Source organism: Heterodontus francisci, chromosome 35 (genome assembly GCF_036365525.1).
Source record: "Heterodontus francisci isolate sHetFra1 chromosome 35, sHetFra1.hap1, whole genome shotgun sequence".
Classification (NCBI taxonomy): domain Eukaryota; kingdom Metazoa; phylum Chordata; class Chondrichthyes; order Heterodontiformes; family Heterodontidae; genus Heterodontus; species Heterodontus francisci.
Window position 1 is genome coordinate 20,216,516 of NC_090405.1, and position 59,591 is coordinate 20,276,106.

The following is a 59,591-nucleotide window of genomic DNA, read 5'->3' on the forward strand; positions in this document are numbered from 1 at the left end:
TGCTTCTCTTTCCACAGATGCTGCCAGACCTGCTGAGTGAATCCAGCATTTCTTGTTTTTGTTTCAGTTGGTTTGGGTCCGGTGTTTAGAATACCCGGAATCTGGGTTCACTTCACTTCCAACTCAGCAATTGTACCAACATTATGTTCATAAAACCATAGAATGATACACAAAGAAGGAAACCATTTGGTCCATTGTGTCAATGCTGTCTCTTTGGTTGTGTTATCCAATTAGTTCTGATGCTCAGCTTTTTCCTGTAATCTGTACATTTTCCTTCCAGTATTTATCCCTATTGCTTTTCAAAGTTACTACTGAATCTGCTTTCAAGTCCTGATCAGACAGTGCATTCCAAATCACAACACAGCACCGGATAAAAAATCATTCCTCATTTCGCCTCTGGTTCTTTTCTCAATCACCTGATAAATACATCCTCTGGTTACTGACCCTTTTGCCACTGGAAACAATTTCTCCTTATTTAACTTATTGAAAACCTTCTTGATGATGTCACATACTAGACTGCCAGTAAAACTGAAGCCCATGTAATAAAAGGGACAATGACAGCATGGATATGAAATTAGCAGACTGATAGGAACATAGGAGCAGGAGTAGGCCATTCAGCCCGTCGAGCCAACCCCGCCATTCAATATGATGATGACTGATCATCCACTTCAATGCCTTTTTCCCACACTATCTCCATATCCCCTATGTCATTTGCATTTAGAAATCTGTCAATCTCTGCTTTAAACATACTCAATGACTGAGCTTCCACAGCCCTCTGGGGTAGAGAATTCCAAAGATTCACAACCCTCTGAGTAAAGAAATTTCTCCTCGTCTCTGTCCGAAGTGGCTTTCCCCTTATGTTGAAATTGTGTCCCCTGGTTCTAGATTCCTCAACCGGAGGAAATAGCTTCATCTACCTGTCTATCCCTTTAAATATATGGTAAGTTTCAATGAGATCACCTCTCATTCTTCGAAACTCTAGAGAATACAGTCCCAGTTTCCCCAAAATCTCTTCATAGGACAGTCCCGCCACCCCGGGAACAAGTCTGGTGAACCTTCGTTGTACTCCCTCTATGGCAATGATATCCTTCCTAAGGTAAGGGGACCAAAACTGCACACAGTATTCCAAAGTGCAGTCCAACCAAGGTTATATACAATTGAAGCAAGACATCACTACTCCTGTACTCAAATCCTCTTGTGATAGAGTCTAACATGTCATTCGCCTTCCTAATTGCTTGCTGCACCTGCATGTTAGCTTTCAGTCACTTACTGACAAGGACACCCAGGCCCCTTTGTCCATCTACACTTTCTAATCTCTTACCATTTAAGAAATGATCTGCACATCTGTTTCTCCTACCAAAGTGGACAACCTCACATCTTTGCACATTATATTCCATGTGCCACTTTCTTGTCCACTCACTAAGTCTGTCCAAATCCCCTTGAAGCCGCTTTGCATCTTCCTCACAACACACATTCCCACCTAGTTTTGTGTCATCTGCGAACTTGGAAATAGTACATTTGGTCCCCACATCCGAATCATTGATATATATTGTGAACAGCTGGGTCACAGTGTGGTGGTGAACAGTTGTATTTCTGTCTGGAGGAAGGTTTACAGTGGGTTCCCCATGGTTCCTCATAACTTCAGTTATGTGCAGACACTGGAAAAGCTGGGGTTGTTCTCCTTGGAGCAGAGCAAGTTCAGAACAACTTTGACAGAGTTAGAATCAAGGAATCAAATGGTTACAGTACAGAAGGAGACCATTCAGTCCATCATGTCCATGACAGCTCTTTGCAAGAGCAAATCAGCTAATTCCACTCCTCTGCCCTTTCATTGTAACCCTGCAAATTTTCTCTATTCAGGTGTTTATCCAATTCCCTTTTGAAAGCCACGATTGAATCTGCCTCCAGCACACTCTCAGGCAGTGTATTCCAGATCCAAACCACTCGCTCTGTCCCACACCCCTGGTACCATTGCAGAAAATCTCTTCTGTTCATTTCATCCCTCATAAATAATTGAAATGAAATGTTTATTAGGAAATGCACAACATAAAAAGGAGAGAGAAATAAATGCTGAGCAAAATAGAAGTCAATGTTTGGAAGGTAAAAAGAGCAAAAGATGTAACTTTTATTCTGGATGAGTGAGAGGAATATATCACACTTTGGGGATTTTGTAAGAGGATTTATTGATAAACCTGGGATTTGAGAGGAAGCTGGTTCATGGTTTACAGAACAAATTCAGCCCCTGGGATGGAGCCAACAGCTGCACTGTCCAATAACAGACAGGACGGGGACACTGTCTCAGGCCTAGTGAGCTCAGTCGATGAAAGCATGAAACTCTGAATCTCAAGTTTTTGAGTTTGAGCCCCACGGTGGGTGTTTTTTATTTCCTTTTTAGGCTGATTTTACAGGCATTCTCCAGCTCTGAATTCCTCGGCAGAGAGTTCAAGGAGTGTTTGAAATGAGATTCAACAGCAGTATGAGAAAGTCTCTCCTTGATTCAGGACTCTTACCTCTCTGCAGCAACTCGCTGCTGAAGATTGAACTTTATCTCATTTCATTCTCAGCTGAGGGTCAGTGTGGATCACTGGGACTTCTGGCTGTCTCCCACTTCACAATCCATCAGTGCTGAGAAAGCAATGGGGAATATTACTCACATGTTACAATGTTTTATAAATACTTGAATGTATTTCACACTGTGTCTAACAGTGTGAATCTCCCCTGGTATATCAGCTCACCAATACTTCAACAGAACATTCACATAATGTGAGCTCTGAGATCTGTTCAGATCCCATTCCCAAGACCTGGAAAGTGGGATTGGGCTGGATCGCTCTTTTTCAGCTGGCACAGACACGATTGCTAAATGGTCTCATTCTGTGCCATAAATTTTCTCCATTTTCTATGTTCTATGAAGTGAGGTGTGATTGGGAGGGGCAATTCCACCAGGGTTATATTTTCTACCAAAACAATGACACAAGGGATACTTCACTTTTTTATTCATTCATTCATGCGATGTGGGCGTTGCTGGCCAGGCCAGCATTTACTGCCCATCCTTAATTGCCCTTGAGAAGGTGGTGGGGTGGGCTGCCTTCTTGAACCACCCTTGAGTGAGTGTGGCATCAAGGATCCCTAGCAAAATTGAAGTCACTGGGAATCAGGGGGAAAACTCTCCACTTGCTGGAGTCGTACCTCGCACAAAACAAGATGGTTGTGGTTCGTGGAGGCCAATCATCTCAGCCCAGGACATTGCCTCAGGGGTTTCTCAGGGTAGTGTCCTAGACTCAAACATCCCAGCTGTTTCATTGACGACTTTCTCTTCAACATAAGTCAGAAGTGGGAATGTTAGATGATGACTCACAACTCTTCAGATACTGAAGCAGTCTGTGCCTGCAAGCAGCAAGACCTGAACAACATTCAGGCTTGAGCTGATAAGTAACAAGCAACCTTCTGGCCACACAAGTACCAAGCAGTGAACATCTCCAATGAGAGAGAAAAAAAATCTACCTTTTGATATTCAGAAGCATTATCATCGTTAAATCCCCCACCATCAATATCTTGACCAGAAACGTAACTGGACCAGTCACATCTATGCTGTGGCTATAAGCGCAGGTCAGAGATTACGAATTCTGCAGCAAGTATCTCACCTCCTGACACCCCAAATCCTGTCCACCATCTACAAGGCACAAGTCAGGAGTGTGATGGAATACATCCCACTCAACAACACTCAAGAAGGTCAACACCATCCAGGACAAAGCAGCGCACTTGATCGGCACCTAACCCGCCACCTTAAACATTCAATCCCTCCACAGCCAGTAAACAGTGGCTGCAGTGTGTACCATCTCCATATGCACTGCAGCAACTCGCCAAGTATCCTTCAACAGCACCTTCCAAACTCGTGACCACTACCACCTCGAAGGACAAGGGCAGCAGATGCATGGGAACTCACTACCTGCAGGTTCCCCTCCAAGTCACTCACCATCCTGACTTGGAACGATATCGCCATTTATTCACTGTTGTTGGGTCACAATCCTGGAACTCCCTCCCCAACGGCAGTGTGGGTGTTCCTGCACCATATGGACTGCATCAGTTCAAGAAGGCAGCTCTCCACCACCTTCTCAACGGCAATAGGAATGGGTAATAAATGCTCGCCTTATCAGCGATACTCACACCCAAGAATGAATAAAAACCAAATCACTCTCCACAGATTCCCCACAATCTGGGCTTGGACATTTACTTCAGGAGCACAGAGCTTTATATCACTGCAACATGAGTTCCAATCTTCATATTCTGTTCACTTTTCACATTATTTTCTACCAGTCCACGAGCTTTTATTAATTCAGTATTCGGGTCTCTGCTCCTCAACCGTTTCTAACATCTCACCTCTTACAAAAAAACACTCTGATCTATCGTCGGTAGTCGATGACCCCTCATTTTAAACTCCATCTGCCAAAGCATTGTTCACTCACTTAATCTATCAAGAAGATTTGAAAATAAATTTCTTGCCAAAGGATAATTTTCTGCATCTGCTCCCTCGCCATTTGCTTTTCCCATTTGTCTTTCACTTGGTGCAAATCCAGAGAAAGTAATGATGGAAGGAAGGAGGGGAGGAAAAATCCTGCTCCGTTTCGTGATCCCTATTTGATCTTCATTCCAGTGCAGTTTGGGTGAAGAATTCCAATTGTCTGTCTCAATTTTAATAAAGTATAACAAATTCTGGAATCACTGTCTGGACATTGACAAGAACAGGTTTCGAGGCTGACTTTACACATAAGCTCACCCAACATAAATAATACACGAAACAGCTCATAAACTAGCGACAAGGATGGGATTCGAACCCACGTGTGCAAAGCACAATGGATTAGCAGTCCATCGCCTTAACCTCTCGGCCACCTTGTCTGTTGCAAAGACATAGCTGTCACCTTCAGCACAGCTTCTGGCTGTGCAGCCAGCTGTGGAATGATGGAAATATATCTTCTGCAAGTAAATGAAGTTGGGAATGGAGCAGTGTGAAACATTTCCAGACCATGTCCAACACGTTTCTACTCAGTGTGAAAACCCACCACGGAAAGACTGGAACATACAATCATTTCATCACATCATGATTAACATCACTCAGACACCTGAACCATTAGGTCACTGATGAAGTCATGATGACCGAATTTCTCATGAAATGAAAACTGAACTAACTGACTGGAAGAATTGCTTTAACCCCACATGATCAGCGAGGCACAGCATCAGGCCGACTTGTCGGGTGGTGTAAACAGATATCACTGCTTCTGATCTTCACCAGAACAGAGAGTGAGATGTAACATTGATCATCAAACAGACTGTGAGAGAATACAACAGAATAAAACACATGGAGAGACACTGTGGAATAACAAATAGATTTGATTGGAATGTTGAAATTTTGATTGGAATGGATAAAACACCAGAAACAGCAGATTAAATTGGGATACTCATCATTATATTGATCTGGGACAGAAAAGAGAAACTGATGGAAAGAAGAGAAGAAGGAAGAAAAGAAAGGTTGGAACTGTTCAATCTTTTCAGTTTTTTCACTCGCCCATCAAAGCTGATAAAAAAAAGTTGCAAATAACAGAGAATTTCACCAAAAAGGGAGATTAAATGTTGCTGAAACCTTGGATCGAAGGATGCCCCAAAAGATCACCTGTTTAACTGTCTCCTCACTGGGGGATTTCAATCAGTGAGCAATATTATTCTCTACTTTTTTTGTTAATTGGTCCCAGAACTGTCACTTGGAATTAATATCTGTGTTCCGACTCCTGAATAATAAAATTGTGAGTTTCTCGATATTTTCTGGACACAGTTCCTGCTGAAAGAACTAAGAACTCTTTTCTAATTTGCACAATACTCTATACACACTCATCAAGCCTGCTAAGCTAGCATCCTTGGTGCTGCTCTCTCTTCTCCCAAACTTCATCTCATGTGACTGTTCCATCATCACTCTGACAGTGGGAGGGGTTGATCCCACTATCTTCAGCATTAACCCTTTACATCCTTATACCACACTGTCTGTCCAAAAAAAATGGGTGGAGGGAACTTCCTTCATTTATCAGAACACCAACAGCAGCACAGTGGCGCAATGGTTAGCACCGCAGCCTCACAGCTCCAGCGACCAGGATTCAGTTCTGGGTACTGCCTGTGTGGAGTTTGCAAGTTCTCCCTATGTCTGTGTGGGTTTCCGCCGGGTGCTCTGGTTTCCTCCCACCTCCAAAAGACTTGCAGGTTGATAGGTAAATTGGCCATTGTAAATTGTCCCTAGTGTAGGTACGTGGTAGGAGAATGGTGGGGATGTGGTAGAGAATATGGGATTAATGTAGGATTAGTATAAATGGGTGGTTGCTGGTTGGCACAGACTCGGTGGGCCGAAGGGGCTATATCTCTAAATAAGAAAAGTAAAATAAAAGCTACCAGTCGTAAATCAACTCAAACCCATTAGAGAGATAGAGGGAGACTGTCAGAGAACTTCCTGCATCCAGTCCTGACCCTGTCACACTCAGCAGCTTCTCACCCAGACCCCACTCTCATCAACACTGAACATTGTTACCGAGACCCTTCAAATACTGTTTATAAAAGGTAGAAAAATTCAAACTTTATCACAGCTAGATTGAATAGAACAAAGTTTAATATCTTCTCGTCGTCACTCGGTAACCACATGAGACAGTCCTTAAATCAGTAGCATAAATTATCAGCTGGAAGAATGTTTGTCATTGGGTTGAATCATTTCTGTGTGAGGAATGTTCCAGCATCATCAACCAGGGAAACGTGTTGACTGAGCTGTGTCTTCATCTCTTCTGGACAGTTCACCCTTCATTCTGCTCTGATTCACTTTCCCAAAGCGGATCTACAGATTCTCAAATCCGGAGACTGGGTTTTCTTATTTTGTTTCTTTTGATTTTTCTTGCTCCTGAATGATAATATATTCCAACCTCGGATCAACCTTGCCCTGTCTCCCAGTCTTGGTTAAAAGCGACAAATAACGGCAACAACATTCTGAAACAAACAACACGGTCACATTCTGCTTCAGTGAGATTAATGCTGAGGCCGTTTCTGTGTCGAATGCGATTGTGAACACATTTCTCTTAAGGAAATTGTGAGCGATCAAGTATTTGCACTGAATTTCTGTGCAAGAAGGGACAGTTTCAACCAGCCATTCCCAAATCACTTCCTTCACAAAGACAAAGACTGTGCTGTCTTAACGTGTGAATCAACTTCACAAACAAATTTGAACTCGAAGTTCAGGAGAAGACAGAGATGTGAATGATTGACAGTGTAATCTTTAAATCATAATTTTTCGTTTCTTCGTTGAAGTGAGGCTCAACCCTAAGCCACTAGAGATCGCGGAAAGCTACAAACTTGGATCCAGAAATCAGAAAAGTAGTGAAACAGTTGGTGAGTACATTGTGACACTGAAGAATTTATCACCACATTGCAACATTGGCACATTCTTAGACCGTACATTATGAGACAGATTTGTGCTTATATTGGTGGATGAGGAAAGATACTAAACACACAAAATCCCAATTTGAGCTAGTGTGTAAGATTGCTCTTTCCACGGAGATAGCATCAAAGAATGCTCGTGAATTTCATCCTATGCCAGTGACAGTAACACACTTCAGAGGAACTTAAACACACTGGTAAAATGGGCTTTCACACAACAGATAAAATTTTACACAGAGACTTGTGAAGTTTGGGAGGAAGAATGAGACAATGTACACCAATCTTTTTTGATCAAGGTTTGAAAAGGTTGCAAAGAGCAAACAGGACACTTGGCTTTATTAATAGAGGCATAGAGTAAAAGCAAATAAGTTATGCTAAACCTTTATAAAACACTGGGGCTGAATGACCTACTCCTGTACCTCCACGGAAAGCTTCCACTCCAGGCTCGGACACCCTCTTCAGGATCAATCTCCATACATCCCGCCACTCCACACATGGATATCTCCCTCAGGATCAGATCACAGCTCCACAGTCCTGCCACATCCAGTCGTGAATGGTGGTGGATAATTAAATAAGTAACAAGATGAGGAGGCTCCAAAAACATTCACATCCTCAATGATGGTGGTGCTGAGCACGTCAGTGCAAAAGATGAAGCTGAAGCATTTGCAACCATCTTCAGTCAGAAATATTAAGTGGATTTGATCTGTTCTAATTTCAGCTCCTCATGCTCGCTGGTGCCTTGGTTCTCTGGTGCTAATTTCAGAGTAAATCATGCAGCTTGACAATTGGAGCCAAAGAAAAAGACACAGGAGAGGTTGAAAGTGCCAAAACCTGGGATTGAACCAAGAACTGTTTAACTGTTAGTACAGCACGAACTCAACAAAGCTATTTCAACAACACACTAAAGCCACCATTCTGTCACTGCTTTGTAAGACAATATATACATTAAAGTGTTTGTAAAAAGTTACAGAACACAACATGTGAGTAATATTCCCCATTGTTTTCTCAGTACTGAGGGATTGTGAAGTGGGACACAGCCAGAAGTCCCTCTGTGCCACACTGACCCTGAGCTGTGAGTGAAATGAGATAAAGTTCAATCTTTAGCAGAGAGATTCTGGAGAGAGGTAAGAGTCCTGAATCAAGGAAAGACTTTCTGACACAATAAAATTAAAATACTGCAGATGCTGGAAATCTGAAATAAAAACAAAAAGTGCTGTAAATACTCAATAGCTCTGGCAGCATCTGTGGTGAGAGAAACAGAGTTAACGTTTCATCAGAACTGAGACGGGTTAGAAAAGAATTAGGTTTTAAACAAGTGACGGGGAGGGGCATGTGGGAGAGAACAAAGGGGAAGGTGTTTGATAGTGCAGAGGGAAGGAGAGATTAAATAACAAAGCTGTCCTGGGACAAAGGCAAAGAGTGTGTTAATGCTTGTGGTTGCCTGACACCAGTCATGCTCTGATGTTATTGAACACAATGTTCAATTCACAAGGCTGTAGAGTGCCGAATCAAAAGGTCAGGTGCTGCTCCTCGAGCTTGGGTTGATTTTCACTGGAACACTGGAACAGGCCAAAGACAGAAATGTTGACATGAGAGCAGGGGAGAGTGTTGAAATGGCAAGCAACCCGAAGCTCAGGATCATGCTTTCGGCCTGAGCAGAGGTGTTCCATCTAATCTGCGTTTGGTCTCCCCAGTTTAGAGGAGACCGCATTGTGAGCAGTGAATACAGTATACATAATTGAAAGAAGTACAAGTAAATCGCTGCTTCACCTGAAAGGAGTGTTTGGGGCTTTAGATAATGAGCAGAGAGGAGGGAAAAGGGCAGGTATTATATCTCCTGCGATTCCATGGGAAGGTGCCTTGGGAAGGGGACGAGGTATTGGGGGTAATGGAGGAGTGGACCAGGGTGTCGCGGAGGGAACAATCCCTTCGGAATGCTGACAGGGGAGGGGAGGATGCGTTTGGTGGTGGCATCACGCTGGAGGTGGCGGAAATGGTGGAGGATGATCCTTTAGATGTGGAGGCAGGTGGGGTGGAAAGTGAGGACAAGGGGAACCCTGTCGCAGATCTGGGAGGGAGGGGAAGGGGGAAGGCAGAGGTTGAGAGTCCTGTCAACTACACTGGGAGGGGGCGGGATGGGAGTAGTTGAAATCTGTTGATGTTGTTGAATTTAATTTCAAACACTCCTTGAACTCTCTGCTGATGAAGACTGAAAAAGGGAAGAACAACCACACAACATGGGTCTCAAATCCAAGACCCTGAGATTAAAAGTCGCATGCTCTACCAACTGAGCTAACAAGGCCTGATACAGTACTTCTACTCTGTCTGTTATTGGACGGATGCAGCTGTTGGCTCCACCCCAAGGGCGGGAATTTGTTCCACCAACTATGAAGCAGTTTCCTATCAATTCCCCAGATTATCAGTAAATCCACTTCCAGAAGCCCCAAAGTGTGATATATTCCTCTCACTCATCAATAATAAAACTGAAATCTTTTTACCTTCCAAATTCTGCCATCCATTTTGTCAGTATTTATTTCTCTCTCCTTTTTATTTAGTTCATGCATTTCTTCAGAATTTTTTTTTCAATTATATCTGAGGGAAGAAATGAACAGATCTGGCAGCTCAAAACTGGGCATCCATGAGGCACTGTGGGTCATCAGCAGCAGCAGAATTGTATTTAAACACAATATGTTACCTCATGGCCTGGCATGTCCCTCACTCTACCATTACCATCAAGCCAAGGGAGCAATAGTGGTTCAATGAAGTGTGCAGGAGGGCATGTCAGGAACAGCACCAAGCAGACCTAAAAATGAGTGAAGCGACAACACAGGATTACTTGCATGTCATATAGCGGAAGCAGCATGCAATAGACAGAGCTGAGTGATCTCACAACCAACAGATCAGATCAAAGCTCTGCAGTCCTGCCACATCCAGTCCTGAATGGTGGTGGATAATTAAACAATTAACAGGAGGACGAGGCTCCACAAATATCCCCATCCTTAATGATAAGGGAGACCAGTATATCAGTGCAAAATACAAGGTTGAATCATTTGCAACCATCTTCAGCCAGAAGTGCCAAGTAGATGATCAATCTCGGCCTCCTCCTGAGGTCCCCAGCATCACAGGTGCCAATCTTCAGCTAAATCCACTTCACTCCACATGATATTAAGAAAAGGCTGAAGGCTCTGGATACTGACAACATCCTGGCTGCAGTGCTGAAGACTTGTGCTCCAGAACTAGCCACACCGCCCGCCAAGCTACAACACTGGCATCTACCCAGCAATGTGGAAAATTGCCCAGGTATGTTCTGTATACAAAAGGCAGGACAAATCCAACCCGGTCAATTCCTGCCCGATCAGCCTCCTCTTGATCATCAGTAAAGTGATGGAAGGTGTCGTTGACGGTGCTATCAAGCAGCACTTACACAGCCATAACCTACTCACCAATGCTCATTTTGGGTTCCGCCAGGGCCACTTAGTTCCTGACCTCATTATGGCCTTGGCCCAAATATGGACAGAAGAGCTGAATTCAGGAGGTGAGGTGAGGTGACAGTGACTGCTCTTGCCTAGGGCATCAAGGAGCCCTTGCAAAATTGAAGTCAATGGCAATCAAGGAGAAAAATCTCCACTGGTTGGAGTCATACCTTGCGCAAAGGAATATGGTGCTGGTTGTTGGTGGCCAATCATCTCAGTACCAGACATCGCTCAGGAGTTCCTCAGGGTAGTGTCCTCGGCCCCAACCGTCTTCAGTTGCTTCATCAAAGAACAAACAAAGAACAAAGAAAATTACAGCACAGGAACAGGCCCTTCGGCCCTCCAAGCCTGCGCCGATCCAGATCCTCTATCTAAACATGTCGCCTATTTTCTAAGGGTCTGTATCTCTTTTCTTCCTGCCCATTCATGTATCTGTCTAGAATCAATAAACTTCCTTCCATCATAAGGTCAGAAGTGGAAATGTTCACTGATGATTGCAAAATGTTCAGTTGCATTAGTAACTCCTCAGATACTGAAGCAGTCCGTGTCCACATGTAGAGAGACCTGGGCAAGATTGGGCTTGGACTGATAAGTGGCAAGTAACATGCACGCCACAAAAATGCCAGGCAATGACCATTTCCAACAAGAGTGAATCTAACCATCTCCCCTTGACAGTCAATGACATTACCATTGCTGAATCCTTCACAATCAACATCCGGGGGGTTACCAATGAGCAGAAACTGAATTGGATCAGTCATATAAATACCGTAGCTACAAGAGCAGGTCAGAAGCTGGGAATTCTGCTGCAAGTAACTCACCTCCTGTCCACCATCTACAAGGCACAAGTCAGGAGTGTGATGTAATACTCCCCACTTGCCTGGATGAGTGGAGCTCCAACAACACCAAAGAAACTCAACACCATCCAGGACAAAGCAGATCACTTGATCAGCACTCCATCCACTACTTTAAATATTCACTTCCTGCACCACCAGTGAACAGTGGCAGCAGCGTGTACCATCTACAAGATGCACTGCAGCAACTCACCAAGCCTCCTTCGACAGCACCTTCCAAACCCCCAACCTCGACCACCTAGAAGGACATTGGATGAATGGGAACACCACCATCTGCAAGCTCCCCTCCAAGTTACACACTGTCCTGACTGGGAACTATATCACCATTCCTTCACTGTCACTGGATCAAAATCTTGGAACTCCCTTCCTAACAGCACTGTGGGTTTACGTACAACACATGGACTGCAGCAGCTCCAAAAAGGCAGCTCACCACCACCTTCTCATGGGCAATTAAGGATGGACAATAAAGGCTGCGTTTGCTGACAACGCAACCACTAGGTGGCACAACTCGCTTTCTCCCCCTGCTTTGCACCGGCCGCTTCCACCCTCCATAGTCGCTCGCTCCAGACCTCGCTGCTCCCCCCCCTACTTCCCTGGCCGATTGTCTCCCGATCATGTCACCCCATTCTCCAGTCGTTCGCTCACTCCCCACCCCCACTCCCCTCCAGCCACTAGCTCTAGGCTGCGCTGCTTCCCTTCTCTCGGCCACTTGCTCCCACGTTTGACCAGTCTCCACGCGCCGCCCGAAGAAGCAAGGTGGGCTGCAAAGTGTGACGTAGGAGTGAGTAGTGAGTGGCCTAGAGGAGGGAAGTGGCATGGCCTAGAGCTGGCGGCTGGAGCGGGTGTTGGGGGGCAGAGAGCAAGCGGCCATAGAGCTGGATGACGCGAGTGGGGAACAATTGTCCAGGGGAGCATCGAGGTGTACAGCGAGCGGCTGAGGGGAGGACGCGTCGAGGCCTGGAGCGAGTTGCCGACGGGGGAGAGCTCCAGCCTCAAAGTCTCCTATTCAGCCGCTTCCTCCAGCTGAGTGAGGGGCTGGATACCTGATGACGTTTTAGCGCAAATGTGCGAAGATGGACCAAGCGCGGATATGCGATGATGTTGGCGCTGCGCAATGACATCATCCTCCACATGTGCCACTTAATCCTGGCAAGATGTAGCTGTGCCTATGCACAGCTTGGCACAGTCCGATGATGTCAGCGGGCCGCTCCATTGACAGGAATCACATTGTGTCAGCAGTGCCCACATCCCATGAAAGAATAAAAAAGAGATTTACCACAATGGTAGCAGGGTGAGGGATTTCAGTTATGTGGAGAGATTGGAGAAGCTGGGGTTGTTCTCCTTGCAGCAGAGAAAATTCAGAAAAGATTTGACACATTTGTTCAAAGTCATGAAGGTTTTCAATAGTTTAAATCAGGAGAAACTGTTTCCAGTGGTAAAAGGGTCAGTAAGCAGAGGACACAGATATCAGGTGATTGGCAGAAGAACCAGAGGTGACATGAAGAACCATTGTTTACACAGCAATGTGTTGTGATAAAGAAAGAAAAGACTTGCATTTATATAGCACCTTTCAAGACCACTGGACATATCAAAGCACTTTGTAGACAATGAAATACTTTTGAAGTGTAATCACTGATGTAATGTCAGAAATGCAGCAGCTAATACCCACAAACAGCAATGTGATAATGACCAACTGATCTGATTGAGGGGCAAATATTGATCACAACACCAGGGAGAATTGCTCTTCACTTGTTTGACATTGCAGCATGGGATCTTTTACATTCACCCAAACATGCAGACCAGGTCTTGGTTTAACATCACACCTGAAAGGCAGCACCTTCAACACCCTCAGTGCTGTACTGGAGTGTCAGCTGTGAAATCTGAACCCAGAAGCTTGTGATTTCGAGGTGAGTGTGACCAACTGAGCCACAGCTTTTACCTGAGTCTCAATCCTTCTACCAACAATTTCTATCGGGTCTGTCACGACCCCTCATGATTGTGAACACCTCTATCAAATCTCCTCTCGAAAGAGAACAACCCCAGCTTCTCCAATCTATCCACATAACTGAAATCCTAACCACATGTTGCAGAAATCGATTTTTCCTCAAGTTCTTTCTGGTTTTGTGAGTCACCTTAAATCTATAACCTTCGGTTATTGACCTTTCAGCAGTTAGAAACAGTTCCTCAGTATTTACTCTACCTCAAACCTTCAAGGAAGCTCTGCAAAGTAACTGAAAATCAAGTTGTCAGAAGTGGGATTTGAACACATGCCTCCAGTGAAAGCTGCAACCTGAACAGAGAAGCTGAAACCGCTCAGTCACCTCAACTGTTCAGACCTTTTTGACCTCGTCCTCACTTCTGTACTTTGAAAGGTTCACTCAGTTCAGGAACTTGTTCAATGTTGCTGGAATGCTCAGTGACTGGGATATTAACTCCCCCGGGTTTTCCTGAGCTTGTTCTCGGTGTATGGGGATGTTTATCCTGGGCTGTGGAATCTTGCATCCCTGTAATGGACATTAACCCACTGATTGAATCTGTATTCACTGCTTTCCACTGGTGCTGGGTAATTGCAGAGTGTGGGTCCGGAATGTTGCTGCTTGTCCCGGCCTCACTCACTCTGGGAAAGAGTGAATAATTGATGCGTCTGTTTCTGTATCTGAAATGTGACTTAGATCTGCTGTTATTAACCGAGGCAGCGCTGCAGGAGGATACGTTAATAATCTCTCACTAATCAACTGCAAACAGTCAGAATGTGTAACTTTGAGCAGCGCTTTCTGCACCGTCAGGGCTGGAAAGTTGAGGGAGGGAGAGACACTGTCAGTATCTGAGTGTATACAGCACTGTACAGAGAAAGAGCCAGTATACCGGGGCTGAGACACAGTGCATCTTTTCACATTTAATCACAATAATATCCACAGTCAGGAGCTGAAAATGATGAAAAACCGAATAGCAAGAGCAAAATTAAGAAATGTAAGTAATTATAGATTAGCTGATCAGCTTTCACTGTGTTACCTGGTAGTCTACTGTTTTATATTCAATGCTGTCTCCACTGTGGCCAGGGAATGATTTCTTCTCAAAGGCTGAACATTAACAAAACTGCTTGTAATTTAAAATCTTTTAAAAGTAATTCCATGGAGCGAATGGGGCAAAGTCAAATAACTGCACCAATTATAGGAGAGCTGGTTGGTGATGACGTGGATGTGTCTGCAGTGTGCAGGACCAGACTGTTTCCATAGATTCACAATGAATGTTCCATCTTTATTTATAACAGTAAAACTGATAGTGGACAATGGCTATTCTGGTTGCAGCAACCTGAAGCTTTAACTCATTAACACCCTACTTTAGGGTAATTTAGAAAGCACAACATGCAGCTCTGTCAGTTAGTATGTTTGTTTGTTAACCCACAATTTGATGGTTCAAGCACATAAATGGATGAGGCTTTATTACCTTAAACTCTTCTACATCTGCTATATTACTCTTGCTGTTGATTTTTCAAAGATAAGGTTCATCAAGTCTTTCTTTATGAAATCCATGCTGACTGTTTTATTATTTTTCATTTCCATTTGTATTTTCTACTTTGGAGGATTACAGGATATTATCATTTTTTAAATTCATTCATGGGAGGTGGGTGTCGCTGGCTAGGCCAGCATTTATTATCCATCCCTAATTGCCTTGAGAAGGTGGTGCTGAGCTGCCTTCTTGAACCACTGCAGTCCATGTGCTGCTGTTATGAAGAGAGTTCCAGGATTTTGACCCAGCAACAGTGAAGGAACGGTGATACAGTTACAATTCAGGATGGTGTGTGGCTTGGAGGGGAACTTGCAGGTTGTGGTGTTCCCATGCATCTGCTGCCCTTGTCCTTCTAGGTGATAAAGGTCGCGGGTTTGGAAGGTGCTGTCTCAGGAGCCTTGGCACATTGCTGCAGTGCATCTTGTGGATGGTACACACTGCTGCCACTGTGTGCCAGTGATGGAGGGCATGAATGTTGTAAATGGGGTGCCAATCGAGCGGGCTGCTTTGTCCTGTTGAGTTTCTTGAGTATTGTTGGAGCTGCACCCAGCCAGACAAGTGGAGAGTATTCCATCATACCCCTGACTAATGTCCAGGCTTTGGGGAGTCAGGAGGTGAGTTACTTGCCGCAGGATTCCTAGTCTCTGACCTGCTCTTGTAACCATAATATTTATATGGCTACTGCAGTTCAGTTTCTGCTCAATGGTAACCCCCAGGTTGTTGAGAGTGGGGGATTCAGCGATGGTAATGCCATTGAATGTCAAAGGGAGATGGTTAGATTCTCTCTTGTTTGGGATGTTCATTGTCTGGCAGTTGTGTGGTGAGAATCTTATACATCTTTATTGTAGGGTACTCTATTGTACTGTTGAGTGACTACACTTTAAAAGTCCTTCCTTCATTGGCTGTAAAAGGGTTTGCAATGTCCTGTGGTCGTGAAATGCAAGTCTTGCTTTTTCCATTGTTATCAGTGTCATTGTGATCAAAAGATAGGATTCATGAGCACAAAGTTTAAATCAATTTTGATTAAAATAATGTAAAAGCATCTATATTTTTACACTATACTTAATAATCTCCATCTTCCAATCCTTACCAAGTACAATGTCTTTGACCCTGAAATTGATTCCACAATCGCAGTCCCTCAGACAATTTCAGCTCAGTTCTGATGAAAGGTCACAGATCTGAAACGTTAACTCTGTCTCTCTCTCCACAGATGCTGCCAGACCTGCTGAGTATTTCCAGCATTTTCTGTTTTTATTTCAGATTTCCAGTATCAGCAGTATTTTGCTTCTGTGTTACTTTGAAAGTTAAAACTGACCCACCTGTCTACAATTCACACTGGGGTCTCCCATGAAATGATTCTGTATAATGTTGATGTAATGAATACAGACTCCGAGCACAGAGCTTCCTGTGGGGAATTGGGGATATGAAAACCAGCAGACTCTGCAGGAATTTCCACTGGGAGCACAAATTCACAAAATCTACCTTTTATATATCGATTCATTTTGATTGTCCTTCTGGAAAATTATTTTGAAGCAATTTAAACATCAACCCACAGCTCCATGACTGGGTCAATTATGAGGTCATCCTCTGACAGGTCATGTGACAGCTGGAGCCACAAGACATCAGAACCAGATTTGTGACTGGATTAAAACCCGGAATCCTGTCATAATGGCTTTTCAAATAAAGCTGTTGCTGTTTGAAAACACAGCAGTTAAACTTTCTGCCTGACCATGAGGGGAGCTAGGGAGAAATTTACAAAACTAAATCCTTTTACAAAATAGTTCAAAAACCATTCACTGAAAAATCATGTGAGGATTCATATGCAGTAGAGAAACAAGCAGAATACAGAAAGTACAGAGGAGAGCTGAAAAAGGAAATGAGATCAGCAAGAGAATGTATGAGAAAAGATTAGCAGGTCACATAACTGGGAACACTGAAGTCTTTTACCAACATATGGACAGTCAATGAAAGGGTGGGTCAATTAGGAGATCCTGTGGAGGCAGAGGGTGTGGCTGAAGTACGAATTAAGTACATTTCATCTGTCATCACAAAACAAACGGGTGCTGCAAATGTCACAGTGAAGGAGGAGGAAGTGGAGAATTTGGAGGGGATGAAAATAGATAAAGAGGAGACAATTACAAGGTTAGCAGTGCTCACACCTGTCTACAGGTCACCCGGTCTGGATGGGCTGCATCCTGGGTTGCTGAGGGAAGTCAGGGTGGAAATAGCAGAGACTCGAACCACAATCTTTCAATCCTCCTTGAATATGGGAATGATGCCAGAGGACTGGAGGATGGAGGTAAGCTTGGGTAGTTCGATCTCAGTTTAACTTGACCATTTTTATCATGTATCCATTGTCATAACTAACAACGTGAAGAAAGCCATTTTATGATGAACACTTGACCAAAGGAACCATTTTGTGTTCAGTACTAACGTTTATATCCTGTATAATTAATGAGTAGCTACCCATCCTGAAACAGATGATTGTAAAAGTAATGAACCTTGATTGAGTTATAATTAATGAATCAATAATCATTTTAGAGAGAATGGGTTTTCATTTAAAGTTAGTTCAATCTAATTACTGTGAGTTTCTGTGTCTATGTGGGAAAGGACAGTTTCAGCTAAATGTATTCAAACAATGGACCTTTCTCGGACCCCTGATAAAACCCATGGTATGGTACATCGTGACCTTCAAGAGCCTAGATTTAATGAACAGGAAACTTGTTTCAGATCAGATTGGGAGACAGTGTGAAACCACTCCATTGTACTCATGTCTGAGATTCTGAGGACAGGTGACTGTTAGTGGAAGACATTATTAAGAACTAATTAAATGTACCTAGCAACAGCTAGGACCAATTATTATTTTACATGGTGGTGTGATGGCCATCCAGGGGTTAGAAGTAGGGATCTTGTAAGGTTTCAGTGTGCAGGAACACTAGAAGATCTCAGGGGTAAAGACTCAGATCATCAACCAAGTTCTCCATCTGACGAGGGATCTAGACTGGACAAAGAGGACCGTGACACTCTGAGACCAAGCTCGACCAGTCCCCAGAGCTGTAAAGTTATATTCCCCAAGTTTGTTAAGTATAATTTTACTTTCAATTATTAAGTACTATTTTACTCTCAGTAAAAGTTCTGGACTTATTAATCAAGTATCCTGTTGCTTTAATTGGTTAAAGTCATGCCCAAAGTGATTGTCTGCAATAGACTTTCCAGAATTAAAAGATAAGTCTGCAAGGGTTGTGAATATTACAGCCCTGTTTAAAAAGAGAGATAAACCCAGGAACTACAGACCAATTAGTCTAATGTCGGTGGTGGGGAAACTTTTAGAGACAATTATCCAGGAGGAAATTAACTGTCACTTGGTAGAACATGGGCTAATAAACGACAGCCAGTACAGATTGGTTAACAGAAGATTGTGTCTGAAATAATTAATGAATTAATTTCTTTGATGAAGTTTCAGAGAGAGTTGACGAGGGTGGTGAGGTTGATGGTACGTGTCTGGACATCAAAATTGTGTTTGAAGAGTTACCATAAACTAGACTTGGGGCAGCACAATGGCACAGTGGTTGGCACTGCAACCTCACAGCTCTCGCAACCCAGGTTCAGTTCTGGGTACTGCCTGTGCAGAGTTTGCAAGTTCTCCCTGTGACTGTGTGTGTTTCTGCTGGGTGCTCCGGTTTCCTCCCACAAGCAAAGACTGCAGGTTGATAGGTAAATTGGCTGTTGTAAATTGCTCCAAGTGTAGGTAAGAGAATGGTGGGGATGTGGTAGGGAATATGGGATTATGGTGTAGGATTACTATAAATGGGTGGTGGTTGGTCAGCACAGACTCAGTGGGCCGTAGGGCCTGTTTCAGTTTTGCATGTCTCTATGACTTGCTAACAAAATTCAAGCAGATGGGATTAAAGGGGCAGTGGCAGTGTGGATCCAAAATTGGCTGCAGGGTAAAAAGTAGGGTGAATGCTTGTTTTTCAGAATGGAGGGAGTTATACAGTAATGTCCTTGTTGTTGCAATATGTTCAATGTCAGACCCCGAGCTGTCCTAGGGATGGGGCAATTTGTGACGTTCCTGTGGTTGCAATATTTGCAGTGTCTGACCTTGATCTGTCACAGGAACGTGGCATTTATGAGGTCCCTGTGGGGTGCTGTTTGTTTGGTGTATCACACTGACCTGTCCCAGAGAGCGGGAAGGTTGTGATGTCCTTGTGGGTTGCAATCTGTTCAGTGTCTGACTCTGATCTGTACCAGAGATGGGGCAGTGTGTGATATCCTTGTGCATGTCATACAGGCCCACTGGTGTGTGGTTCCATCCTGATGCCAAGAAACAGAGCCCCATCTCTGGGCAAAAAGTCTCACTTCTCAAGGGGTGTCTCGAGAAGACACAGTGGCGCAGTGGTTAGCACCGCAGCCTCACACCTCCAGTGACCCGCGTTCGATTCTGGTTACTGCCTGTGCAGAGTTTACAAGTTCTCCCTGTGACTGCGTGGGTTTCTGCCGGGTGCTCTGGTTTCCTCCCACAGCCAAAGACTTGCAGGTTGATAGGTAAATTGGCCATTGTAAATTTCCCCTAGTGTAGGTAGGTGGTAGGGGAATTGAGGGGATGTGGTAGGAATATGGGATTAATGTAGGATTAGTATAAATGGGTGGTTGATGGTCGGCACAGACTCGGTGGGCTGGAAGGGCCTGTTTCAGTACTGTATCTCTAAATAAATAAATAAGAAGGCTGAGGGAGTAAACCTGGACAGTAAATCCGGAGTGGAGTCCTGGAGGCAGTTACCTGTTACTTATCAGGCAGTTTTCCAGCATCTCCTACAGCAGAACTGGTAACAAACAGTACTGGTTTTTCCTTTCCTTTGGACAATACGAGCAATGCTGAGAGGGGGTCCTGATGCTCAGGGTCTCCATACTGTTTGCCCAGGCCTGTGCCCTAGAGAGGACACTCCAGCTTCGTGGTTAAACATGAGCACAACCCGGGAATAAACAGTTACTGATTATAAGCTCTCATTCAATTGGTGTAGAGTATGAGCGCCAGGGGTTACTTCGGACAGTGGGAGAGCTCTTAGTGTCTCATTGGATAGCTACCATTCACTCCAAGCTGGGCAGCCCCCAGTCAGTTAGGTGCTGTGAAGCCACGACCTGCTTGCTTCAATGGGTGCTTGGAGCTTAGAGAGTCATCTCTCAACAGGCGGTTCGATAATCTATGCACCAAGAAAAACAAACTCAACAAAGAAGACACCAGTCCTTCGCATCACAAGCTGGAATGTGAGGACCATGTGTCCTGGCCTTACCGACAACCTTCTGCAGGTTGATGACACACACAAGACAGTTGTGATCGACAAGGAACTCACAAGGCTCAATGTGGACATTGCTGTGCTGCAAGAAACTAGACTCGTTCAAAGTGGATCCCTCAAAGAGAAACACTACACCTTCTTCTGGCAGGGGAAAGCCCAAGAGGCAACTCGTGAGCATGGAGTGGGTTTCACAGTAAAATACACGCCACTTGAGATGAGTGAACCACCCACAGTAGGCTCAGAGAGACTTCTTACTCTTCACTTGTCAACAATTGTGGGCCCAGTTAATCTCATGTGCATCTATGTCCCGACACTCACCTCCACCCCAGATGTCAAGGATCAATTCTATGTGACACTTGACACTGCCATCAGTAGAATTCCCAGCACTGAGGGACTGTACCTTCTAGGAGACTTCAACACAAGCTTGGGTACTGACTACACAGCTTTGCCAATGTGCATAGGGCACCAGGGGATTGGCAAGATGAACGAAAATGGACAGAGGTTGCTGGAGCTATGCTGTCACCATGGATTCTGTGTGATGAACAGCTACTTCCAGGTCAAGCTGTGCTACAAGGTGTCCTGGAGACATCCGAGATCATGCCATTGGCACCAGCTAGACCTTATCTTCACCAGACATAACACCCTCAGCAGTGTCCTCATCACTCGCAGCTATCACAGTGCTGACTGTGACACTGACCACTCCCTGGTGTGTAACAAGGTCAGGCTTCAGCCAAGGAAGCTTCATCCATCCATGATGAAAGCTCGTCTTCTGATCAACACTTGCCGAACCACTGATCCAGAAAGGACCCAGGAGTTCCTCAACATCCTCGATCAGGCTCTTTCAGACAACAATGCTCAAGGCCTCAGTGCAGTGTCAAAGTGGAATCATCTGCACACCACCATCTATAACTCTGCACTCACTGTGTATAGGAAAAGAGATGGGAGGAATGCTGACTGGTTTGAGGCTTATTGGACTGAAATGGAGTCAGTTACTGTAACTAAGAGGAGAGCCCTCATGAACTACAAACAAGTCCCCAGCAAACAACATCTAAATGCTCTCAGAGCTGCCAGAAACAAGTCTCTGCAGACTGCTCGGCACTGCACCAATCAATACTGGTTAAAACTCTGCTGATGAATCCGGGGATGCTGGAGGGATGTATGAAGGAATGAAGAAAGCAATGGGCCCAGTAGTAACTAAATCAGCACCTTTTGAAGACAAAGAGAGGGGTGATCATCACTGAACCTAACAAGCAGATGGAAAGGTGAGTGGAGCATTATCTTGAACTCTACATAACGGAGAACATTGTCATTGAAGTAGCTCTCAGTGCCATTCCAGACTTCCCTGTCATGGAGGAACTGGACAGTGAGCCCTCCATAGTCGAGCTCAACAAGGGCTCAAAACATGCGTGATGCAAACATTGTCACCTTGTACAAAATTAAGGGGGATCGCAGTGACTACAGCAATTATCGGAGCCAGCTACTCAGGTCCACTCACCTGCTCGATCCCTTTCCTCCTGCAAGTTCCTTTGCTTCAGGTATCCATCCAATTTCCTTTTCAAATCATTGATTGTCTCTACTTCCACCACACTCGTGGGTCAGGACATTACCACTCACAGCATAAAAAAATTCCACCTCACCCAAGGATGGGAAATATTTATATTTTCTATATTTAGCTTATTCCCTATCTCTCCGAGAATAGAATGGCAGTCAACATGAAAGGGAACCCAAAAATCTTCGAGCAGTATATAAATAATAAGCAGGTAGTCAGCGGTGAAGTGGGCCCCATTAGGGACAAAGAGGGTAATATATACTTAGAGCTGCAGGGCAATGTTAATCTAGTTAATAAGTACCTTGTATCAATGATCACTAAGGAAGTGGAATTTGACAAAATATCAGGAGAAGTGGAGAGTGTAGAGGCAATGGAGAGGGTACAAATTGAGTGAGGGAGGTACTGAAAAGGCTGGTTATGCTTCAGGAAGAAACATTACCTGGTCCGGATGGCTTTCATCCCAGATTGCGAAAGGAAATGTGGATGCAGATAACAGAAAGGCTTGCGATAATCTTCCAATCTTCCCTGAATACGGGGGAGGTGTCAGAGGATTAAACAGTGGCAAATGTGACACCCTTATTCAAGAAAGGGTGTAAGGACAGTCCGGCTAACTACAGGCCAGTTAGATTAACAGCAGCGGTGGGTAAGGTTTCAGAAAGAACAATCAGGGAAAAAATCAACAGTCACTTGTAGAGGTTTGAGTTAATTAAGGAGAGTGAGCATGGATTTATAAATGGGAGTTCATGCTTGACTAATCTAACTGCATTTTTTGATGAACTAACAGAGAAGGTTTATGAAGGGCATGCAGTGGATGTTGTTTAATTGGATTTTAAGAAACGACACATAAAAGGGTGATTAACAACATTGAGGTTCATGGAATAGGAGGGTCAGTGTCCAATTGGATAGAAAATTGGTTTAAGGACAGAAAACAGCAAGTCGTAATAAATGATTCATTCTCAGACTGGAAGGTTGTCGACAGTGCTGTTCCCCAAGGGTCACTGCTGGAACCACTGTTTTTTACTTGCGACAGATAAATGACTTGGATCTTGGAATATAGAGTAGAATCTCAAAATATGCCGATAACACCAAACTTGGAGAAGTGGCAAACAATGAGGATGAAATGAACCACCTGCAACAAGACAGTGATAGGCTAGCAGAATGGGCAGACAGGTGCAGATGGATTTTAATTGTGACTAGTGTGAGGTGATGCATTTTAGCAGAAGGAATAGGGAGAGGCAATATATACTTAATGGCACAGTTCTAAAGAGTGTGCAGGAATAGAGGGACCTGTTCACTGAACAATGAACAACGTGAACAATTACTTCTTGTTGTGTGCTCTCAGATTTGTCACCTTCACTGTACTGGAGTGAGGTGACATCTGCTGGCAGGAAGCAAGAACTGCAATCAAGCAGCAGAAATTCCATCGTCTGTCAGGGTGAAAGAAACATTGCAATGTGAGGAAATAGTGAATGGGTTTGATTGGGTTGATGGAGACATGATTCCACTTGTGGTGGAGTCCAAAGCAAAGGCCAGAAATATAAAATTGTCATTATTAAAAGATATGAGGAATTCATGATAAATGTATTTAGGTAGTGAGTGGGTGGAATCTAGATAAAATAGAAAGTGAGATTGGGTGGACAGAAGCAGTGTGAAAGGATGGCTCAAACAAAAGGTAAACGCCCTGAAAGGTGAACTCTGTTTCTCTCTCCACAGATGCTGCCAGAGTTTCTGAACATTTCCAACATCTACATGATGGACGTGCTTTCCAAAATGGGGTTTGGGGAGGGAATCTGCAATTGGATCCAACTGCTCTACACAAACATCAGTAGCGCAGTGTCAATCAACGGGTGGGAATCTGAAAGTTTCCCGATCAAATCTGGAGTCAGACAGGGCTGTCCTCTGTTCCCGGTCTTGTTTGTTTGCTGGCTTGAACCCTTTGCTGAGTCTATTAGGAAGGATGCGAGCATAAGAGGGGTGACAATCCCAGGCAGCGGAGGCACTCAGGTCAAAACCTCCCTGTACATGGATGACGTCGCCGTCTTCTGCTCGGATCCGCTGTCCGTGCGCAGACTGATGAGCATCTGCGACCAGTTCGAACTGGCCTCGGGAGCCAAAGTTAACCACGGCAAGAGCGAGGCCATGTTCTTTGGGAACTGGGCTGACCGATCCTTTGTCCCCTTCACCGTCAGGTCAGTTTACCTGAAGGTGCTGGGGATATGGTTCGGAAGTGCCGGGGCGTGCACCAAAACATGGGAGGAGCGAGTAGCCAAGGTACGACAAAAGTTGGGCATGTGGGGGCAGCGATCTCTCTCCATTGTGGGTAAGAACCTGGTCATCAGGTGCGAGGCGCTCACGTTGTTGCTCTACGTGGCGCAGGTCTGGCCCATACCCCACTCCTGCACCGTGGCAGTCACCCGAGCCATTTTCCGCTTCGTCTGGGGATCTAAAATGGACCGGGTCCGGAGGGACACGATGTTCAAATCTCTGGACATGGGCGGGAAAAATGTACCCAACGTGGCCCTCATCCTGATGACCACCTTCGTGTGCGGCTGCATCAAGCTATGTGTAGATCCCCAGTACGCAAACTCCAAGTGTCACTACGTGCTGAGGTTCTATCTGTCCCCGGTGTTGCGAAGGATGGGCCTGGTCACATTGCCGCGGAACGCTCCGTGCAGTTGGGCGGCGCCGTACCACCTATCCTTCGTGGAGCAGTTTCTGCGGAAAAACACCTTTGACCACCGGTCCATCAGGCAGTGGTCTGCACGGAATGTCCTCAAGGCCCTACGGGAAAAGGAAACGGTGGATCCTGTCGGATGGTTCCCCGAGCAGACCGTCAAAGTCATTTGGCGGAATGCCTCATCACCAGAACTTTCAAACAAGCACCAAGACGTAGCTTGGCTGGTGGTGAGAAGGGCCCTCCCCGTCAGATCCTTCATGCACACCCGAAGTCTCGCTCCCTCCGCACAGTGCCCCCGCGTTGGCTGTGGTGGGGAAGAGACGGTCGCCCACCTCCTCCTGGAATGTGCCTTTGCAAAGCAGGTGTGGAAAGAGATGCAGTGGTTTTTGTCAAGGTTCATCCCAAGCAGCTCTGTAACACAGGAGTCTGTGCTCTACGGGCTGTTCCCAGGGACGCACACCGAGACAAACATCAACTGCTGCTGGAGGACTATCAATTCGGTGAAAGACGCCCTTTGGTCTGCCCGAAACTTGCTGGTCTTCCAGCGCAAAGAGTTGTCCACCACCGAATGTTGCAGACTGGCACATTCCAAGGTCCAGGACTACGTGCTGAGGGACGCACTAAAGCTTGGGGCAGCCGCAGCAAAGGCTCAATGGGGAAAGACCACAGTGTAAGGTTCCCCCACCAAGCTGGACTGAGGGGCTGGAACCATGGGAAGCCTTTCGAACAGTATCGTTAATATTCTCAATTGCTGTAAATGTAAAACTGTAATTGACATGACAATTGTGAAACGGAAGGGTTGGGAAGAAACTCATGACATTATTGAAAGAAACTGATCTCTTTTGCAATGTTTGTATTTTTTCGTGCTGTTTGGAAACTGTTTGGCAATGTAATTTTTACAGATTTTTATGAATAAAGTATATTTTGGAAATAAAAAAAAATAAAAATTTCCAACATTTTCTGTTTTTATTTCAGAATTTGCAAAATGTTGCTTTGCTCTGAAAAAAAAAATGGATGATCGGCTTTGGCTGCCGGTGAAATTCCACAGGAGCTAAAAGGAAGCTCTGATATCAGTGGCATGTTGATTTAGGGGTATGATCTTTGCTTAGGTTGAATGATTAATTAATGTGTGAGAGATCCTGGGTTCAAATCCTGGACAAGCCCTTCTTCTTTGGCATTTTTAGTTTAAGGTCATTGATTGGTTTCAGCCTTGCAGAAGGCGGAATTGATTTCCATATGGAGCCTGCTTGAGGACCAGAGAGCTGGATTCAAAGAGCTTGATTAACTAAATGTACAGATAGCCAAGTGGGAATATAAAGTTGTTGCAGTAATTGTGACCTGACTCCAAAAACAACAGGACTGGGTTCTGGACTGGAATGGAATGGAATTCTTCAGTGTTTCTGCTGTTTGGCTTGCATTGACTCATCGATTTTCTTGTTTTTCACTTTGTCGATGCCTTTGAATAATTGTGGATCCTTCTTCAGGGTGTCTTCTTTCACCAGGTAGTTCTGACCTCTGATGATGATGATCGTAATGAGCTTCAACTCACTGATAGTTTTGGAACTGAACAGATTTCCTTTGCTTGAGTCTACAACATGGAACTCAGTCTGACATGTGGACCCATGGGAGGATTTGAATGCCACCCCTGCGTTGAAGAATACAGTTGCATCCATCCAATAAGAGACCGAGTAGAAGTGACAGTTCAGTCAGTCAAACATTAAACTTTTAATTTCAGGGTGGTGAGTTTGAGTGCCATTTTGTTTTTCCCTTTTTTAAGGCTTCATTAGCAGACAGTACAAGGAGTGTTTGAAATGAAATTCAGCAAAAGTATGAGAAAGTCTCACTTTGATTCGGGACTCATCTCTCTGCAGCATCTCGCTGTGAAAGATTGAACTTCATCTCATTTCATTCCCAGCTCGGGGTCAGTGCGACTCAGTGGGACTTCTGGCTGTCTCCTGCTTCACAATCCATCAGTGCTGAGAAAGCAATGGGGAATATTATTCATGGCTCTGTAACCTGAGGACACCGATTTAAGGTGAATGGCAAAAGAACCAAAGGCAACATGAGGAAAAGATTCTTTTGCACAGCGAGTGGTTAAGATCTGATATGCACTGCTTGAGAGTGTGATGGAGGCTGATTCAACCATGGCTTTCAAAATGGTATAAGATAATTATCTGAAGTGGAAAAATTGCATGTTTTCATGGAATACATGAGTCTGTGGCATGAGCTGAGTTGCTCGTGCATAGAAGCAGCACAAGCACAATGAACTGAATGGCTTCCTTTTGTTCTGTAACTATTCTATGATCTATGATTCTTTTCAGAGTGAAATCAACACTCACATACAAGAAACTGACAGGTACACTGTAAACTTTGCATTACCAGACAAGAAATTGACAGATACAGTGTGAAACCCACAGTCACGTAGCAGCAGTTGGCAGGTAACGTGTAAAAATCTTTCTTTCATATCCCAACTGCAAGGTACAAAGGAAATTAGGTACAAACCCAGGCTCACACTTCAAAGACTGAGAGATACAAAGCAAAACACATATTCACCTACAAGTACAGAGACGAAGACACACTCAGAGGAGGTGCAGATTAAAGACACATGCATGTAACAGAAACTGATAGGGATAGAATCAAACCCTTTCTCACTTCTCAGAAACTGATAGATATAGACAAAAGCTGATGCTCACATACAAGTTGTTGAAAGATATGTGGTGAAACTCACAGAGCAATAGCAGAAACAAACAGGTACTGAATAATACCCACAGTCACAGACCAAAAACTGAAATATACTGAGTTAAACACCACTTTCTCACACCAGAAACTCATGGCTACAAAGTGAAGCTGACTCTATCCTCCCAGGCACTGACAGGTGCAAAAGAAAACACTCACGACGATTCCAGGACATGAAATGTCCGGAATAAAACCTTTCAGCTGAAAGAATAGCATTAATGACAGGTGTGATACCCAGAATGCTCAGCGGCCTAGAATCCGCCCTATCTGTGACAGGAGCGGGCGCGCAGGCGCGGTAGAGACAGCTCTGTCAGCAGCAAGAGCTGCGGAAACGGAGTTGGAGCGGGATATTCACAAAGTGCGAGAAGACTTTGCGGGCTCACACAGCTGGAGCAGGGCCTCAGGCCACAATAGCATGGAACAATCCCATCTGTATCCCTGCGGATGGCGGTGGTGAAGCTTTTCCCGGTGAGGCTTCCCGAAACGGCGTCTATAAATGGATAAGAATTGGGGACTGATTCGGGAGCGTTTTTTTAGTCGTTCGTGGGATGTGGGCGTCGCTGGCTCGATCTCAGCTCGAGTAATGTGTCCAGTTCTGGGCACCAGGCTTTAGAAAGGACATCAAAGCTTCTGAGACAGTTCAGAGGAGATTTACTAGAATGATACCAGAGATGAGGGGTGTCAGTTCTCTGGACAGGCTGGTGAAGCTGGGATTGTTCTCCTCAGAGTAGAGAAGGTTAAGGGAAGATTTAATAGAGGTGTTCAGAATCATGAAGGATTTTCATAGGGTAGAGAGGGAGAAACTGTTTCCACTGTCCTGGGGGTCAGTAACCAGAGGACACAGATTTAAAATAATTGGCCAAAAATGTCAAGGGGAGGTGAGGAGAGATCTTTTTACCCAGTAAGTGATTCGGATTTGGAATGAATTGTCTGACAGGGTGGTGGAAACAGATTCAATTATAACTTTCATAAAGGAATTGGACAAATATTTCAAAGTGAAATTCTCCAGGATTATGGGGAAATAGGCAGGGGGTTGGACTAATTGCATCTTTTTGTCAGAGAGTCAGCAGAGACACAATGGGGCCGAATGGCCTCCTTCTGTGCTGTATGATTCTATGAACATAAGAACGAGGAGCCGGAGTCGGCAAGTCAGCCACTCGAGCCTGCTCTGCCATTCAATACAATCATGGCTGATCTCATCACGGCAGTTCTTGTTTCTTGCCAGTAGATGTCACTTCACTCCAATACAGTGAAGTTTACAAATCTGAGAGAGACACAACAGGAAAGAATTGTTCACATTATAGTGAATGTGTGGGATTTAGAAATACTAGGAGTGGAGACGAGTTATTACTTGTCTGCTCGATCCCCATAGCCCTGTAAAATTATTTCCTTCAAGTGCCCATTCAAATTCCTTTTGTAATCCTCGATTGTCTCCATTTCCACCGCCCCCGTGGGCAGCGAGTTACAGATCATCACCAATCAGTGTAAGAAAGTTCTTGCGCACATTCCCCCTGTATCTCCTGTCCAAAACCTTCAATCTGTGTCCCCTAGTCCTTGTACCAATAGTTAACGGGAACAATGTTTCCTTGCCAACTTATTTAAAACTGTCATAGCCGAAAACACATCTATCAATTCTCCCCTCACTCTCCTTTGATGCAGGTAGAACAACCCTAGCTTTTCCAACCTACACTTGTGACTAAAATCCTCCATCCCTGGATCCATTCTGGTGAATTTCCTCTGCATCCTCTCAAGGACCCTCACATTCTTTCTAAAGTCTGCTGAGCAAAACTGGAAGCAACACGCCAACTGGGGCCTAATCAGAGTTTTATAATGGTTCAGCATAACTTCCCTGCTTTGTACTCAATGCCTCTATTTATAAAGCCCAAGATCCCATATGCTTTGCTAACCACTCTCGCAATATGTCTTGCCACCTTCAAAGATTGATGCACATGAACCCCAAGTCCCTCTATTCCAACACACACTTTAGAACTGTGCCATTAAGTAAATATTGCCTCTCCCTATTCCTTATGCCAAAATACATCACCTCACACTTGTCACTATTAAATTCCATCTGCCACCTGTCTGCCCATTCTGCTAGCCTATCATTGTCCTGTTGCAGGCAGTTCATATCATCCTCACTGTTTGCCACTCCTCCAAGTTTGTTGTCATCGGGATATTTTGAGATTCTACTCAATATTCCAAGATCCAAGTCATTTATCTTTAGCAAAAAAAGCAGTGGTTCCAGCACTGACCCTTGGGAAACACCACTGTCGACTATCTTCCAGTTTGACAAAGAATCATTTCATAAGACTCTCTGTTTTCTGTCCTTAAACCAATTTTCTATCCAATTGGACACTGACCCTCCTATACCACAAACCTCAATTTTGTAAACCCCCCTTTTATGTGGTACCTTGTCAAACGCTTCCTTAAAATCCATATAAACAACATCCACTGCATTCCCTTCATCAAGCTGCTCTGTTAGTTCATCAAAAAATGCAGTTAGATTAGTCAAGCATGAACTCCCATTTATAAATCCATGCTCACTCTCCTTAATTAACTCAAACCTCTCCAAGTGACTGTTGATTTTTTACCCTGATTATTCTTTCTAAAACCTTACCCACCGCTGCTGTTAATCTAACTAGCCTGTAGTTACCCGGACTGTCCTTACACCCTTTCTTGAATAAGGGCGTCGCATCTGCCACTGTTTACTCCTGGCACCTCCCCCGTATCCAGGGAAGATTGGAAGATTATGGCAAACTCTTCCATTATCTGCATCCGCATTTCCTTTCGCAACCTGGGATGCCAGGCATCCAGACCAGGTGATTTATCTTCCCTAAGCACAGCCAGCCTTTTTAGTACCTCCCTCTCTCAATTTGTACTCTCTCCATTAACTCTACTCTCTTCACTTCGACTGATATTTTGTCAAATTCCACTTCCTTAGTGATCACTGATGCAAAGTACTCATTAAGTAGATTAACATTGCCCTGCACCTCTAAGCTTATATTATCCTTTTTGTTCCTAATAGGCCCGACTCAACCTCTTACTACCCACTTATCATTTACATGCTGCTCGAAGATTTTTGGGTTTCCTTTCATGTTGACTGTCAGTCTATTCTCATAGAAATAGAGAATAAGCAAATATAGAAGATATAAGTATTTCCCATCCTTGATGAGGTGGAATTTTTTATGTTGTGGTTAGTAATGTCTTGGCCCACGAGTGTGGTGGAAGCAGAGACAATCAATGATTTGAAAAGGAAATTAGATGGATACTTGAAGGAAAGAAACTTGCAGGAGGAAAGGGACCGAGCTGGTGAGTGGAACTGACTAGATTGCTCCGGGGAGAGCCAGCATGGACGTGATAGGCCAAACGACCACCTTCTGTGCTGTAAATGACTCTGTGTTGTTTCTCAAATTCAATCCACTGGTGCTTGGTAAATAATTTCAAAGTAAATTGTGCAACCGGAAAATCAGAACCAAGGCAAGAGACGCATAAGGAAGCAAAATTGCTGAAACCCGGGATTGAACCAGGGACCTTTAGATCTTCAGTCTAACGCTCTCCCAACTGAGCTATTTCAGCCCCACATTAACAGTGGTTTGGTGTCCTTGTTTTGGAAGAAAATACATACATTCAAGTTTTCCAAAAAATTAAAGAACACAACATGTGAGTAATATTCCCCATTGCTTTCTCAGTACTGATGGATTGTGAAGCGGGAGACAGCCAGAAGTGCCACTGAGCCGCACAGACCCCGAGCTGAGAATGAAATGAGATCAAATTCAATCTTCCATAGTGAGATGCTGCTGAGAGGTAAGAGTCCTGAATCAAAGCGAGACTTGCTCATTTCAAACACTCCCTGTACTCTCTGCTCATGAAGCCTTACAAAAGGGAAAAACAGAATGGCACTCAAACTCACAACCCTGCCATTAAAAGTCTCATATTCGACTGACAGAACTGTCACTTCTACTCGGTCTCTTATTGGATGGATGCAACTCCAACGCAGGGGTGGCATTCAAATCCTCCCATGGGTCCACATGTCAGACTGAGTTCCATGTTGTAGACTCAAGCAAAGGAAATCTGCTCACTTCCAAAACTATCAGCGAATTGAAGCTGATTACAATCAACATCATCAGAGGTCAGAACTACCTGGTGAAAGAAGACACCCTGAAGTAGGATCCACAATTATTCAAAGGCATCGACAAAGTGAAAAACAAGAAAATCGATGAGTCAATGCAAGCCAAACAACAGAAACACTGAAGAATTCCATTCCATTCCATTCCAGAACCCAGTCCTGTTGTTTTTGGAGTCAGGTCACAATTACAGCAACAACTTTATATTCCCACTTGGCTATCTGTACATTCAGTTAATTACAATTTTGTCGACAAGCTCTTTGAATCCAGTTGTCTGGTCCTCAAGCCAGCTCCGTATGTAAGTCAATTCCACCTTCTGCAAGGCTGAAACCAATAGATAACCTTAATCTAAAAATGCCAGTAGACCAGGGCTCGTCCGGGACTTGAACCCAGGATTTCTCGCATGTTAATTAACCATACTCCCAAAGCAAGAATCATACCCCTAGACCAACGAGCCACTGACAGGTCAGGTTTTATTAGCTGCTGTGGAATTTCACTGGAACCCCCCAGCCAATCATCAGTTTTTTTTCAGATCAAAGCAACATCCTGCAAATGCTGAAATAAAAACAGAAAGTGCTGGAAATGTTCAGCAGCTCTGGCAGCATCTGTGCTGTGAGAAACACAGTTAACGTTTCAGGGCACTCACCTTTTGTTTCAGCCATCCTTTCAGACTGCTTCTGTCCATCCAATCTCACTTTCTATTCTATCCACATTCTAACCATTCACTACGTTACTACATTTTTCATGAATTCCTCATTTCTTTTATTAATGACAATTTTGTATTTCTGGCCTTTGCTTCAGACACCACCACAAGTGGAATCATGTCTCCATCTACCCAATCAAACCACTTCGCTGTATCCTCACATTGCAATGTTTCTTTAACCCTGACAGACTATGGAGTTTCTGCTGCTTAATTGCAGTTCTTGCTTCCCGCCAGTAGATGTCACCTCACTCCAATACAGTGAAGTTTACAAATCTGAGTGAGACACAACAGGAAATAATTGTTCACATTGTAGTGAATGTGTGGGATTTAGAAATACTAGGAGTGGAGACGAGTTATTATTGCACTCTGCTATTACATCTTTTATAATGGACTCCAGCATTTTCCCCACGACTGATGTCAGGCTAACCGGTATATAATTCGCTGTTTTCTTTCTGCCTCTTTTTTTAAATAGTGGAGTTACATTAACTACCGTCCAATCCATTGGAACTGTTCCAGAGTCTATAGAATTTTGAAAAAAGACCAGAAATGCATCTGCTATTTCAAGGGCCACTTCCTTAAGTACTCTGGGATGTAGATTATCAGGCCCTGGGGATTTATCGGCCTTCAATCCCATCAATTTCCCAAACATTCCCTACTAATACTGATTTCATACAGTTCCTCCTTCTCACTAGACCCTATGTTCCCCAACATTTCTGGGAGATAATTTGTATCCTCCTTTGTGAAGACAGATCCAAAGTATGTATTTAATTGGTCTGCCATTTCTTTGTTCCCCATTATAAATTCCCCCGTTTCTGACTGTAAGGGGCCCACATTTGTCTTCACTAATCTTTTTCTCTATACATATCTATAGAAGCTTTTACAGTCAGTTTTTATGTTCTCTGCTAGCTTACTCTCATACTCTATTTCCCCCTTCTTAATCAATCCTTTAGTCCTCCTCTGCTAAATTCCAAACTGCTCACAATCTTCAGGTTTGCTGCTTGTTCTGGCCATTTTATATTTCTCCTCCTTGGATCTAATACTTTCCTTAATTTCTTTTGTAAGCCACAGTTGAGCCACCCTTCCTGTTTTACTTTTGCACAGACAGGAATGAACAATTGTTGTAATTCATCCATGCGCTCTTTAAATGCTAGCCATTGCCTATCCACTGTCAACCCTTTAAGTAACGTTCCCCAATCTATCATAGCCAACTCCCGCCTCAAACCTTCATAGTTTTCTTTGTTTAGATTCAGGACCCGAGTCTCGGAATCAACTCTCTCACTCTCCATCTTAATGAAGAATTTTATCATATTATGGGCGCACTTCCCCAAGGGACCCCACACAACAAGATTGTTAACTAATCCTTTCTCATTACACAATTCCCAGTCCAGGATGGCCTGTTCTCTAGAGGTGTTATACACCTCTATCAATTCTCCACTCAATCTCCTTTGAGAAAGGCAGAATAATCCTAGCTTTTCCAACCTAACCTTGTAACTAAAATCCCCCATCCCTGGATCCATTCTGGTAAATCGCCTCTGTGTCCTCTCAAGGACCCTCACATTCTTTCTAAAGTCTGCTGAGCAGAACTGGAAGCAACACTCCAATTGGGGCCTAACCAGAGTTTTATAATGGTTCAGCATAACTTCCCTGCTTTTGTACTCAATGCCTCTACTTATAAAGCCCAAGATCCCATATGCTTTGCGAACCACTCTCGCAATATGACTTGCCTCCTTCAAAGATTGATGCACATGAACCCCAAGTCCCTCTATTCCAGTATACCCTTTAGAACTGTGCCATTAAGTATATATTGCCTCTCCCTATTCCTTATGCCAAAATACATCACCTCACACTTGTCACTATTAAATTCCATCTGCCACCTGTCTGCCCATTCTGCTAGCCTATCACTGTCCTGTTGCAGGCAGTTCATATCATCTTCACTGTTTGCCGCTCCTCCAGGTTTGGTGTCATCGGCATATTTTGAGATTCTACTCTGTATTCCAAGATCCAAGTCACTTACCTTGAGCAAAAAAAGCAGTGGTTCTAGCACTGACCCTTGGGGAACACCACTGTCGACTATCCTCCAGTCTGACAAAGAACCATTTAATAAGACTCGCTGTTTTCTGTCCTTAAACCAATTTTCTATCCAATTGGACACTGACCCTCCTATACCACGAACCTCAATTTTGTTAACCGCCCTTTTATGTGGTACCTTGTCAAACACTTCCTTAAAATCCATATAAACAACATCCACTGCATTCCCTTCATCAACCTGCTCTGTTAGTTCATCAAAAAATGCAGTTAGATTAGTCAAGCATGAACTCCCATTTATAAATCCATGCTCACTCTCCTTAATTAACTCGAACCTCTCCAAGTGACTGTTGATTTTTTACCCTGATTATTCTTTCTAAAACCTTACCCACCGCTGCTGTTAATCTAACTAGCCTGTAGTTACCCGGACTGTCCTTACACCCTTTCTTGAATAAGGGTGTCGCATTTGCCACTGTTTAATCCTCTGGCACCTCCCCCGTATCCAGGGAAGTTTGGAAGATTATAGCAAGCCCTTCCGTTATCTGCATCCGCATTTCCTTTCGCAACCTGGGATGTGAGCCATCCGGACCAGGTGATTTATCTTCCCTAAGCACAGCCAGCTATTTTAGTACCTCCCTCTCTCAATTTGTACCCTCTCCATTGACTCTACTCTCTTCACTTCGACTGATATTTTGTCAAATTCCACTTCCTTAGTGATCACTGATACAAAGTACTCATTAAGTAGATTAACATTGCCCTGCACCTCTAAGCTTATATTATCCTTTTTGTCCCTCATAGGCCCTACTCAACCTCTTACTACCCACTTATCATTTACATGCTGCTCGAAGATTTTTGGGTTCCCTTTCATGTTGACTGTCAGTCTAGTCTCATAGAAATAGAGAATAAGCAAATATAGAAGATATAAGTATCTCCCATCCTTGATGAGGTGGAATTTTTTATGTTGTCGGTGGTAATGTCTTGGCCCACGAGTGTGGTGGAAGCAGAGACAATCAATGATTTGAAAAGGAAATTGGATGGATACTTGAAGGAAAGAAACTTGCAGGAGGAAAGGGACCGAGCTGGTGAGTGGAACTGACTAGATTGCTCCGGGGAGAGCCAGCATGGACGTGATAGGCCAAACGACCACCTTCTGTGCTGTAAATGACTCTGTGTTGTTTCTCAAATTCAATCCACTGGTGCTTGGTAAATAATTTCAAAGTAAATTGTGCAACCGGAAAATCAGAACCAAGGCAAGGGACGCATAAGGAAGCAAGATTGCTGAAACCCGGGATTGAACCAGGAATCTTTAGATCTTCAGTCTAACGCTCTCCCAACTGAGCTATTTCAGCCCCACATTAACAGTGGTTTGGTGTCCTTGTTTTGGAAGAAAATACATACATTCAAGTTTTCCAAAAATTTAAAGAACACAACATGTGAGTAATATTCCCCATTGCTTTCTCAGTACTGATGGATTGTGAAGCGGGAGACAGCCAGAAGTGCCACTGAGCCGCACAGACCCTGAGCTGAGAATGAAATGAGATCAAATTCAATCTTTCATAGTGAGATGCTGCTGAGAGGTAAGAGTCCTGAATCAAAGCGAGACTTGCTCATTTCAAACACTCCCTGTCCTCTCTGCTCATGAAGCCTTAAAAAAGGGAAAAACAGAATGGCACTCAAACTCACAACCCTGCCATTAAAAGTCTCATATTCGACTGACAGAACTGTCACTTCTACTCAGTCTCTTATTGGATGGATGCAACTCCAACGCAGGGATGGCATTCAAATCCTCCCATGGGTCCACATGTCAGACTGAGTTCCATGTTGTAGACTCAAGCAAAGGAAATCTGCTCACTTCCAAAACTATCAGCGAATTGAAGCTGATTACAATCAACATCATCAGAGGTCAGAACTACCTGGTGAAAGGAGACACCCTGAAGAAGGATCCACAATTATTCAAAGGCATCGACAAAGTGAAAAACAAGAAAATCGATGAGTCAATGCAAGCCAAACAACAGAAACACTGAAGAATTCCATTCCATTCCAGTCCAGAACCCAGTCCAGTTGTTTTTGGAGTCAGGTCACAATTACAGCAACAACTTTATATTCCCACTTGGCTATCTGTACATTTAGTTAATTAAAATTTTGTCGACAAGCTCTTTGAATCCAGTTGTCTGGTCCTCAAGCCAGCTCCGTATGGAAGTCAATTCCACCTTCTGCAAGGCTGAAACCAATAGATAACCTTAATCTAAAAATGCCAGCAGACCAGGACTCGTCCAGGATTTGAACCTGGGATCTCTCGCATATTAATTAACCATACTCCCAAAGCGAGAATCATACCCCTAGACCAACAAGCCACTGACAAGTTAGGCTTCATTAGCTGCTGTGGAATTTCACTGGAACCCCCCCAGCCAATCATCCATTTTTTTTTCTGATCAAAGCAACATCCTGCAAAGGCTGAAATAAAAACAGAAAGTGCTGGAAATGTTCAGCAGCTCAGGCAGCATCTGTGCTGAGAGAAACACAGTTAACGTTTCAAGGCACTCACCTTTTGTTTCAGCCATCCTTTCAGACTGCTTCTGTCCATCCAATCTCACTTTCTATTCTATCCACATTCTAACCATTCACTACATTACAACATTTTTCATGAATTCCTCATTTCTTTTATTAATGACAATTTTGTATTTCTGGCCTGTGCTTCAGACACCACCACAAGTGGAATCATGTCTCCATCTACCCAATCAAACCACTTCGCTGTGTCCTCACATTGCAATGTTTCTTTAACCCTGACAGACTGTGGAGTTTCTGCTGCTTGATTGCAGTTCTTGCTTCCCGCCAGTAGATGTCACCTCACTCCATTACAGTGAAGTTTACAAATCTGAGAGAGACACAACAGGAAATAATTGTTCACATTATAGTGAATGTGTGGGATTTAAAAATACTAGGAGTAGAGACGAGTTATTATTGCACTCTGCTATTACATCTTTTATAATGGACTCCAGCATTTTCCCCACGACTGATGTCAGGCTAACCGGTATATAATTCGCTGTTTTCTTTCTGCCTCTTTTTTTAGATAGTGGAGTTACATTAACTACCGTCCAATCCATTGGAACTGTTCCAGAGTCTACAGAATTTTGAAAAAAGACCAGAAATGCATCTGCTATTTCAAGGGCCACCTCCTTAAGTACTCTGGGATGTAGATTATCAAGCCCTGGGGATTTATCGGCCTTCAATCCCATCAATTTCCCAAACATTCCCTACTAATACTGATTTCATACAGTTCCTCCTTCTCACTAGACCCTATGTTCCCCAACATTTCTGGGAGGTAATTTGTATCCTCCTTTGTGAAGACAGAACCAAAGTATGTATTTAATTGGTCTGCCATTTCTTTGTTCCCCATTATAAATTCCCCCGTTTCTGACTGAAAGGGACCCACATTTGTCTTCACTAATCTTTTTCTCTACACATATCTATAGAAGCTTTTACAGTCAGTTTTTATGTTCTCTGCTAGCTTACTCTCATACTCTATTTCCCCCTTCTTAATCAATCCTTTTGTCCTCCTCTGCTAAATTCCAAACTGCTCACAATCTTCAGGTTTGCTGCTTGTTCTGGCCATTTTATATTTCTCCTCCTTGGATCTAATACTTTCCTTAATTTCTTTTGTAAGCCACAGTTGAGCCACCCTTCCTGTTTTACTTTTGCACAGACAGGAATGAACAATTGTTGTAATTCATCCATGCGCTCTTTAAATGCTAGCCATTGCCTATCCACTGTCAACCCTTTAAGTAACGTTCCCCAATCTATCATAGCCAACTCCCGCCTCAAACCTTCATAGTTTTCTTTGTTTAGATTCAGGACCCGAGTCTCGGAATCAACTCTCTCACTCTCCATCTTAATGAAGAATTTTATCATATTATGGGCGCACTTCCCCAAGGGACCCCACACAACAAGATTGTTAACTAATCCTTTCTCATTACACAATACCCAGTCCAGGATGGCCTGTTCTCTAGAGGTGTTATACACCTCTATCAATTCTCCACTCAATCTCCTTTGAGAAAGGCAGAATAATCCTAGCTTTTCCAACCTAACCTTGTAACTAAAATCCCCCATCCCTGGATCCATTCTGGTAAATCGCCTCTGTGTCCTCTCAAGGACCCTCACATTCTTTCTAAAGTCTGCTGAGCAGAACTGGAAGCAACACTCCAATTGGGGCCTAACCAGAGTTTTATAATGGTTCAGCATAACTTCCCTGCTTTTGTACTCAATGCCTCTACTTATAAAGCCCAAGATCCCATATGCTTTGCGAACCACTCTCGCAATATGACTTGCCTCCTTCAAAGATTGATGCACATGAACCCCAAGTCCCTCTATTCCAGTATACCCTTTAGAACTGTGCCATTAAGTATATATTGCCTCTCCCTATTCCTTATGCCAAAATACATCACCTCACACTTGTCACTATTAAATTCCATCTGCCACCTGTCTGCCCATTCTGCTAGCCTATCACTGTCCTGTTGCAGGCAGTTCATATCATCTTCACTGTTTGCCGCTCCTCCAGGTTTGGTGTCATCGGCATATTTTGAGATTCTACTCTGTATTCCAAGATCCAAGTCACTTACCTTGAGCAAAAAAAGCAGTGGTTCTAGCACTGACCCTTGGGGAACACCACTGTCGACTATCCTCCAGTCTGACAAAGAACCATTTAATAAGACTCGCTGTTTTCTGTCCTTAAACCAATTTTCTATCCAATTGGACACTGACCCTCCTATACCACGAACCTCAATTTTGTTAACCGCCCTTTTATGTGGTACCTTGTCAAACACTTCCTTAAAATCCATATAAACAACATCCACTGCATTCCCTTCATCAACCTGCTCTGTTAGTTCATCAAAAAATGCAGTTAGATTAGTCAAGCATGAACTCCCATTTATAAATCCATGCTCACTCTCCTTAATTAACTCGAACCTCTCCAAGTGACTGTTGATTTTTTACCCTGATTATTCTTTCTAAAACCTTACCCACCGCTGCTGTTAATCTAACTAGCCTGTAGTTACCCGGACTGTCCTTACACCCTTTCTTGAATAAGGGTGTCGCATTTGCCACTGTTTAATCCTCTGGCACCTCCCCCGTATCCAGGGAAGTTTGGAAGATTATAGCAAGCCCTTCCGTTATCTGCATCCGCATTTCCTTTCGCAACCTGGGATGTGAGCCATCCGGACCAGGTGATTTATCTTCCCTAAGCACAGCCAGCTATTTTAGTACCTCCCTCTCTCAATTTGTACCCTCTCCATTGACTCTACTCTCTTCACTTCGACTGATATTTTGTCAAATTCCACTTCCTTAGTGATCACTGATACAAAGTACTCATTAAGTAGATTAACATTGCCCTGCACCTCTAAGCTTATATTATCCTTTTTGTCCCTCATAGGCCCTACTCAACCTCTTACTACCCACTTATCATTTACATGCTGCTCGAAGATTTTTGGGTTCCCTTTCATGTTGACTGTCAGTCTATTCTCATAGAAATAGAGAATAAGCAAATATAGAAGATATAAGTATTTCCCATCCTTGATGAGGTGGAATTTTTTATGTTGTCGGTGGTAATGTCTTGGCCCACGAGTGTGGTGGAAGCAGAGACAATCAATGATTTGAAAAGGAAATTGGATGGATACTTGAAGGAAAGAAACTTGCAGGAGGAAAGGGACCGAGCTGGTGAGTGGAACTGACTAGATTGCTCCGGGGAGAGCCAGCATGGACGTGATAGGCCAAACGACCACCTTCTGTGCTGTAAATGACTCTGTGTTGTTTCTCAAATTCAATCCACTGGTGCTTGGTAAATAATTTCAAAGTAAATTGTGCAACTGGAAAATCAGAACCAAGGCAAGGGACGCATAAGGAAGCAAGATTGCTGAAACCCGGGATTGAACCAGGAACCTTTAGATCTTCAGTCTAACGCTCTCCCAACTGAGCTAATTCAGCCCCACATTAACAGTGGTTTGGTGTCCTTGTTTTGGAAGAAAATACATACATTCAAGTTTTCCAAAAAATTAAAGAACACAACATGTGAGTAATATTCCCCATTGCTTTCTCAGTACTGATGGATTGTGAAGCGGGAGACAGCCAGAAGTGCCACTGAGCCGCACAGACCCTGAGCTGAGAATGAAATGAGATCAAATTCAATCTTTCATAGTGAGATGCTGCTGAGAGGTAAGAGTCCTGAATCAAAGCGAGACTTGCTCATTTCAAACACTCCCTGTCCTCTCTGCTCATGAAGCCTTAAAAAAGGGAAAAACAGAATGGCACTCAAACTCACAACCCTGCCATTAAAAGTCTCATATTCGACTGACAGAACTGTCACTTCTACTCAGTCTCTTATTGGATGGATGCAACTCCAACGCAGGGATGGCATTCAAATCCTCCCATGGGTCCACATGTCAGACTGAGTTCCATGTTGTAGACTCAAGCAAAGGAAATCTGCTCACTTCCAAAACTATCAGCGAATTGAAGCTGATTACAATCAACATCATCAGAGGTCAGAACTACCTGGTGAAAGAAGACACCCTGAAGAAGGATCCACAATTATTCAAAGGCATCGACAAAGTGAAAAACAAGAAAATCGATGAGTCAATGCAAGCCAAACAACAGAAACACTGAAGAATTCCATTCCATTCCAGTCCAGAACCCAGTCCAGTTGTTTTTGGAGTCAGGTCACAATTACAGCAACAACTTTATATTCCCACTTGGCTATCTGTACATTTAGTTAATTACAATTTTGTCGACAAGCTCTTTGAATCCAGTTGTCTGGTCCTCAAGCCAGCTCCGTATGGAAGTCAATTCCACCTTCTGCAAGGCTGAAACCAATAGATAACCTTAATCTAAAAATGCCAGCAGACCAGGGCTCGTCCAGGATTTGAACCCAGGATCTCTCGCATATTAATTAATCATACTCCCAAAGCGAGAATCATACCCCTAGACCAACAAGCCACTGACAAGTTAGGCTTCATTAGCTGCTGTGGAATTTCACTGGAACCCCCCCAGCCAATCATCCATTTTTTTTTCTGATCAAAGCAACATCCTGCAAAGGCTGAAATAAAAACAGAAAGTGCTGGAAATGTTCAGCAGCTCAGGCAGCATCTGTGCTGAGAGAAACACAGTTAACGTTTCAAGGCACTCACCTTTTGTTTCAGCCATCCTTTCAGACTGCTTCTGTCCATCCAATCTCACTTTCTATTCTATCCACATTCTAACCATTCACTACGTTACAACATTTTTCATGAATTCCTCATTTCTTTTATTAATGACAATTTTGTATTTCTGGCCTGTGCTTCAGACACCACCACAAGTGGAATCATGTCTCCATCTACCCAATCAAACCACTTCGCTGTGTCCTCACATTGCAATGTTTCTTTAACCCTGACAGACTGTGGAGTTTCTGCTGCTTGATTGCAGTTCTTGCTTCCCGCCAGTAGATGTCACCTCACTCCATTACAGTGAAGTTTACAAATCTGAGAGAGACACAACAGGAAATAATTGTTCACATTATAGTGAATGTGTGGGATTTAAACATACTAGGAGTAGAGACGAGTTATTATTGCACTCTGCTATTACATCTTTTATAATGGACTCCAGCATTTTCCCCACGACTGATGTCAGGCTAACCGGTATATAATTCGCTGTTTTCTTTCTGCCTCTTTTTTTAGATAGTGGAGTTACATTAACTACCATCCAATCCATTGGAACTGTTCCAGAGTCTACAGAATTTTGAAAAAAGACCAGAAATGCATCTGCTATTTCAAGGGCCACCTCCTTAAGTACTCTGGGATGTAGATTATCAAGCCCTGGGGATTTATCGGCCTTCAATCCCATCAATTTCCCAAACATTCCCTACTAATACTGATTTCATACAGTTCCTCCTTCTCACTAGACCCTATGTTCCCCAACATTTCTGGGAGGTAATTTGTATCCTCCTTTGTGAAGACAGAACCAAAGTATGTATTTAATTGGTCTGCCATTTCTTTGTTCCCCATTATAAATTCCCCCGTTTCTGACTGAAAGGGACCCACATTTGTCTTCACTAATCTTTTTCTCTACACATATCTATAGAAGCTTTTACAGTCAGTTTTTATGTTCTCTGCTAGCTTACTCTCATACTCTATTTCCCCCTTCTTAATCAATCCTTTTGTCCTCCTCTGCTAAATTCCAAACTGCTCACAATCTTCAGGTTTGCTGCTTGTTCTGGCCATTTTATATTTCTCCTCCTTGGATCTAATACTTTCCTTAATTTCTTTTGTAAGCCACAGTTGAGCCACCCTTCCTGTTTTACTTTTGCACAGACAGGAATGAACAATTGTTGTAATTCATCCATGCGCTCTTTAAATGCTAGCCATTGCCTATCCACTGTCAACCCTTTAAGTAACGTTCCCCAATCTATCATCGCCAACTCCCGCCTCATACCTTCACAGTTTCCTTTGTTTAGATTCAGGACCCTAGTCTCGGAATCAACTCTCTCACTCTCCATCTTAATGAAGAATTTTATCATATTATGGGCGCACTTCCCCAAGGGACCCCACACAACAAGATTGTTAACTAATCCTTTCTCATTACACAATACCCAGTCCAGGATGGCCTGTTCTCTCGAGGTGTTATACACCTCTATCAATTCTCCACTCAATCTCCTTTGATATAGGCAGAATAATCCTAGCTTTTCCAACCTAACCTTGTAACTAAAATCTCCCATCCCTGGATCCATTCTGGTAAATCGCCTCTGCGTCCTCTCAAGGACCCTCACATTCTTTCTAAAGTCTGCTGAGCAGAACTGGAAGCAACACTCCAATTGGGGCCTAACCAGAGTTTTATAATGGTTCAGCATAACTTCCCTGCTTTTGTACTCAATGCCTCTATTTAGAAAAACCAAGATCCCATATGCTTTGCTTACCACTCTCGCGATATGTCTTGCCACCTTCAAAGATCGGTGCACATGAACCCCAAGTCCCTCTATTCCAGCACACTCTTTAGAACTGAGCCATTAAGTATATATTGCCTCTCCCTATTCCTTATGCCAAAATACATCACCTCACACTTGTCACTATTAAATTCCATCTGCCACCTGTCTGCCCATTCTGCTAGCCTATCACTGTCCTGTTGCAGGCAGTTCATATCATCCTCACTGTTTGCCACTCCTCCAAGTTTGGTGTCATCGGCATATTTTGAGATTCTACTCTGTATTCCAAGATCCAAGTCACTTACCTTTAGCAAAAAAAGCAGTGGTTCTGGCACTGACCCTTGGGGAACACCACTGTCGACTATCCTCCGGTCTGACCAAGAACCATTTAATATGACTCGCTGTTTTCAGTCTTTAAAACAATTTACTATCCAAATGGACACTGACCCTCCTAATCCATGAACCCCAATTTTGTTAACCACCCTTTTATGTGGTACTTTATAAAATGCTTTCGTAATATCCATATAAACAACATCCACTGCATTCCCTTCATCAGCATTCTCAGATAGTTTATCAACAAATGCAGTTAGATTCGTCAAGCATGAACTCCCATTTATAAATCCATGCCCACTCTCCTGAATTAACTCAAACCTCTCCAAAGGACTTGATTTTTTTCCCTGACCTGTTGATCTCGTGCTGATAGCAAGCTCACCATAGAGCATGTATTTGGCAATGTGACCGTCATCCATTTGGCCCAGTCAACAGAGTCACCGCTGACTCAAGATGGCAAACATGCTGCGGATCCCTGCACGCTGGTGTACTTCCGCATTCGGCACTCTGTCCTGCCAGGAGATGCCCAGTATCCATCTGAGGCAGTGGAGGTGGAAGCTGTTCAGCCGCTTTTTTTGGCTTGTATAATTTGTTGATGCTTCTCTACTATAAAGGAGGGTGCTGAGAACACAAGCCTGGTACACGTGGAGCTTTGTATTTTCGGTCAGTTTGCTGTCGGTTCACACTTGTCTTCTCAACTTTGACATGACAGCTGCAGCATTGGCAATCCTGGTGCTGATTTCAGCATCAAGGGCCAGACTGCTGGTGATTGTTGATTGAAGGTATGTGAAGCTGTTGACAACCTCCAAAGTGAGGTTGTCGATGTTGATGGAAAGTGGAGTCTCTACGTCCTGGCCCATACCTTTCATCTTCCTGATGCTGATTGTCAGTCCAAACACTTTGCAGGCCAGGGAGAACCGATCTACAAGCTGCTGTGACTGAACTTCATTATGGGATGTCAGCACAGCATCATCAGCAAATAGCAACTCACAGACTAGGAATTTACCCACTTTGGTCTTGGCGCACAGTCTTGCCAAGTTGAACAGCTTGTCGTCAGCTCTGATGTGCAGGTGAACACCCCCATCTGAGTCATTGAAAGTGTACAATAGCAGCATGGAGAAGAATATGCCAATTATAAAGGATGTGATAACTAGACAGTTCGAAAATGATGACATGATTGGGCAGAGTCAACATAGATTTATGAAAAGGAAAACAGGTTTGAAAAAACCCGTTGAGTTTTTTGAGGATGTTACCTGTAGAACAGATAAAGGAGAACCAGTGGATGCTTTGGTAATGTCCCACACAGGAGGTGAGTAAACAAAATTAGAGCACATAGGCTTGGGGATAATATACTGATATGGATTGAGAATTGGTTAACAGACCGAAAACAGAGAGCAGGAATAACGGGTCCTTCTCAGGATGGCAGGCTGTTACTATTGGGGTACTGCAAGAATCAGTGTTGGAGCCACAGCTGTTAACAACCGAAATAAATGATTTGGATGTAGGGATTAAATGTAATATTTCCAAGTTTGCAGATGACACAAAGCTCGGTGAAGTGTGAGTTGTGAGGAGGATGCAGAGAGGCTTCCAGGGAACCTGGAGCAGCTAAGTGAATGAGAAAGAACATGGCAGATGGAATATAATGTGAATAAGTGTGAAGTTCTCCACTTTGGTAGAATAAACAGAAAGACAGAGTATTTCTTAAATGGTGAGAGGTTGGGAAGTGTCGATGTCCAAAGGGACCTGGGTGTCCTTGTTCCTGAGACACTAAAAGCTCTTGTGCAGGTGCAGCAATCAATTAGGAAGGCAAATGGTATGTTGTACCCACACGAGGGGTCATGAGTACAGGAGTAAAGATGTCTTGCTGCAATTGTATAGAGCCTTGGTGAATCCGCACTGGAGTATTGTGTACAGTTTAGTCTCCTCATCTTATGAAGGATACACTTGCCATAGAGGGGGTGAAACAGAGGGTCAACAGACTAATATTTTGTTTGCATTTATTTCATTTCAACTCAGTTTGTTCAGTTTGCTTACCTACTGTTTTTTTCAGGTTTGTACTTCCTGCTGTTCAATATTCAGTCCATTAACACCTAATCTGCACTAATGCTTTGTCTTTCAACACACCATTAACATATTGTTTGCCTTTGCTGCATGACCTTTTGGTCAGCTATGTGGCCTTGTTCAATCTACACCTTCTCCTTTGTTATCTCTTGCCCCACCCCCACCTCACTTGCTTATAACCTGTGACTTTTCTAATATATGTCAGTTCCGAAGATGGGTCACTGACCTGAAACGTTAACTCTGCTTCTCTTTTCACAGATGCTGCCAGACCTGCTGAGTGGTTCCAGCATTTCTTGTTTTTATGTCACCAGACTAATCCCTGGGATGGTGGGATTGTCTTATGAGGAAACTGGGCCTGTATTCCTTAAAGTTTTGAAGAATGAGAGGTGATCTGATTGAAACTGACAAAATTCTTACAGGGCGTGACAGTGTGGATGTAGACAGGATGTTTGCCCTGGTTGGTGAGTCTAAAACCAAAGGACATCGTCTCAGAATAAGGAGTAGGCCATTTAAAACTGAGATGGGTGGAATTTCTTCACTCAGACGGTGGTGAATCATTGGAATACTGTGCCCCAGAGGGCTGTGGCAGCTCAATCATTGAGCATGTTCAAGACAGAAATTGATAGAAATCTTGATACTCATGACATCAAGGGATATGGGGATTGCATGGGAAAGGGGCTTTGAGGTAGGTGATCAGCCATGATCGAATTGAATGACAGAGCAGGCTCGACGGGCTGAATAGCTTACTCCTATGTTCCTCTGTTCCTAAGAGAGTTGGCGCCAGCGCGCAGCCCTGCTTTACCCCACTGCTGATCTTGAAAGCGTCTGATGTTGCTCCATTGTAACTGATGGAACTGTGCATGTTCTCGTGGAAAGAAGAGATGATGCCCAAGAGGTCAGGAGGGCAGCCTGTGTTCCATCGCAGTTTGAAGAGGCCGTCTCTGCTGACAAGATCAAAGGCCTTAGTGATGTTAATAAAAATGTGTGAGGCTCTGTGGCGCAATGGATAGCGTGTTGGACTTCTAAATAATGATTAAGAAGATATTCAAAGGTTGTGAGTTCAAGTCCCACCAGAGTCAGATTTTGGACCAGAAACAGGAGCACAACAGAACAACAAATGAAGAAATGTGCCAAACGCACAGACTCGGAGACAGAGCGAGAGAGAGAGGAGCACGGCAGGAGCAGAGCAGGGGGAAAAAATCGATGAGTGACGTCACAATGGAGAGAGAGAGCAGGGAAACAGAGAGCCGCTGGGGTGAGTCTCCAGGATTTGGTTCTTTCTTCGGTGCAGTGGAAGGAGCTGTTTGGTGAGGATCTGGTAAGCTGTGACATCACAGGCAAGCAGGTAGTTGATTGGTTTGGAAGAACCGGCCTGCTTGATGCGCATCTGGTAAGTGATTAAGATCCATTTTAGTCCTAACGTTTAAAATAGTGAACAAACTAGTGGTAAGTTTAATAAAATATGCAATAAAATGAATAATTGAATAAAATATTTAAGTAGTTAATTGAAACACGTTAAGGATGACAGGACAGGTGATGTGTCACAGCTGCAGCATGTGGGAGTTCCTGGATGCCAGTGTGATCCAGGGCAAACACGTCTGCAGTAAGCCATGTGCAAATTGGCATAGGACAAATAAGATTAGAGAAAGTAATGTGCGGCTGAAAGACTGGTGTGGTAGTAGTGGGTTCTGCTTCGTGGGGCATTGGCACCAGTACTGGGGAAAGAGGTGGCTGTACCGTTGGGACGGTCTACACCTGAACCGTGCTGGTGCCGGTGTTCCAGCGAGCCACATAACGAGGGACATAGAGATGGTTTTAAACTGAATAGTGGGGGCAAGGGATCAAATTTGGGAAGATATGGTGAATCAAGGAGGAGAGACAAGGCAAGAGAGAAAGGTATAAATATGGGAAATGATAAACAGACTGTGACAGGAAGGGACAGAATGTACAAATCTAAGAGTAAATCGACAGATAAGGCTAGAGGTGACAAAAATAATAAAAGGACAAAACTAAATGCTCTGTATCTGAATGCATGGAGCATTTGAAACAAAACAGATGAACTGGGAGCACAAATAGAATAAATAAGTACGATCTGATAGTCATTACAGAGACATGGCTGCAGGGCAACATAGATTGGGATGTGAATATTGGAGCTGACATGGCATTTTGGAAGGACAGGAAGCTAGGAAAAGGTGGCGGGGTAGCTCTGTTAACTAATGATGGTATTAGCGTAATAGAGAGGGATGACCTGAGTTCTGGAGATCAGGATGCAGAAGCAGTTTGGGTACAAATGAGAAATCATAAAGGCAAGAAGTCACTTGTGGGAGTGGTGTACAGGCCACCTAACATTAACCACACTGTCGGATGGGATATAAAGGAAGAAATAATGGCAGCTTGTCAGAAAGGTACTGTGATAATTATGGGGGATTTTAATCTGCATAAAGATTGGAAAATTCAGATGGGCAGAGGTAGCCAAGATGAGGAGTCCATAGAATGTTTTGGGGATAATTTCTTGGAACAATACATTCTGGAGCCAACCAGAGAGCAGGCTATACTAGACCTGGCATTGTGCAATGAGATAGGATTAATTAATGACCTCATAGTTAAGGTGCCCCTAGGTAGTAGCGATTATAATATGATTGAATTTTACATTCAGTTTGAGGGAGAGGAGAGTGGGTCCCAGACTAGTATTTTAAATTTAAATAAGGGCAATTATAAGGTTATGAAAGCAGAGCTAGCTAAAGTGAACTGGCAAATTAGGTTAAGGGATAAGTCAATAGAGATGCAGTGGCAGACATTTCAGAATACACAGAATAGATACATTTCAACGAGAAAGAAAAGCTCCAAAGGTGGGACTCACCATCCATGGTTCACGAAAACAGTTAAAGATACTATCAAACTTAAAGAAAAAGCCTATAATTGTGCAAAGGTGGGAGGCAGGTCAGAAGATTGGACAGAATATAAAAAAACAGCAAAGAATTACTAAAAGTTTGATAAGGAAGGTAAAATTAGAGTATGAGAGAAAGCTCGCAAGAAATTTCAAGACAACTAGTAAGAGTTTCGATAGATATTTTAAAAAGAAAAGAGTTAACAAAGCGACTGTTGGTCCTATAGAAAGTGTGTCTGGGGAATTAATAATGGATAATTAAGAGATGGCAGATGAATTGAACAGATACTTTGCATCGGTCTTCACTATTGAGTATACAAATAACATCCCAGTATTAGCCGTATATCAGGAAATTGAAGGGATGGAGGAACTCAAGAAAATTACAATCACCGGGGAAGTGGTACTAAACAAATTGTTGGAGCTGCGGGTTGACAAGTCGCCAGGTCCTGAATTGGCTAGTGAGATAGTTGATGCGCTGGTTTTAATATTCCAAAATTCCCTAGATTCGAGAAGGTTCCGTTAGATTGGAAAAGAGTGAATGTAACTCATTTATTCAAAAAGGGAGGGAGACAGAAAGCAGGAAACAACAGGCCAGTTAGCTTAACATTTGTCTTAGGGAAAATGTTTGGAGCTATTACAGAGGATGTTTTTGCAGGGCATTTAGAAAAAATTAAGGTAATCAGGCAGAGTCAACATGGTTTTTTGAAAGGGAAATCATGTTTAACCAATTTATTGGAGTTCTTTGAGGGAGTTACATGTGCTGTGGATAAAGGGGAACCAGTGGATGTTCCGAAGAAGTTCCGAAGAAGGGTCACTGACCCGAAACGTTAACTCTGCTTCTCTTTCCACAGATGCTGCCAGACCTGCTGAGTGAATCCAGCATTTCTTGTTTTTGTTTCAGATTTCCAGCATCCGCAGTATTTTGCTTTTAATTTAACCAGTGGATGTATTGTATTTCGATTTCCAGAAGGATAAGGTGCCATATCAAAGGTTATTGCAGAAAATAAAAGCTCATGGTGTCGGGGGTAACATATTGGCATGGATAGAAGATTGGCTAGCTGACAGGAAACAGAGAGTCAGCATAAATGGGTCATTTTCTGGTTGGCAAGAAGTAACGAGTGGTGTGCCACAGGGATCTGTGCTGGGGCCTCAACTTTTTACAATTTATATAAATGACTTAGATGAAGGGACCGAAGGTATTGTTGCTAAATTTGCTGATCACAAAGATAGGTAGGAAAGTAGGTTGTGAAGAGGACATAAGGGGGCTACAAAGGGATATAGATAGGTTAAGTGATTGGGCAAAGACCTGGCAAATGGAGTATAATGTGGGAAAGTCGGAAATTGTCCACTATGGCAGGAAGAATAAAAAAGCATATTATCTAAATGGTGAGAGATTGCAGAGCTCTGAGATGCAGAGGGATCTGGGTGTCCGAGGGCATGAATTGCAAAAGGTTAGTATGCAGGTCCAGCACGTAATTAGGAAAGCTCATCGAATGTTATCATTTATCACCATGGGAATTGAATACAATAGTAGGGAGGTTATGCTTCAGCTATACAGGACATTGGTGAGACCTCTTCTGCAGTACTGAGTACAGTACTGGTCTCCTTATTTGCGGAAGGATGTAAATGCATTGGAGGTAGTACAGAGAAAGTTTACGAGACTAATACATGGAATGGGTGGGCTGTCTTACGAGGAAATATTGGACAAGCTAGGCTTGTCTCCGCCAGAGTTTAGAAGAGAAAGAGGCGACATGATTTGTTATTTAATTTATTAATTAACAAATTAGCTATCCTCCAGTCTTCCGGTACCTCACCCGTGGCTAACGATGATACAAAAATCTCTGCCAGCGCCCCAGCAATCTCCTCCCTTGCTTCCCATAGCATCCTAGGATACATCTGATCAGGCCCTGGGGATTTATCCACCTTAATGCGCTTCAAAACCTCCAACACCTCCTCCTTTGTAATGTTGATATGCTGCAGGATATCGCTGTTCCCTCCCTTGAACTCACTAGCTTCCATGACCTTCTCCACGGTAAATACAGACGAGAAATATTCATATAAGACCTCGCCCATTTCGCGTGGCTTCACACATAGATTGCCACACTGATCCTTAAGGGGACCTACTCTCTCCCTAGCTACCCTTTTACTCTTAATACACTTATAGAATCTTTTAGGATTCTCCTTTATCTTTTCTGCCAGGGAAATCTCATGGCCCCTTTTCGCCCTCCTAATTTCCTTCTTAAGTATACTCCTATATCCCCTATACTTCTCGAGGGACTCGCTCGATCCCAGCTGCCTATACCTGACGTATGCCTCCTTCTTTGTCCTGACCAGACCCTCAATATCCCTCGTCAACCAAGGTTCCCTAAACTTGCCAGCCTTGCCCTTCCATCTAACAGGAACATGCTGGCCCTGAACTCTTCCTATCTCACTTTTAAAAGCCTCCCACTTGCCAGACGTCCCTTTACCTGTAAACAGCCTCTCCCATTCAACTTTTGAGAGTTCCTGTCTGATGCCATGGAAATTAGCCTTCCCCCAATTTAGGACTTCAACCTGAGGACCAGTCCTATTCTTTTTCATAACTATCTTGAAGCTAATAGAGTTATGGTCACTGGTCCCAAAGTGCTTCCCCACTGCCATATCAACCACCTGCCCATCCTCATTTCCTAAGAGGAGATAGAGTGTAGCCCCTTCTCTAGTCGGGCCATCCACGTACTGCTTCAGAAAACTATCCTGGATTCACTTAACAAATTCTTCCCCATCTGATCCCTTAGCACTAAGGCAGTCCCAGTCAATATTAGGGAAGTTAAAATCACCTACTATTACAACCCTATAATTCCTATACCTATCTGTGATTTCCCTACATATATGCTCCTCCACTTCCCTCTGACTATTGGGGGGCCTATAGTATAATCCCATCAAAGGGATCACCCTTTTATTATTTCTAAGTTCTACCAGTATGGCCTCACTGGACATTCACCCCGGGATATCCTCTCTAAGTACTGCCGTGATGTCCTCCCTAATCAATAGTGCAACTCCCCCTCCTCTCTTACCTCCACCTCTGTCACGCCGGAAGGATCGGTACCGCGGAACATTGAGCTGCCAGTCCTGCCCATCCCTCAACCACGTTTCCGTAATAGCTACAATACCACAATCCCATGTACCGATCCATGCTCTGAGTTCATCTGCCTTACCTGTAAGGATACTTGCATTAAAGTAAATGCAGTTTAGCCCACCAGACCTTCCACGCTCCCTGTCCTGCCCCTGCCTGGCCTGCCTACTGGACTTGCTTGCTTTAACCTCTCCATTTGCCTCAACTATCTCATCGGAGAGACTACTACTTTGGGTCCCACCCCCGCTGCAAGACTAGTTTAAACCCTCCAGTGTATTACTATAAAATCTCCCTACAAGGATATTGGTCCCCTTCCAGTTCAGATGCAACCCGTCCCTCTTGTACAGGTCACCTCTGCACCAGAAGAGATCCCAATGATCCAAGTACCTGAAGCCCTCCCGCCTTCGCCAGTCTTCAGCAATGCATTCATTTGCCTAATCCTCCTATTCCTACCCGCACTAGCACGTGTCACAGGGAGTAATCCTGAGATTACAACCCTAGAGGTCCTGCTCTTTAACCTTCTGCCTAACTCCCTATATTCACTTTGCAGAACCTCATCTCTCTTCCTGCCTATGTCGTTCGTACCAATATGGACCACGATCTCTGGCTGCACACCCTCCCCTTTCAGAATTTCCGGCAGCTGCTCCGAAACATCCTTGACCCTAGTATTAGGGAGGCAACATACCATCCTGGAGTCTCGTTTGCGGCCACAGAAACGCCTATCTGCACCCCTTATGATAGAATCCCCTATCACAATAGCTCTTCCACCCCTTTTCCTCCCCTGCTGTGCAGCAGAGCCCTCCGTGGTGCCACGGACCGCGCTGTTGCTCTTTTCCCCTGGGAGGTCTTCCCCCCAACAGTAACCAAAGCGGTGTATCTGTTTGAGAGGGGGATGGCCACAGGGGACTCCTGCACTACCTGCCTGCTCCTACTATTCCATCTGGTGGTCACCCATCCCTTTTCTGCCTGTGCATCCATTACCTGCGGTGCGACCACCTCACTAAACATGCTATCCATGATGCCCTCAGCTTCGTGGACGCTCCACAGTGAAACCACCCGCAGGTCCAGCTCCATAATGCGAGTAGCCAGTAGCTGCAGCTGGATACACTTCCTGCACACATGGTCGTCATGGAGACTGGGAGGGTTCCTGAATCCCCACATAGCGCAGGAGGAGCATATCACGGGGCTGAGCTCTCCTGCCATGACTTACCCTTAGATTAATTAGTTACTCCCTTAATTAAAAAATACTAATGACACTAGGGGCCTTGTTCTACCCACTACAATCTAAAGTCCTTCATAAGCTGCACTGAATAAAAAAAACACTTTAGTAGTACTCATCTTATCAGCAGAGGTTTTTTTTTCAAGTAAAAAACTTTGCCCTTTTCTTTAAGATATTTAAATACACTAACAGCAGTGACTCACCAACCAATCACCTTGCAGCTCTCCTCTGACATCACAGTTGGCTTCTTTTTTTTCAAAACTCCAGCACACTGAAAGATCTCCACTCCACTCCTGGAAGGTAAGAGACTGGGCCTCGATCCTCGGATTGGATTTATAGGCTCCGCTCTCAACGTTCTCCTCATATCGGTCCATATAGGTCTGCTCCGCTCCTCTCCGCTCCCGGAAGGTAATTCACCAGCTTTTGCAGAAAAGTAGGACTTCAGCTGTTGCAGTACCTGTTAGAAAGATAGTCTAAGTTATTCTGAAGTCATCTTCCAATGTCATCCACATGAAAGCAGGATTTTAAAGGATAAGATGTAGTTTTTAAAAGTCACTTCAATCTTGCTCAAGAGTCTTTACAAAGAAGCCAAGTAAATCTTGATAAAAAGTCATATACATTTAGAGATCTTTTAAAAACACTTCAATCTTGTTAATAAAAAGTCAGATATAAATTTAAGAACTCTGATCAGGCTATGCTAAAAAGTTACATTCAATTAAGAAATAAAATACAACATTTAAAATGTCTGAACTCCCTCTGAAAGTTGACCACTGCTGCTGCCGGTGTCTTCCTGGAATAGTGGAGCTGTTGTGTCAACAGAAAAGTCCTTCCCGAGCAGCCCTGAGCCTGTTGGTACCGGCTTCAATCCAACCCAGGTAAAAATCAGGGTACATTGTGGGCAATGAGCCCAAATTGCTGAACTACAGGTCCCTGTCACTTTAAAGAGTGGGCTGGTGCGATTATGATCAGAGGCTCCTTCTAAGCACATTTCTCACCACCACAACTTCCAGATGCTGGTGTTAGTGTGTGCATGTACCAGCAGTTGCAGTGCTGTTCAGACCCTCAATAGCAGTGAAAGTCTCAGAATTCACCGCTATTGGGGCTGTAAAATCCAGGCCGATATCTCACAGTCCTGTTAGATTTGCTCTCCCTCTGTACAAAATCAAACTCCACACATTGTCTTTCACTCACTCCTGTTTCCAGCCCTGATGGTGCAGAAATCCCCTCTCAAAGGTACACAATCCAGTTGATTTCTGATCAAATACCTCCTTCCTCATTCAATAGAGGAAACAGAGACATGAACAGGAGTCAGGTGCAAGAAAGTTTCACCAACAGAGCAAAGAAAGGCACCAACAAAAGTCACCCCTACTTTCCAAATCATTTCACTGGAATATTCTTTCACTTGTTTTGTCGGATGACTGCAATAAATCTGAAAATGAGCACCATGAGGTTTGTGTTCATTAGTCACTTGTTCTCCTGTGTTTGTCTGTCAGGTTTGTAATTCAGTTTGTATTGGATATTGAAGAGAATCTCTTTTCAAGATGATTGCACATCGTACTGTGTTTAAAGCAACCAACTTGGAAAATGGCAGAAAATGAATGTTTCAATACCTGTGTGACCAGATTCTTCCAATGCTTTTCAACAGCTAGATTGATGATGCTTGCAATCTGTATCCTGTGGAGAATGGGAGAGGAGAATAAAAACATGGTGCATGAACAGGACAGACTGTGTAAAATGGGAGCACAGAAATACTGCCACCTCATTGAAAGTTAATGAGAATTATTCCAAGTCAGACACCTGTCCACAATGAACAAGTGAATACATTAATTGTCCACTTTCAATCTAAATGGGACTGAGGTTCCAACAGAGAAGTTTTCTGGAAAATACCTGCTGCAGTTTTAAAATTGATGAACTGGAACATCTTATACTAACTTTCAAATAACTGTAGTGATTGTATAGTTCCCATAGTGGAGAGAAGGAGTTGTTTATAAATATCAGCAGAAAAACACATTTGTGGATTGGTGAATGAGCTTTATCTTTCTGAAATGTATTTGTCCATTGGTTGCAGGTCACTGGAAATTCTTTTTTACATTTCAATTGTAGCAGCAGCAGTTAGCAGCAAAATGTCTGATTAATCAGAGTAGTGGGTCTGGGAAACACTTAAACAGCCGAGACCCTGTAAAACAGAACTCCAAGTAATAGTTTAAATAAGGCACTGAACTGACAGAGCGGTAAAGGCCTGCTCAGATCAGGAAAAAAAACCCGACACGAACCTGACAGAACCACATTGGACCCGAGCCCGACCCGGCCCGAGTATCTCCATTTATTCCCACGCCCAAACTAACCCGAGCCTTACCCGACCACTGGAATGTTCACTTTATCTACCTCCCGATTCCGAATCTACAGGAAGCTGCAGCATGAGCGCAATGATGTCATAGAGATGCTCACTTGCTCACTGAGCAGACTCAGAGTTTCCCTCCTTGATGACCCGGACTCCCAGCTTAGGTTGGCTTTTCAACTTTTGACACTTATTAAACTCAACTTCCCAGCAGAGTTAAATGTAATACTTACTGTGTGTGTCCGACACGGACTCAGCCCGACCTGGACCCAGCCCGACCCGAACCTGGCCCGACCTGACCCGAGCCCGAAAGCCAGACCCGGAAGAGCGACCCAACACGACCCGGACCCGACACAGGTCGTTGGGTCCCGTTGGGTTCAGGTCGGGTAGCAGGCCTTTACAGAGCGGAGGTCAGATGAGGATTGTATTAATTTCAATCAATGAATCTAAACAAGAAGTAAATCTGCCAGGAATGGAAGACTTTGCTTTATCTGTGAGCTTGTGGCACAACGGTAGCGCGTCTGACTCCAGATCAGAAGGTTACGTGTTCAAATCACGTCAGGCTCAGTTATGTTTTACAGCAGCTCAAGTTCCTGGATTTTATATCAGAAGAGAGTTCGATCTATTGGAATGTTCAGTGAATGGTTAAATTTCAAGATCAACTTTAATAGATTAAAGTCCTGATTTCTGGTTCCGTTCCATTTCCATGCTCAGTTCTTATTTCACACTGTTTTATATCAGAACAATGTTTCAGGGATGTGATGTGTCCATTGTTTGTACAATCGCTCTGTCACCCAGTGTGAGAAATAAAACACAAACCGCACAGCGTGCGGCTCAAACCCATACCTGGCTCTGTCTATCGGCCGCTTAGTTCAGTTGGTTAGGACGCAGTGTTGATAACAACAAGGCTGTGGATTTGATCCCCATGTGTGCTGTCACATGGTCAGTCATTAATTTGACACATGTTTGCAACACTTAAAATCCAACTTTTAGATGCAAACAAGTTTACATAAAATGTCAAAGGGAATTTATTTTGAATAACATCCATTGTATCTTTGTCACTGGTCTGGAGTAACACAGAATTCTTTCCAATTATCTTCCGTTTGCTGATAAACATTGAACTCGTGGCCTGTTCTCGTTAATGGTCACGAGCAGCAAAAACAGACAGAGCAAGTCTGACCGCCCAGAGATGTGGAAAAGGCTTCAGTTTGGGACAAATACAGCAAATCAAATGTTCACCCGGCCCCGAAAGATTCAAAAACTGGGGAAAAGGACACAGGGAGATAGAGAATAAGCTACAGCAGACAATGTAAATATTTCCCATCCTTGATATCTCTCTATTCCAATCCAACCTTCAGAGTTGGGTAAATAATTTCAGTGTAAATTGTGCAGCTCAAGAGTCAAAACCAAAGGGCCATGCAGAATAAAGGAAAACTGCCAAAACCCCAGATTGAACCAGGGATCTTCAGTCCAACACACTCCCAACTGAGCTATTTCAGTCTCACAGGCTTGGGATGATAAGTGGCAAGTAACATTCGCACCACACAAGTGCCAGGCAATGACCATCTCCAACAAGAGAGAATCTAACTATCTCCCCTTGACATTCAATAGCATTACAATCACTGAATCCCCCACTATCAACATCATGGAGGTTACCATGGGTAGCCATACAAATAACGTGACTAGAAGAGCAGGTCAGAGGCTTGGAATCCTGAGGTGAGTAATTACAGTGCAGCTGTTGGCTCCACCCCAGGGGCTGAATTTGTTCTGTAAACCATGAAGCAGCTTCCTCTCAAATCCCAGGTTTATCAATAAATCCTCTTACAAAAGCCCCAAAGTGTGATATATTCCTCTCACTCATCCATGACTCCTGACTCCCCAAAGCCTGTCCACCATCTGCAATTCACAAGTCAAGAGTGTGATGGAATACTCTCCACTTGCCTGGATGGGTGCAATTCCAACTCAAGAATCTCAACACCGTCCAGGACAAAGCAGCCCACTTGATTGGCACCCCATCTACAAACATTCACTCCCTCCACCATCGGCACACAGTGGCAGCAGTGTGTACCGTCTACAAGATGCACTGCAGCAATGCACCAAGACTCCTTAGACAGCACCTTCCAAACCCAGCGACCTTTACCACCGAGAAAGGCAAGGGCAGCAAATGCAGGGGATACCACCACCTGCAAGTTCCCCTCCAAGCCACACACCATCCTGACTTGGAACTATATCGCCGTTCCTTCACTGTCGCTGGGTCAAAATCCTGGAACTCCCTTTCTCACAGCACTGTGGGTGTACCTACTCCACATGGACTGCAGCCGTTCAAGAAGGCAGTTCACCACCACCTTCTCATGGACAATTAGGGATGGGCAATAAATGCTGGCCTAGCCAGCGATGCCCACATCGCATGAATGAATGAATAAAAAAGTGAAGTATCCCTTGTGTCATTCTTTTGGTAGAAAATATAACCCTGGTGGAATTGCCCCTCCCAATCACACCTCACTTCATAGAACATAGAAAATCGAGAAAATTTATGGCACTGAATGAGACCATTTAGCAATCGTGTCTGTGCCAGCTGAAAAAGAGCAATCCAGCCCAATCCCACTTTCCAGGTCTTGGGAATGGGATCTGAACAGATGTCAGAGCTCACATTATGTGAATGTTCTGTTGAAGTGTTGGTGAGCTGATATACCAGGGGAGATTCACACTGTTGGACACAGTGTGAAATACATTCAAGTATTTATAAAACATTACAACATGTGAGTAATATTCCCCATTGATTTCTCAGCACTGATGGATTGTGAAGTGGGAGACAGCCAGAAGTCCCAGTGATCCACACTGACCCTGAGCTGAGAATGAAATGAGAAAAAGTTCAATCTTCAGCAGCGAGATGCTGCAGAGAGGTAAGAGTCCTGAATCAAGGAGAGGCTTTCTCATACTGCTGTTGAATCTCATTTCAAACACTCCTTGAACTCTCTGCCGAGGAATTCAGAGCTGGATAACGCCTGTAAAATCAGCCTAAAAAGGAAATAGAAAACACCCACCGTGGGCTCAAACTCAAAAACTTGAGATTCAGAGTTTCATGCTTTCATCGACTGAGCTCACCAGGCCTGAGACAGTGTCCCCATCCTGTCTGTTATTGGACGGTGCAGCTGTTGGCTCCACCCCAGGGGCTGAATTTGTTCTGTAAACCATGAAGCAGCTTCCTCTCAAATCCCAGGTTTATCAGTAAATCCTCTTACAAAAGCCCCAAAGTGTGATATATTCCTCTCACTCATCCAGAATAAAAGTTACATCTTTTGCTATTTTTACCTTCCAAACATTGACTTCTATTTTGCTCAGCATTTATTTCTCTCTCCTTTTTATGTTGTGCATTTCCTAATAAACATTTCATTTCAATTATTTATGAGGGATGAAATGAACAGAAAAGATTTTCTGCAATGGTACCGGGGTGTGGGACAGAGTGAGTGGTTCGGATCTGGAATACACTGCCTGAGAGTGTGCTGGAGGCAGATTCAATCGTGGCTTTCAAAAGGGAATTGGATAAACACCTGAATAGAGAAAATTTGCAGGGCTACAATGAAAGGGCAGAGGAGTGGAATTAGCTGATCTGCTCTTGCAAAGAGCTGTCATGGACATGATGGACTGAATGGTCTCCTTCTGTACTGTAACCATTTGATTCCTTGATTCTAACTCTGTCAAAGTTGTTCTGAACTTGCTCTGCTCCAAGGAGAACAACCCCAGCTTTTCCAGTGTCTGCACATAACTGAAGTTATGAGGAACCATGGGGAACCCACTGTAAACCTTCCTCCAGACAGAAATACAACTGTTCACCACCACACTGTGACCCAGCTGTTCACATGATTTGGATGCTGGGACCAAATGTCGTATTTCCAAGTTTGCAGATGACACAAAACTAGGTGGGAATGTGTGTTGTGAGGAAAATGCTAAGCGGCTTCAAGGGAATTTGGACAGACTTAGTGAGTGGACAAGAAAGTGGCACATGAAATATAATGTGTAAAAGTGTGAGGTTATCCACTTTGGTAGGAGAAACAGATGTGCAGATTATTTGTTAAATGGTAAGAGTGTGAATGTACAAAGGGGCCTGGGTGTCCTTGTCAATAAGTGACTGAAAGCTAACATGCAGTTGCAGCAAGCAATTAGGAAGGCTAATGATATGTTAGCCTCTATCACAAGAGGATTTGAGTACAGGAGTAGTGAAGTCTTGCTTCAATTGTATATAACCTTGGTTGGACTGCACTTTGGAATACTGTGTGCAGTTTTGTTCCCCTTACCTTCGGAAGGA

The 59,591-nt window shown here is 43.8% G+C and overlaps 6 non-coding genes across 6 annotated transcripts; 2 read left to right on the forward strand and 4 right to left on the reverse strand.

Annotated features, from left to right (window-relative positions):
* Positions 1 to 4,811: 4,811 nt before the first annotated feature.
* On the reverse strand, positions 4,812 to 4,893 carry trnas-gcu (transfer RNA serine (anticodon GCU)). Its single transcript has one exon. It is a non-coding gene; the product is annotated as a tRNA-Ser (tRNA).
* A 26,158-nt stretch (positions 4,894 to 31,051) lies between these two features.
* trnaf-gaa (transfer RNA phenylalanine (anticodon GAA)) lies at positions 31,052 to 31,124 on the reverse strand. The gene has a single exon. It is a non-coding gene; the product is annotated as a tRNA-Phe (tRNA).
* A 4,552-nt stretch (positions 31,125 to 35,676) lies between these two features.
* On the reverse strand, positions 35,677 to 35,749 carry trnaf-gaa (transfer RNA phenylalanine (anticodon GAA)). Its single transcript has one exon. It is a non-coding gene; the product is annotated as a tRNA-Phe (tRNA).
* Positions 35,750 to 40,303: 4,554 nt separating this feature from the next.
* trnaf-gaa (transfer RNA phenylalanine (anticodon GAA)) lies at positions 40,304 to 40,376 on the reverse strand. Its single transcript has one exon. It is a non-coding gene; the product is annotated as a tRNA-Phe (tRNA).
* A 6,341-nt stretch (positions 40,377 to 46,717) lies between these two features.
* On the forward strand, positions 46,718 to 46,808 carry trnar-ucu (transfer RNA arginine (anticodon UCU)). The gene is given in 2 exon segments: positions 46,718 to 46,754; positions 46,773 to 46,808. It is a non-coding gene; the product is annotated as a tRNA-Arg (tRNA).
* An 8,972-nt stretch (positions 46,809 to 55,780) lies between these two features.
* On the forward strand, positions 55,781 to 55,852 carry trnaw-cca (transfer RNA tryptophan (anticodon CCA)). Its single transcript has one exon. It is a non-coding gene; the product is annotated as a tRNA-Trp (tRNA).
* The last annotated feature ends 3,739 nt before the right edge of the window (positions 55,853 to 59,591 follow it).